This window comes from Pseudochaenichthys georgianus, chromosome 5 (genome assembly GCF_902827115.2).
Source record: "Pseudochaenichthys georgianus chromosome 5, fPseGeo1.2, whole genome shotgun sequence".
NCBI classification, from domain to species: Eukaryota; Metazoa; Chordata; class Actinopteri; order Perciformes; family Channichthyidae; genus Pseudochaenichthys; species Pseudochaenichthys georgianus.
The window spans coordinates 22168883-22219485 of NC_047507.1; the positions used below are offsets into that span (position 1 = coordinate 22168883).

A 50603-nucleotide genomic window follows, 5' to 3' on the forward strand; every position below is an offset into this window, starting at 1 on the left:
AATTAATAAATTAAGATTTGCACACATATTGCAATACGTATTCAGTATATTTACAATTAAGCAAGACCAACAACTCATCAATGTTAAAAAACACGTTCTGCATTTTTTGTACTTTTTACAATACTCACTGCATGTACTTCATGCATAATGTACCTACTTTGGATTCACATTTCAAAATCGACGTAAATTCATAGTTATCCATATCTGTATAGATCTAAACTCCTTTCATTTTACTTTATATTGTTCTTTTCATTTTTTTCTTTCTTACATTACTTATTTTATTATCATTGAGTAAACTCGTACCTTTCCCATCCTGTGTTTCACTCTTATTACTGTTGCTGCTATGACACCAGCATTTGACTATAAGGATCAATAAAGGTTTATCTTATGTTATCTTGTTGTTATCTTGTAGTTTTGTATTAAGGGTATTTGTCACCCACACACAAATCCTCTTTTTCATAAAGTTATATTTCCATATATCTATTTATCATCTCATTCCCTTTCACTTATTAAAATTGTGCAAAAATGTTTGGGACTTAACTTTTCATCAATACTATGTAACACATATGTATATAATGCTACATTTTATTGTCATTTTATGGATATAATTTTGTGATTCTATCATCGTTTATATTACCATCATCATTGTTGCATTAGTGTTAACATGTTGGTGGACCTTATTTTAACTTGCATGTGCTGCTGGGTAGTATAATCTTTATATCAAAAGTGATTGTGATTTACAGTATATGAAAAATACTGAAATGTAAAGGCATCTGTAATTATACCAGTTAGATACTGTAGATGTGGGCACAAGTATTTACATGTTTGTATATGTAAATAAGTTAAGTGCAAATAGAAAAACATGAAAGTATAGTTGGAGCATAAACGGCCACAAGATGGTAGTAGTGCTGAGCAAAAGAGTAAATCTATTTCTAGCTGCTTATTACATTTTCTCTTTTTTTGTGTGTTTTACTTTGGTAACCTGTTCTTGGCTTGTTCTTCCCATGGTTCTTCCTTGTCCTGCCCAAGATTGACATTCAAATAATGAACAATGTATTAAGAAAAAAAAAAAAAAAGCATTTGGCTGAGATGTTTTGTCTACAATCTAACTTGATGCCCCGTTTGTACTTGCAGAGAAAAAGCGACAACACAGTAAATTCAATGTAATCTAAATAAAGAGTGCACATGTTTCAGGTATCTGTCCCACATGTCCTGCTATCAATTACTTATTTTGATTGCATACGACCTGAACTATTTGTTCTCTTCAAAACGTATGAAGTTCATTTCACAATTTTCACAAAATTCAGTTATACAGGAACTATGCGCTATATGTCTTGCTAATTATTTAACATATATTTTGAGTTCAGGAGTCATATTGTGACAGCAGTAGGAGAAGTGATGCCCTCTAGTGTAGGTGTAATTCCTTAAGTATTTCTGGCTAAATTAAACACATGTTCTTTCTTCATCTGGGTTATAAATACAAAGAATGTGTGATGAAAAAAATAAACAAAGGGATGGGATAATTACCGAATTTGCATTTGACTTTTTAAGTTATAGTGTTCTAAACCTGAGGATGTGGGTCCCTATGAAGGGCTCACATATTTAATCTCAGTTGTCTTTGAATGATTAACATGATGATAATTTTCTTGATACAAAACATTGATGTGATTTTTTTTCACTCAAACTTGAATGTTTTTTTAAAGACTGGATCATTTTCTCTTCAGGCCACCAATTAATTCAAATATATCAATGATGGAACTGCACACAATTCATCGACATGTGCAACATTGACCAACTCTGCAGTCTTTCACTTTCAGATCATTATCTCAATTATGTTAAAATGAAAATATTGTCTTGCAGTCATCATTCAGTTTGATATCTGCAAATAATCCTGATTAGGTTAACAGGTACATACCTCCAGTTACTGCAACAGGTAAATAAGGTAAATGACAGACCTAAAAAAAAGGCATGCTCTGGCACAGGCTTATTCTATTATGTCCAAACTAATTAAAATCATAATGCGATATATTATTAAATATGTATAAAAAAGAAAGTAAAATACCTAATGCAAGCAGTGCCTAGTCTTTAGGGAAATCTATACCATGCATTACATTAAAAGAATATCACAGGATGACACATGTCTCCCCATAATGAGTTACTCCAGAAAAATACTTTGTTTAAAAGTCATAGCAACTAGAAATTCAGCAGTCATGAGAGTACAGAAATAACTGCTTTCATGTCTCTGACCTTTTAACTGGCTCTGTTAGTCAGAGGCTCAAATTAACCCTTGTTAACAGAGAATAGGTGTGTGTGTGTGTGTGTGTGTGTGTGTGTGTGTGTGTGTGTGTGTGTGTGTGTGTGTGTGTGTGTGTGTGTGTGTGTGTGTGTGTGTGTGTGTGTGTGTGTGTGTGTGTGTGTGTGTGTGTGTGTGTGTGTGTGTGTGTGAGAGTGAGTGTGAGAGTGAGTGTGAGTGTGAGTGTGAGTGTGAGTGTGCGTATCTTACATGACCCAGGCTAATATGTTAAAGTCTAGAGACAACATAGAAGAGAGTAGTGCTTCTTGAACTAGTATTCCTCAGGCTGTCTGTGTGTTTGTATTGGCTCATGCGCGTGTGTGTGTGTGTGTGTGTGTGTGTGTGTGTGTGTGTGTGTGTGTGTGTGTGTGTGTGTGTGTGTGTGTGTGTGTGTGTGTGTGTGTGTGTGTGTGTGTGTTGTTCACCCGTCTGTGCTGAAGGAGAGAGAGTGAAGCCTATTGATTATTTTAATCCTCCTATTTGTGAGTCTGTGATCCTCTCTGCTCAGCCTTCCACAGGGGGATTGCTAATGGGGCTGAATGCTTCCCTCCTCAGCCCTCTCTCCCTGTCCAATTAACTTAACGCTGGAATCTGCGAGGAGGGAGCTCTGGGAATCGGAGGGTATAGTGCTGGAGGGGGGTGTGAACACACTGCTGAGATACATCCACCAACACCCTCCAGTCCAACATCTCCCAAACCTCTCGTTTGCACCACACGGCGAGAAGCTCAGCATCCAGAATAGTATTAACTCTCACCTTTAATTAAAGATCCATCTGCTTGTTTGATTCTGGCAAGGTGAGAACACGCTTCAGCCAGTGTTTCATTTTCACAGGGTGGCTTTGCAGAAGATAAAAGCATCACTAGGTGAAGAAGCAAGTCGTACTATGTGAGAGCCACCCTCAAACAAGCTGCTGCAGCTGTAGTTCTGTCAGATCTTACATCAATAAGTATTTGTCCAATTACTGTAAATGTTCAACTGTCTCTTGAAGCCTGGATCCAGAAAACCAAACGTTTGATTTTTGACTGGTTATTTAAAACGTTTTACATAAAAAAACAATATATTTCATACGTTACATTAATTAGGGGGCATGGTTAGTGGAAAGTCAGCTCTGTCAACACTGACACAATCTGCACTTTACAACGCTCTGTTTGTACATGTGCCTTGACCTGTTGCTATCTGTCTGCTTTGTGAATATGTATTTTAGTTTTGTTTTTATATATGCTTTTATCATAATATAAGCATCTCTGTTGAATGTTGTTTTACTGATTGTATTTACCTGTTATTTGAAGTGCATTTTTGTTTTTATGACTTTCAACATCTGTCCAGGGACTACAGACGAAAAATAGCCTGTTGGCTAACTCTGGCGCATTTACAGAAATGTAAATAGATAAATGTAGACAATGTGCACTGTCCCTGTCAAATAAATATATAAATAAATTAAAAAAAATCTGAAGAACTTTACAGACACGTTCAACTCCTGCTATTGTGTAAATTATTATTTCATTAGTGCAAAAAAGTTTGTTAACAATTTGAAAAAAGGAAACAAGCACCAGGGGTGTAATGCACATTTACCTGTTGCACAATTCTTTAAAATGGAGGGTTCTGTATATAATAGCAAGAACCCAAGATAAAGTTGGCCCTAAATGTCTATTATATGAAAATGCAGATATTACAATACCAAAACAAAAAAACAGATACAAAAAAACTGGCCCAAATAGACAATTGTCCACGGAGATTAACTGAGTCTGTTTTGTTAGAGAAGAGCTTCATTATTGGCAAAGCATTAATGGCACATTGATAGCAGAATAATGAGTCAAGCAATTATGTTTAGGAACCTTTATTAGATGAATTTATGTTTTGCAGACTTTGAACTCCCGTTAATTGTAACTGCCCGGTTAGATTGGATTGGTTAAAAAAAAAATATATATATGTTTGTTAATGCAGCAACATTAGCGTTAATATAAAGCTACAGATATATTGAACAGCACATTGTGTAGCTAGTAAACACTTACCACAGTGGGCCCCCTTTCTAACTCCCAGGGTGCGCTATTAAAAGATTCCCCGGGGAAACCAACACCTGTTTATCGTTCCGGTAAATGTATGTAGGCCTATGTATGGTAACTTTCTTGTAGTTTTCTATAATTATGTTAATTAATATATGTTGACTATTTCTGATTTCATGTTTATTCATGTAAGACTTGCGTTTTGTTATTCCATGTCATATGAAGGTAGGTATGGTGCAAAATGCGAGAGCGTGTAAAACCTGATGTGAGCACTTGCAAAAAAAAATCTGAGCTTGTGTCCATACATTTACACTTGTATAACATATCCACGTAACTGTGAACCAAATGTACACTTGTATAAAATATCCACGTAACTGTGAACCAAATTTGAAGTCACAGAAGAAAAAAAAAGTGTTGTAGCTTGTAGAAAAAAAATGAACTTAGTGATGAAATGTTCATTTGCAGAAAAATACACATTTTTTAAATATATTTTCCATTACAACTGCAACTTGGTTATTACAACCTCTCAAATCAGTCATTACAACTTGACGAATCTGCTCTGTGGCAGTATACATCGACGAATCTGCGGTCTTGACTTTTGCTACACTTCTTGCGATAAATGTGTTGCAAAAGTAATTTTCACCTGTCGATGTGGGGGAGGGGGGGGGGGGTTGGAGCGAAGGGGCGGAGCTATCAGAACGACGAGGCTCGGGTCAGTCACAGCCACAGTCAGGTCGAACCGGATGACAGCGGGGCTAACGGTTCGTGTCGCTACCAGTCTATGGTCGCTACCAGTCCGCTGACATGGCGCGTCAATCAACGGTACATTTTGCCCAGTATTACTTTGAATATTATTATTGTGATTGAGGATTAAATCCGCTTTGAAGACCACCGTTTTATATCGTGCAGTTTAGCGGCAAAATAACGTCAGTTAGCCAGCTAACGCTAGCTTTGTTGAGTTTATGCTAGCTAAACAAGTAGTGGTTGTAGTCTACAGCAGTAATTAATATATTATAGCCTACTGCTTTGGCACTAACGGTTGATAACCGTTTATGAAAATAAAACCAATTGCACTGTACTGAAATAATGACAAGTTTTATAATTGTCTTGGGCTCCTGCTGTGTTTTTAAAGCCTTTGTAAATTATCCATGATATTTATTATAAATTATAGTGAAGTGAAGTATTATAGTGAATGTCCTGTACTGGTCTTAAAATCTCATAACATCAGCTTTTAATTTTCCTCTTGGGTGTTCTTCTTCTGTATAGACTACAACCACTACTTGTTTAGCTAGCATAAACTCAACAAAGCTAGCATTAGCTGGCTAACTGACGTTATTTTGCCGCTAAACTGCACAATATAAAACGTTGGTCTTCAAAGCGATTTAATCCTCAATCACAATAATAATATTCAAAGTAATACTGGGCAAGTAATGGGCAAAAACTTACCATGCCCGAGCCTCGTCGTTCTGATAGCTCCGCCCCTTCGCTCCAACCCCCCTCCCTCCCCCCACATCTACAGGTGAAAATTACTTTTGCGACACGTTTATCGCAAGAAGTGTAGCAAAAGTCAAGACCGCAAATTCGTCGATTTATACTGCCACAGAGCAGATTCGTCAAGTTGTAATGACTAATTTGAGAGGTTGTAATAACCAAGTTGCAGTTGTAATGGAAAATATATTTAAAAAATATGTATTTTTCTGGAAGTGAACATTTCATCACTAAGTTCATTTTTTTTCTACAAACTACAACACTTTTTTTTCTTCTGTGACTTCAAATTTGGTTCACAGTTACGTGGATATTTTATACAAGTGTACATTTGGTTCACAGTTATGTGGATATTTTATACAAGTGTACATTTGGTTCACAGTTATGTGGATATGTTATACAAGTGTAAATGTATGCACACAAGCTCAGATTTTTTTCTGCAAGTGCTCACATCAGGTTGTACACACTCGCATTTTGCACCATATCTACCTTCATAATAGCACCCCTTTTTTGGTAGCACCTAAGGGTGGGGTCAATATAACGCTGCACTTTCTAACAGTGCTATATTCCATGATTTAAAAAAAAGCTTTCACATTCAATGGGAGGAGAACTACACACACATGTTGTTTGTTAGCAGTGTATAATTAACTTTTTCTTTCTTTTGTTCTCGTTTTGGTCCGTTTTAATTAAACACAAATAATAAATGAACATCTATGATTGTTTTTTACAGAATGGCCCCAAAATGCTGTATCAAATAAAAAATGTTTTAATGGTCTTTATGTTAATTATATATCAATCAAGCAAATAAGTTGGGCACTTGGGTGACCTTTTTGCTTTTCTTTGCCTACCCCCCCTCCCCATTTTTGCTTCATTGTTTATTTGTCTTTAAGTTGTTAACTTAAGCATCTTAATATCAATAGCAAAATAATGTCCACAAAGTCAGATGATGTAACTTATTATTTATTCTAAATGAGGAAACAAAGATATGCCTTATGTTTATTGTTTGACTCTTGTTTAAAGTAATGGAAGATATTTGTCAGCTGTTTTCATATCTGAACCTCGCTCTGTGATAGGTTTGACAAAAGCTGATAAAATCTTAAGGTGGTTGTAAAAACCAAATAAACACCCTGAGCAGTGTGTGAACCTATTTGGATATTCCTGTAAAGTACAAGGAAAGAATAAGCACCTGATTTACAGCAGTGACAGAAAAATAATTTCAGTATTTTCTTTTTTTTAATTGTGTTTCAGCATTAGAGAATGGGTAGAGGGCAGAGAAAATGTTGATTTCATACATAACAAATACACACAACTCAGCTTGCAAAGTACAGCAACATGAACCCAGACTTCTCGTGAACAAAGGTAACATCGCCATAAAAACACACACAGTAGAATGCAGCATGACACAGATTATGTAAAGTCACTCATGATAAATGTATTTTGTACATCACAACATTTGGAGGGGTTTTCAGTCACAGTACAAGAATAATCGTAAAAGCTCACACCCAAGTCTCATTGAGGTACAGTCATGCTATCGGGCTTCAAAGCTGGATCTGTGTCACTCGTTGGGCCAAGTTTTCTTCCATTGGCACTTCAACTACTATAAACCTGTTCATAGTAGTTTTATATTATACCCATTTAAGCATTATATTATGGGAAAAAATAGAATTGTTATACATAATAATTTGGTTACATCTACCTATTTATAACTTGACTGGATGCAACCTTTGATCAACACAGTGACATGCATCTGTTGTTCCCATAGGTGTTTCCCACCAACCAAACAAAGCCTGGTCCACATTTGGGCTTTTATTTACAGCAGTTACATCCAGTGACATACATATATTCACAATCATGGTCCTCAGTTAGCTTCTGCATTTCTTAAAGTTGTTGACAACATTTGCATGGATGGACAGTTGCAGAGGTTTTCAATAGAAATCCTCATCAGATTTATTATTGTACCAGTTTGTTTGCATGTCTCATAAGAATGAAAAATAAAGTGTAAGGCACATAAAACCTATGGGTATGGCGTATGGCAGTATAACATCAAGAGTCACATGTATTTTAAAATATATCCTTATATGGGTTACTTACTAGTACAATTAAAGAAATTGATTGACACTTTATTTATTTGTTTTTTTGCAGAGTTAGATGAGACACGAGTTTAATGTCTGTAAAGTTAATAGGAAGTGTCAGCTAGCATCCGGCTAGCTTAGCTTAGCACAAATACCTTTAAAAGATATGCCAACCATTACAAATGTTTGTTTTTATGTTTTTGTTGTTGTACGAATTGAAAAGACAACAGCCGCATGTTATCAGACTATCAAAAGCCCCAGGCTAGCTAATTCTACAACATTTCCAATGCTTTGTTAGCAGTTTATGTTTATGAGGGGAAACTCAGGCAGCTATCTAAGCTTCACGAGACTCCATAGACAAAAACAGTATCTTTACCTTGCAGAATCTACAGAACGTTCTGGTCTAACGCTGCCTGCGTCACTTAGTTGGTGGTGTTGTGTGAATTTGGGGAAATCAAACCACTTTTTTTCCTACTATGTCTATAACCCAGCCTTTACAGTGAATGGGCAGAATCAGATTGATATCAATGTTCTCATCTAACTCCCGGCAAGAAAACAAACAAGCTTTTTTTCACACAAGGTTAACCTATTGGAAGCTAAGTCGTACAGCAAACTGTGGATGGCAGATGTGAGTGTGACTTACAGATGAGGCTGCAGAGGAAGCCGCAGCTCATTAGCAGGACATCATGAGGCTCTGCTATGAGCTCTGGCTCAGGGAAAATCTCAAAGCTAAACCTCAGTATCGATATACTGTGTGTGTTAAGGGACTGTTACCAGCAACCTGACACCCCCTCCCTTAACAGGAGCCAGAGACTGTGCAAGTCAAACTAACAGCTACGTGATGCGTTTACACCCCAACACAAACTGAAGGGTAAACAGTAATACACGCTCACAGGCATGAAGTACACAGACATACTCAGGGGCGCCGTAAGGGGGTGAAAAGTTAGGACGATTCTAAGGGCCCGTGACTGACAGGGGCCCCAAATGTTTAGAACATTAAGAAAAAAAATGTAAGTAACCTTTCATCAATCCTCAATAATTAATATTAATAGAACGTTATATTGATAAATTACTCACTAAACTTACGATTCATTTAACTTATTTTCTTCCAAAAGTTAATTACCCAAAGCCTCTGTACACCCCCTTCTATTTACATGTAATGGTTTGGTCCTGCCTCCAAACGCGGTGCGGCACCGGCACTTGCAGAGAGTGAAAGCATGTGAGGAGGGATGCTAGTACTTAGCCTACGTAAGTGTGTTGTACCATGTTTCAACGACCAACAAAGTCAGGCTGTAAGAAAAGAAGAGAAAGGAGAGAAAGAAAAGAGAGAGGGACTAAAGGGCGACAGTATGTCACCCAGTTTTTCACAAGAAAAGGTGTGTGTGGTCCATGAGTGGTGGAAATTAGTCTGTTAGCTAATGTTTTTTTGTTTACTAAGCTGACATTAAAGGTGACATGTCATGCTTTTCCGGTTATTACCCGTCCCCTTGTGTGTTATGAAGGTTTTTATGCATGTAAATGGTGTGCAGAGTCAAAACCCTCAAAGTACACCATGTAGCGAGTAAAACTCTAACACAACCTCGTTGGAGATACGTCACTGTCCATTTGATTCTTCCGGGTACATCATGATGTCATGTCGTCTCCGGAACGAAATGGACCAATCCGTGGAGCCGTTACGTTACGTCCGCGGAGCTGTTACGTTAAGCCCCTGCTGATTGGTCCAAATTGACCAATCCACGGACTTCCTCACACACTCAGTGCAGGCAGCTCTGCTGATTTCTCCTCCCTGGCTGCAGGCTGATAACAGACAGTTGGGATCGCGGCGAAATTCTCTCTGCAGACCCATTCTCACAGCGTTTATCAACCTTTTTCTTACTCAATATCAAGCCACACTTATTGTTTTTACTTCGGCTGTGACTTTGTGTGTGCTCAGGATGAGTTTGGCTGTGTTTGGCTGTGTATCGCTAAACAAGGAAATCACACCTCCACGGAGTTCAGCGCGATTCACAATGTCCCGACTGGTCCGACCAATCGGAGCACACTGGGCTCACAGGGAGGGGGGGGGAAAGAGCTGCAACGAGCCGTTTAGTGGAGAGAGTGAATACTGCTGAATACAAATACTTTACAGAGATGCTGTATGCGAAACCAATGTGAGTTTGAAAAATTGCACAGTATAAATCTATTCTAGTAGACCTCAACAATGGAATTATGATCAGTGGAAATGGCCATGACATGGGACCTTTAAGTACTGTTAATATCTTTACAGAAAATTCAGAGGTCTTTCATTTCACTGCTCTTTTAGCTGACATTTAAAGGTATGGTAGGTAATTCACTTCAGAAACACTTTTTGTTATATTCCATGGAATGCTCTTACCATCCCGATAGCAATGAATATATGAAATGCTTTGACAATAAATACATACAAAAATGTCATCTGTGGAAGCTGTGGCGCTGTAAAAAGTACGACCAATCATCTGAGCCAGCCTGGCTAAAGTAACTGGATGGCCTACCTGCCTGTCAGCCTTCCATCTGTGCACAAACTGATCTCGTGCCCTCATTGGTCATGTGCGCGTTCGTGTGTGTTGGAGGAGGGGCTCTGTAAGGAAGTCTGAAGGAAGGGGCAGATTTTTTTCGGTTGTGTACTTTCAAATTCTAGCGCACTCGAGCTGGTTTCTCCATTCTTACCTACCTACCTTTAATAAATGTAGGCACATTTTTAGCGCCTATTCATACTAAATCAGTTGTCCCTCCCCCTGGTGCCAGGACCAACAGATCCATCTCTAAGCTCAGCAGCCCTGTGCCCCCATAAGGCTGAACCTGAACCAGCTTTTCTCCGAACTGAAGGAGGTGAGCAGCATTGTGTTGAATGACATGCCACTTAACATATCTGAAGGGAGACTGAAATACAAAATATATATATATATATATATAACAAAAAGCTAACATCTAATTTAAATTATACATTTCAAACACAGTATTTTCCCACATAGCCAATGATCTATATAAAACAAAAAACTGCTTTTAGTCTATTTAGGATGATGGACAGTTTGAAGCATTGAGTGATCAGTCTGTATTAGGTAAACAAAATGTTAATCACCGACATTTTGGTTATGATATTAATACTAATGTTATTATATTAAAGCAGGGGTGGGGAACCTCCGGCCCCTGGGCCGTATACGGACCGCTAGACCATTTCATACGGCCCTCGAGGTAATCTATAAACAAAGTGGCCTGTGCCTGGTGGTGGGGCCCAATGTGATATATTTTCATGGGGCCCAAAATCCCTGGCGGCGCCCCTGCTACACACTGGATTATGTTCATGGTGTTGGCTGTATTATCAGCTAGGATCAATATATTCAAGAGTTTTCTCGTTTGGAAATCCCTCTCACAGTGAAGGCGAGAAGCTGCAGTCGCACTTCGATTTACAGTCTACATTCAGAGATCATTTCAGTCGATTTCAGACCGATGGCTGAAATGATCATCTTTTCTCAGCCCAACAACTGATAGGTAGAGTTCTATTCATGTGAGCACCTCTCCTGTGCGTGTGTACAAGATGATTGTGCATGTGAAACAGATGCGAGCCATTTGTTTTAGCCATGCTTACACATACTGTACATGGCACAGAATAATGATTACACAAGTGTGTATCAGAAGTAAATGTTAACTGGTAATATATACAATACTATATTCATTTTAACACACATTGTCTATTTGTTAATTGTGTTTGTGGTATTACATGTTTTGTGTATTTAACAGCATTGAAATGACAAATTACATCATGGCGTCATGGTGGTGTTAGATGCAGAAAGGGGAGGAAACGTGTTGCTTGATAACAGAGAGAGAGGGTATACTGTCAGTCGGGGTAGATGAGGAAGCCAGAGAAGGTGCTGTATTTGTTGGTGTTTCCGCCGTGAACTTTTCCCCCGTCCAGCTGCACACACACTTCGTCCCCCACATCCAGGTGCAGGATGACACTGTTGGAGGCATAGTCGTAGTTCTGATCTGCATCTTGGGCGATTGCACTGGCCCTCACCTGAGACAAAGAGGAAAGACTGTGTTAACAGGCTGCTAAAAAAAAACGAATAGAAATATGGGGAAAAAAGTTGATAACCATGTCATGTGGAGGAGGTTAGTTGGCATTTCAAGCCGTTATTATGAAGATATGAAGCAGAGAGACTCTGTATATAACTAGGGTCTGGAGGTGCTGTGGCTGACAGTCGATATCTATCACACTGCTCCTAACACTAGGATGGGTCAAATGCAGAGAAACAATTTCCCTACGAGGGATTAATAAAAGTCCATCTTATCTTATATCTTCAACTCTGACTGTTCATACTGTATGAAAAGGAGTTAATGGTTTTTGCCCAATTCTAGTTTTAATAGCTTGAACAACTTCTTTAACAGCACAGAATTTGATGGGAAAATGCAATTCTCCACTGACATAATTTCTTTAGTCTGAGCTACTTTTTGAAGTGAAATGTAATATAGAGTTAGAGCCTCGGCATGAAAATGTGAGGCAGGTTACTTTGTAAAGGCAAGACAACTCAGATACTACTAGCTACTCTTTACAAACACTATTTCATATTATTTACATTCTCTACAACTTCTTCTTTAGAAATGTCATATCAATAAAGCTCATTCAAATAAAAAATGTATTGCAATAAAATACATCAATGCTACACTTTGATGTAGATTTTGCATTTAGCTTTGACGTATAGATGCATTCACGGCCATTATCTTGAATAAATATGAATGATTGATTTTTACTGGCTAGTTAGCAAGCAATATTTCATTATGGAAATTGATTTATCAGTCTCATCCATATGTCCGTACGTACGAGCCTCTGCTCCCATAATCCTCTCTGCTGAATCTCCGCTCCTCTTGTAGCCCCAATACACTTATGATCACTTGCAAAGGAGGCATGTTCACTACAGCTATCTAAATGTTAATTGCTGGTTTGAGGAGATAGTCATGGCAGAAATATGGATTAGTATGCATGTAACATTAAAAAAGTATGTATCCATATATACATTGATCTAACGCAGAGTGGTTATTAAGAATAATCCTAATTGAAACAGGAAATGTTTAAGATTAAGTGTTTTATTTCACAGGCTGATGACTTTAATAGGTTTATCTTTTTCATCTATGACCCTAAAACCAGTGTGTTCATGTTATCTGGATGTTTCTGGTGCCATTTTATTTCCTGTTTCATTCTGTGATCTTGGTGTAATGTCATCAGTACAGATGCCTTCCTGTCCACTGGTTAGATAGATGAGATGTGCACTGATCTCTGGCCTCAAACCTCTATCTGAGAGCACAACCTTTCTTAGCCGCCATCAATTTTCTAGAGGATTGTTGCTCTCACACCTGATCCACCTGTTGCAGAGGAGAGGCTGATGGGGATTGCAGGAAGGGCATCAGGGAGCACATCAGTTCATTCGTGGTGCAATATCAGTAAACACAATGAGCGTGCAGACATACACCCACTGGGTGCTGATATCTGGATAGTTTTGGTTGCAGCTAGTTTCAACAATTGTTTATGACATTAGCTACCAACTATTTCAGGCAATTATGGTATTCAGTTGTCTAAGGTTGGCATATGTTCACCTTTTCGCTGGTGAACTTAATGGTAAACAGTTACTTATTTGTCATGGATATGGAGCAACATGAGCATGAATGTGTGCCCCTGATTAATCATATCCTATACATTTAGCTCTACTCTTCACCAACTCCTGAGAAAAATTTATCTGACTCCTTGGCTGCTAAATGATTCTCTAGGTTTACCAGCAACTTTTTGACCAGCCTGCTACAGCCTCAGATTTTGCTGGTGATAATGAACCAGAACAGTGAGCTGAAACTTACAAAAATGCTTCACAGCCATACGTGGAAAATGTTATATGGTAAGTGGCTTCACACTTCTATGTAATAAAATGTTATCTGGCCACCTATAACTAAAATAAATGTACAGCAAGCGAGTGAGTGGCTTAATTATTTTGAGCAATTTAAATTGATTATCTTTGAGTTTATAAATAACATGAGGAAACTGAAATACATTGAAATATTAAAAAAACTCATTAATATACAGTATGTTAATCTAAACATGGAAAATACACATTTGCAAGGACAAAGAGGGTTGAATGACACCACACCCTCAAAATGACCAATCAATGTAATCAACACCACACAGTTACAACAAGAGCCTGCTATTGTCAGCTTCATAAACGGCCATTCAGGTCTGCCATACAGCAATTGCTGGTATTCAAAACAAACACACTGAAGATGCATCATCTGGTGAAGAACACACAACCTGGAGCCTGACACAGTTTTAAAAAGTAATACCGTCTGATGAGCCATTCTTCACGCTTTTATCTCCATCTGGACAGGTGTGAGGATGTCTGATTGAACTTGATGCTGGAGCTGTAATGGTAGTACCAGCCGTTAAAAAGGAAGTCGTTACATCTGAGGATTACCACACGTGTTTACATAGCACTTAACACAAATATGATACCGCAGAACTAATGATGGCCGCATAGTCCAAGATCATAATGTTCCCATACATGTTGCTCTTAAGAAGAGGTTTCATTATGACCTAAATCAAAGAAGCACCTGCATTAGCCTTCCCAGTCCTTATGTTTTACACAAAAGATGTGCAAAAAGCTTTTTCGTTATTCATCATGAAGGTGTTTCTGTTAAATTCCAAGATGTTTTCGCATCAAATAAGCAAATCTGATAATAAATTGCACTATCATTTGGTAAGTAAGCAACTATTCAAGCAGACGATCCATTTAATACTGGAAAATAAAGTACACAAGCACATACATATTAATGAATGCAAATATGATACCCTCACTCTATCCTTTTCTCCTGCTCTCGTCCATCATCTCCACCAGTCATCAATAGGACAAATTAAGAAAGACCAAACAACACATTTTTACTCATCCTCCATTAAATGGTGATTTTTTTTCTCCCACCCATTTAATCAATTCAACGCTATATATTTATCCATACAGGCGTTTCTACCGTAAAGAAGGTGAACATTTTTATTCCCCACCTGGGGACAGAAATGAATTGGTGCATTTCCTTTGTTTTAATTCAACTCACATCACTCCATTAATTGTTGTCTCTCGCTCCACACCTCACGCCCCTTCCATCACCCCTTTCCCATTTGCAACCCCAACGCTATCTCTTCATTCTGGACCCATCCATCCATCTTTTTGTGTCCTTACACTCCAATTAGATGCAGGTCACGTACACATTTTCTCTCCCCCGCCATGGCAGTGTTGGCGGGAGCAGCGACTAAGTGCGTCCCTGTCCGGTCTAAATCGGATTGATTAACGGCGTGCTGCTGTGGCAGGTCTCCTGAGGACCCCTACATCCCTCCCCACATCCCCCTCTGCAGCATCCCTCACCCCTCCCTACCCCAAAATACGTCAGGGTGGGCAATACACGGCTGCAGGCTACGGTAATTGGTAGTCCGATAGCCATGGCAGCTCCCGGACTAATAGGTCCAACTCCTCAATAACTCCATACAATCACAATAAATGGGGGCACAGGATAGGCTACGTTGGTCAAATGGGCCCATGAAACACGAGCAAGGGGTCACGATAAGATCCCCACACACACACACACGCACACACACACACACACACACACACACACACACACACACACACACACACACACACACACACACACACACACACACACACACACACACACACACACACACACACACACACACACACACACACACACACACACACACACACTCCATCTCGCTCTCCCTCTACATCAGCTCTCTTTGTGTTTTATGAATCTCAAGTGAACACCTGAATAAAACCACGCAGCATACAGTATGAGACATTTGTTATTTTACTGTTGGACTGTTTTGCTCTGGAGGGACTGAACAGCTCCCCTGAGTAGACCTAATAGGTTTTAGGAAAAATATAACAGCAAAGAGATTCTGACATTTTGTACGTCCAACATCTGTCCACATGGTTGAACGGCAGGATTCCCCTGACAGTATAGACTCTAGAGTTAGAGGCTGACAGGCTGCTGTAACCTGCTGCAAATACAGACAATATACAGTTACAATTAAAAGCTGGTTTTCCTCTCTGCATGTGCATACATAAATGCATTTATCTTAATAAGTCTGTGATAAATGTCGTAAACAAAGAAGATCGTACCATTTTCAAACATGAAATACTTGAAATATCATGGAGAAAACTATATAAAAACAAAGATACAATAAGATGAGACTGATGGGGTCTGCCTACTCGTATGTTTAAGGGTCCTGTAGGTTGCAGCAGTGATATTCACACCACCTCATTGAAATGGCCTATTAAACGTGAACATCAACTAATTATATTTTCCAGCCAAAAGGACACAATGTTATTTATGGCTTGTTACAGTATGGTTGACTTCATTATAAGACACCCAGTACTTTACTTATCCTCGACTCCACTAGACAGTGGAGATGCTGACATTTAGTGTGTTATGTTTATGAGTAATTCATGGTTGCATTGCCCCTATTTATAATACCCCAATGGACAATGTAGCTACTTTATACATTTAAGGCACATATTTGTAAGAGTGTGGCATTTAAGATATTATCACAGTCATCAAAATGAGTTGACAATGAAATAATCTGCATCAAAGTGATTGAAGAACAAGATTATTTGTATTTATTAAAAAACCAAATATGTGTTTACATAATTTGACCATTGTAAAATGGACCATGAGTAGAAAGGGAGAACTGTGCTGTAGTACAATTTAGTTGTATTTACTGTACTTGAGTATTTTGATTGTATGCTGCTTTATACTGTCCTACTTTTAATGCAATTACTTCTCGTGAATACGATTTTACAATAAAACAATAAATGTATAAAATCTGGTGCATTATCATAATTATATTACATAGCAGTATCTAAAGTAAATCCAGCTCCACCTCAAACAGCTACAACAGTTTAATGCAATCATACATCAGTATTATATTAGGAATCTAATCATTAATATAATTCCCAGGGGTCATTTTCCTCTGTAACTGTGATACTGTACACTGTAGGCATCCAACACATGTATCTAACTGATCTTAATTTTACCGATTGCCTTAAAAAAAGACTTAAATGTAGCTAAGATTAAGATTTTTAAGATCTTTTGCATCCTGCTTTTGAGTGAAAGACTTTAACTCGTAACTGATCATCTATACATTGTTTCATTAGAGATCATTCTTCACTTACTATCTCCAACACTGTGCAATATATTATAATTTCTTTGACCAAGCCGGAGCCTTTCAGTAACAATCACAGTGAAATCCTTTTTTCTCAAAGTGTGCAGGAAGCGCACCGGGGCTTTGAGAGTGAAAACAAGAGGAAAGGCAAATCAGGATTATTGTCAACAGCGGCGGAGATTGATAGTGACAAGGGAGTGAGTTTCTGTCTGTTGGCTCAATGCTGTTCTGACTTGATCTGCTGCTGTTGGGGAGAGGGAGACCCGCGGGACAATAGAGAAGATTACACTGCCTCCGCTTTTGATTAGGGGCCAAAACTAAATGGGGAGAGAGCGGTGGAGAGGACTGAGAAAGGTGTAAGAGTGAGAGGAAATTGACAGCGTGGAAATAATTCACAGACGGTGCTAAATGCTCAATAAAATCTACATTTCAGCTGTGTTCCACTGATTTGTGTGACGTTTTTAAGGGCTGACATACTGTATTTCAAATGTATTCGACCAAAGATGTTCATCATTTTTATGTGTATCGACCCAATATCAAAGTGTGTTCATAATGTTTATGTCTGAGCTTTGTCTCAGAGAAAAATGATTGGAAGTAGGGCGTAAGAAAGAAAAAGAACGACATGTAGTTTTGAAAAAAACAAGGGTGTAAAAGCAGAAATGTGTACAAGAACACTTTCACCGGCGCGCAGCTGCACACTCCTTTAACAGTCTAAGCACATGATTCGGGTAAAGAAAGCCAAAGTTGAGAGGGGCTTTGAGTGATGGGGAGGGAGCCTGTTGGATAACAAACTGATCAAGCATGCCTGCTTCAGAGGAAGGGTGGGTATAAATGAGGTTGGGGAGGCTGGCTGTCCATGTAGTGTGTTATTTTTTCAGTTTTGTTTTGTTTCGCGGTGGTGCCTTGATCCTCTGGTAATAAAACTGACAGGATTCATTCACTGTGATGTACAGACCTCTCAGAGCAGAGCGAGGCGATTGAGACGGGGTCTCTTAAACTTACCTGAGGGACCTCTAAGGGTAAACTGGGAGAGAGAAGAAGGGCAATTGAAATGGCCCTTTTTGTAAAAGTGTTCTCTCTACCTCCCCCCTTGTGCAGCCAGAGGTACACTGCTTCTATTATGCAGGTCAGCATGTAACCCTTCTCCTGCACTGCAGACTCACACACTAATTGGCATACTAAATGTTAATATTTTTGCCATGACACTCAAGACCCAAGGTGTCAAGATGTTGATTAAAAAGTCTCTAATTGGCTCTAGACTGAAACCTTTGAGGGTAGAGGAGATGCCTTAATTGGATATAAATGGATTTTGTAGACGGCCTACCTGCAGAGCATCAGCCTGATCCAAATCTTCAGCCCCTGAGTTAAATTATATATTCCTTTATGACATATTGTTTACTGCCTTTTTATTAGCTCCGTGTTTGCTTTACAAAGTGCACAGGGACACAAAGTGTGATACTCGTTCATTATAAAAGAGCTGTTTCAGGTCAGACGTTTATATCTCTCTAATTCTAATATACATGCACTTAAACATTTTTATAATCCAATATACATGTTTCCTTTGTTCATGTTACCTTGTCCTTATCAAACACTGCAACACTGCTGTTTGTAAAAGGGAGAAAATGCTGCTGCTTAATAATGAGGGGAAATAATGATATAATGTGGAAGCAAAAGGAAAGCACAACAAAGGCTCGACAAAACACGGTAACAACCGGCCGAGTCGTTTTAGTCGGTGGAATATAATGGCTGAGACCATTATAAGGGAAACAGATAGTCAAATAATGGCTGTGTGCATGAACATGTGCATAAATGTGTGAGAAAAAGACAGGAAGACAAAACAAGGGCAAGCTGCAGGGTATATGGGAGGACGCGTTCTGTTTGCTCTACAATAAATGATGTCTGAAAGGAAAAACGTTCATCCTTTATCACAGAATGTTCCCCATTATAAAGTGAGGCCATTGTGCCTGACACCTAAGCAATGCACCACTAAAATGACTCTTATTATTAATTAAAACACAGCTACCAACTAATTAAATAAATTAGTGCCACAGGAGGCCCATGTTAACACCTTTTCTTTTCTAATCAGGAGCCTTCACTTCACAGGAGCTGCCTCACACCTACATACCGGAGACGAGCTGTTCCTTGCCTCTAATTGAGTCCAAACTTGTCATCGCCACAACATGTGTATTTAATTATGTAATTAGCTCATATATCTTATTAGCTTATTTTGTAATGAACACGCATGGATCTTCATTACCAGTTTGCACTTTGCTGCTTGTTGAAAGTGTTAGACATCAATGGTAACCTCCCCCACTCTCACCCTGAAAACTGCTGGAAACAAGACATGTGCTGCCATCTTCAGCGTAACTCTTAAACTAGCTTCTGTTTTTACATATAACTTGTACTATTTAACTAGCCTTTTACTTTTTTTAACTTTAATATGCACTCCACACTTTAGGTAATGAAGGCTCAGGGACTGTGCTATTTGTTGTTGTTGTTTTCTTTAGTTTTATATATATATTTTGCACCATGATCCCAGAGAAACGCGGCTGTCTGCCCTGCCCAGCGATGTAAGGTAAAGATGACAATAACCTTGAATAGATCTGATTTGAGCAAGCCTAAATGACAGCAGTGTTCTGCCTAAATTCGAATCCTCATTTATGACTAAATCTCCTCCAAGGACAACGCTTCATTCACATGTTCCTTGGAAGGTCCTATTTCCTGAGTTGGTGTTTACACGGGCCCTGAATGTGGAAACAACATGGATGCTACAAAATGTATTTCAAAGCTTTCTTACCAGTATTAGCATGACAACAAGGAACAAGGAAAATATCATGTAAGCCATGAAAAGCGTACAAATGTTTATGCTGCTTTCCGAGATTTTGTTCTGACTTGAGGTGGCAACATCGTTGGGATTATTCAGGAGAATTCAGGAAGTGTGGAATTATTCTGACACTTCATGAATGCAGAACAATCTCGCAATATTAACACAAATTAAAACTTAGTTTGTACATCTGCCCCATGATTCAGATCTGCTCCATAATGTGGTTCTCTTTTGGCCCATCCTAACCTTCCACCAAGTTTCATGATGATCTGCCCATAGTTATTCCATAATCCTGATGACAGACAAACATATATACAGTATAAAATGAAATACAAAACAACATAGGCACCTTAATAGGAACCTATCTACAGTATAATTCCACCCTGTTCCCCTTTAATACACATTATTTTAAACTTTATTTCCCCACTTTTAATTAATCTTTCCCTCCAACCTTTACACCTTACATGGTTAGGGCTGAGCCACATGTCAGAGCATTTTAATAAGGCACAGCTTTGTCCCGCCGTAGGTCAGATCCAGCCTAATGCCACTGCCACATAATGAGGTCACCATGTCAATAGCATATGAGATGCTACTATACTACACTAATTTCATAAAAACTATAGTGTGTGTGTGTGTGTGTGTGTGTGTGTGTGTGTGTGTGTGTGTGTGTGTGTGCGTGCGTGCGTGCGTGCGTGCGTGCGTACGTACGTACGTGCGTGCGTGCGTGCGTGCGTGCGTGCGTGCGTGCGTGCGTGCGTGCGTGCGTGCGTGTGTGTGTGTGTGTGTGTGTGTGTGTGTGTGTGTGTGTGTGTGTGTGTGTGTGTGTGGAGGGTGGCATAGCAGAAAGACCAACTGGCCAGTTTCTATCATATATTGGTCCCGCCATAAATATTCACACTCTCTCTCCATGCTCATCACTGTAAAGGGCAAAGTACATATTGGTGGTGAATTATATATCCATTGAAAAGGTCATCTACCTCAACACCAATCTTTTGATGAGTTATGGGACAAGATGAGTGAAGAGGATTCCTTGCATTGAGTGATTCATTTAGTCATTGTTAATCAGATACACCTTTCGTTTTGATTTCACTAACGGCTGGGATCACGATTTTGATTTGTTTCATTCAGTTTTCCCGTCTCCTAAACTCCTCGCTTCACCAGAGGACAAACATGCTCTCATGTTGCTTTTTCTGTCCTCCTCCCCCTCTGTCTACTCTCCTGTGAATATTCATCCATCTCTCTGTGACTTTGTCTCTGTCTGTCTGCAGGGACATGTCAGCCCACGTGTCTGTGTCCTGCCTGTCCCCGCAGTGATCTCTCCTCAGGATGTGCCTTATAATCAGCTACTTTTGGCAAGACATTGATCAACACCACACATATCGGTCTGACAATTGTTACACACACACATACACACAGCCATGAATGCTGCAAAACACATTGTCAAAAGGCATTGCTAATAGGAAAAGTTAAAAACGTTGGCAAATAGATAGAACCGGAGGATGACCCTTCTTTAATGGTCACACATACTTGCACAGAGCACACACAGTCTGCTTTTGGCCCATCCTATTAGGAGCAGTGGGCAGCTATTGTACAGTGCACCAGTCCACACTGCATATTTTAAGTCTGTTCGGGGACTTGAACCAGCGACCCTACGGTTCAGTCCAAGCCCCTACTGACTGAGCCACTGCCGGACACATTTTATTTTTATATAAGTCTGTATGGTAAATAAGTGGAGCCAACATTATGTTTGCTAAGCTTAAGTTAGCATAACAGTTTGGCACAAGTCTTCCCCACACACGGCAGGCCTTTACACTCTTTTTGAAGATATAGATATAAACTGTACACCCTAGCATGTGCACTCCGCTCTGCATTAGCCAGCTCGCTGCACCCGCACTGCGAGGGGGACCCAAGTTCCCATCAGCAAAAACACGTCGGTTTGCTATCCTAGCACTTGAAATGTTTTAGCTCTATGAAACCTGATGTACTTATATGATTCTGTATTCTTCAAGGTTGTATCTTGTTGGTCGAACGCACTTATTGTATTGTAAGTCGCTTTGGATAAAAGCGTCAGCTAAATGCAATGTAATGTAAATGTAATGTAATATAGGCCGGGTAGTAGGGCTGTGTATTGGCAAGAAACTGATTCATTTGTATAATGATACAGGGGTTATGATTCAATGTATTGCAGTATATTGTGATGGCTTTGAGTAATACTTTGTTATGCAATCAAAACAGTGGGATCTGTATGTATCACAGTCCTTATAACATCAAACACCATAGCACTACTTTTGGTGTAATCTGAGCAACATTTGCCTGTATCAGTATAACAAATGGGGGTTGCTTGCTGGATTATTTAGCTTAATAAATGAAAGGTTCTTTGTGTAACTTGCAGAACATTACTGTTTTTAAATGACACCTGTGGTCGTGAGGTGAACAGCAGTCATCATTCTGTTGCAACCAGGGGCGGACTGGCCATTGGGAATACCGGGAGTTTACCCGGTATTCCCTCCCCCCCCCCCCCCCCCCCCTCCCGTTGACAATTGACTAGCGGTACCGAGTTGGGCCGGTCGGCCGGTCGAGTTTCCCGGGCTGGTTTTTAGTCTCGCGGCCCCTACACACAGCGGCGTGCGTTGCCGCTTCAACGCTTCTGCCCATTCACTTTGAATGGGGTGACGTCACGATTCGCCGAACTGCATTGTGGGAGCAAAGCGTAGCTTCTCTCGTGGTGCTCGCTGCAAAAGTAGAGCAATGTTCTACTTTTGCCGCCTCGACGGAGGCGTCAGCCAATCAAATCCCGCGTATGCAAATCTGACAGTACAAGCGCTGGCCAATCAAACCGTGTGTATGTTGGGGTAGGGAATCACCCGGTACATATCTTTACATACAGGGATACAAACCGGAGGAGCCAGGCATGGGGGGAGGTGGCAGAGACAGTGGGGGAAACTGGTAGGTTTTCGCCTGTTTTGGGGAGTTTATATCCAGTGTACTTCGTTTGAATGGACAGCTAGCAAGCATAGACAGTATATTTAGCCAGCATGGATGTAGCATGAATGCTTTGCTTTGTATGTCCACATTCATGTGATTGGTTGTTGGTCGCGTTGCTCACGTTGACTCCCCAAGCTCAAGACACGCCCACCGCCAAGCGGCAACGCACGCCGCCGTGTGTAGGCTCCGTCAGTCCGCCCCTGGTTGCAACACTCACACGTTATTGTGGTTTACACTGGCTGCTGTTAGCTGACTTGCTTGCTTACACAGATTTCTAGCATGCTAATGTTAGCAAAATACTTTCTTGAGTGAAGAACGTAAACTAATTCATCCAGAGTCGATGGGTTGATCTTGCTGATAATTGTTAAGTTTGTCTTCAAATAACTGTATCAGCTCAGCGTTACGAAGCAACCAATGCCTAAACCATGCAGCAGTTACAACTAGCTGGCTGGAGTTGGAGCTTCTCCTCTAACTTCTGGCATAAAGTAAAAAAATGTATTTCCCAAAATGTAAAACTACTCCTTTAATGCATTTTCTCTCTCAAAATCTTCATGAACAAAATATTCATTAAAATAAATTCATAGTAGTAACGTTTTCACAAGTTTCTAAAATGCCAAACTTTTTCAGTGTGATTCTCAAGGTGTTTCTTTCTGACCTAGCAGGTTTTACTCTGCTGTGAGAGCACTTTTTCATTCCCAGAAAAAAAAAAAAATGAGGTGCAATGAAACTGAGAGGGCAAGATCAGCACTGAATTGGGTTAAATAATTTAGTCGATGGAAAAGATAATTAATGGGGGAAGGAGTCAATAGCCAGTGTGGACATTAAAAGTGTGCATGTGTGCGTGCGTGCGTGCGTGTATGTAGTGTGTGTGTGTGTGTGTGTGTGTGTGTGTGTGTGTGTGTGTGTGTGTGTGTGTGTGTGTGTGTGTGTGTGTGTGTGTGTGTGTGTGTGTGTGTGTGTGTGTGTGTGTGTGTGTGTGTGTGTGTGTGTGTGTGTGTGTGTGTGTGTGTGTGTGTGTGTGTGTGTGTAAAAGGAGGGGCCCAGGTGGAGGGGAGAAGATCTCATCTAAAAGCTATGAAAGATTTAACAGCGAGAGAAGACAGGAATGACAATGTCTGTGAAGGCATGCAACAAACCAAGTCCCCCAATTATATCTGGCATTTGACTGTCTGTCCTCTTTACTCTGCACTTTATGCACACCCTATACAATGAAAGAGGTTAATACTGTTTTTATGGACTTTATCCGTCACAGAACGATCTAGGATGTGTGTATTTGTAAAGTCTATAAAACCAAAGCAGTAAAGACCATCTTGTGAAGGGATTACACCGGCTAGGCCAAAGCGGGCCAGGGGTGCCAATGGCCCTTTTACCCCCTTGGCTTTCTTTCTCAGACACCTCCTATGGGCAATCTCAATCTTTTTTTTTTTTCAATTACACACATTTTGCACAGCTGTGACGCCAATGGAGTGACAAATCTGGATGACAGAGGTACAAAAATACCAGTGGTCCCTTTACCCCCCCCCCACTGTCTGGGCTGTTCAACGTTTAAATATTATACTGAGCATCATATTGCTTTGATCTTAGTTGTTAGTTAATTTGAGCTATTGTAAAACATTTTAGTTGAATTTGGTGTAAGTGAGACCACAGGTTAACAAACAAGTGCTAGTTAGCATCCTACCAATGTAAAGCATTGTGAACATGCTCCCGGTGTGGAGGGTTAATGGAAGACAAACAAAGTGTCCTTTCAATCTTGTAATGTAAAGAAAAAAATCCCACCATGAGTCACAAAAACATTTCTCTGCACTCATTTTGACCACATTTGACTGTTAAACCAGGATGGTCTTGGGGGTCTGCAGTAAACATGGCTGATATTGGGTAACACTGGGTTTTTGCACTAAAAACTGCTGAGCTGTCCCCTGTTGAATGCTTACTGGCCCTCTCACTGAATCTTAATGTTTTAAGAATTAGAGCATATCAATGAACAGCAGCCCGGCAGGATGAAGGTCTGCTCACAAGCAAATTGCTGTCTGATCATGTACCGTGTAAATTATGTGCAGAGAAAACACTGTTAGCCATCAAACACTCAGCCTACGTTGACTTGTACCAATGCAGAGCATTCCTCTGTGGTAATCCCCAGGACGTCACTCTTCTGTTCTGCAGCACACATGTCAGATTCAGGGCTCCTCCACAAAGTCAGGGCTTAGTACTTCAAGCTTGTCACGGATCTCCAGATGGAAGCAGTCAAGGCTTTTTTCCAGGCATTTGTACTTGTTTATTTATTAGTGCTAAAGTCATAGTTCCTCAGAGAACAGTAGCCAGCTGTTGCATTTTGGCTTTGTACCACCGAGACCTGGAGGATTGTTATCCTCTGATCGCTTGGCTGTCACTCTCTCTTTGTCTCTCTCCCTTTGTGTGCAAGTTGTACAATTAATTACAGTTTTCGTTTTCAGTGTAAACGTATGTTCTTAGTCCCACCTCTGTATTCTACTTTCATCCTGCCCTCATTTATGCTTTGTCCTGGTAGTAAATCAACGACTTTGAAGAAAGCTGAGAGGGTTGATAATTATTCTTCATATAAGAGATTGGAAACAGCATGAGTGATTTCCCCTAGTTTATTTGTTAAGTAACCATCCTTTGGATACTTGTGTTGATTATTTGGTTTGTTTTGTGGAAACTTTGCTTTAGATATTACTTCTTCAACACTTTATCATGATGCTCTTGAAAGTCTATTGTTTAGAAACAACTTAAAAAAATTCAGAGAGGTGTTGGTTATGAAATCTGTTTGGAAGCCTAGCTGGAAGAAAATGCAGCAGCAGTAGTTGCAAAAAAGCCCTTAAGCGATGTGTTTTCTGTATGTTTAGTGACAAAGTCCTCAAGGGTCTGTCGGAGATCTTGCCAGTCAGAAGAAAAGGAGAAAGTTGTGTAACAATGTTTCAGAGCCCCAAAGTCTGCAGACAGAGAGGTCCATAAAGAGAGGTCCACATACTTGGACATGAGACTGCTGCGTTCTTCCATAGTAAAAGTTGGTTTAATGTTGCCTATTCTTAGACATGTTTTATTGTTACCATGCCAAACATGGCACCCTGACATTAACAAATGACTATTTTAACCCAAAGTAGTATTTTTCTCAAGCTTTAAACTTAACTTAAAGTTGTTTTTGTGTCTAACAACCAAATCTTGTAAGTAGAATTACTTTTTCCAAAAAAAATGTATGAAGACTCGTATAAAAACAATCATCACTAATGATACACTATTGTGGTTGTGTCTGTAGCTGGAGAGACTCAGCCCTCTTCATGGATATTTTAATTTTGTAAGAATATCCATTTAGACGTCAGCTTTTACAAATCGTAGCAATAACAACTTGTTTTTTCGCCTTTACATTACCAAACCTTAGTGGTGTCAGATTAGAACATTGTCAGCTCAGAGAATATTTATCCATGCCGGATTAAGTGTTCCTGTTATTGTGTCCAATGCTGCTGGCTGCACAGAGTGACACTGAATCAAACTCTGTAGTTTGACTGTGCAAAGGATTTCCCCCTATTTTGGTTGATTAGTATCTGCAGAATCTGCAGTTTGTTTGAACATGTGGAGCTTTCAGATCACAATAACACTTCATAAACACAAACACGCTCACCTGGCCGTTCTTCTTCAGGTCGGCCCACATGCTCGTCCCGTCCCCTCCTCTCATCAGGACGTGGTAGGTGAAGTAGTAGATGCCAGGCAGGGGGCAGGTGAACTTGCCGGTGCTCGGCTCGTAGTAGTTCCCGACGTTGGTCACCACGTCATCAAACTTCAGTATTTCACTCCCTTCGTGTGGTTTTCTGAGGCCTGCATAAAAGGCGATTTTGGGACTGTAGAAGGATTGCCCGTAGCCCCCGGGTCCAGGCCCCGGTGGACCAGGTGGGCCGGGCTTTCCAGGCTCTCCATGGGGCCCTTTAGGACCCGGAGGACCAGGAAGTCCAGGGGTCCCTCTGAACCCCTGTTTGCCCTTGCGGTTTGCGAAGTCTGGGGGCTGAGGGGAGACGGCTGTCAGCTCTCCCTGTGGGGGGGTTAAAGTGTCACACACCATCTTGCAGCTCCCAAGCATCTCGTAATGCGTGCCCCCTCCTCCGGACCCTCCCCCCTTGGTGGTGTGCACCAATAGGGGAATGGCCACCAGCAGGACGAGGACCATCGCCACGCCGACTCCAGCCCCAACCACACGTTTCTTGCGGCTGAGCCGGGAGGCGGCCAGCGTGAGGAAATCCTCCTCCCCCTTCGCTGGAATCGTTGTGCCGGCCAGACTGAAAGCTAAAGAAACTAGGCCTACTGGATCGATAAAGTGGAGGAGGAATTGTGGGCCAAAGAAAGACAATGGGGGTTGACTCTATGAACAGGACAGGCAAGTCTCAGACAGGAGAATATCAGAAGTCTGGGGAAAGGGAACAAATAGGTTTTTCCATTTCTTGGTTGTCAGTAAATGTGTTTTGTATCCTTTTAGTTTCCTCTGCTTTGCAGTGTCAAAGGGTTAAAGATAGTGCATCATTTTGCAAGACAAAAATAATTAGAATATTTTAACAAAAACTGAGCATCACCTTTGGATTTTAGGCGATTGCTTTTCTTTTTCCAGCTCTGTGGACGTGGTGGCTCCAGTGAAAGCTTCCGTTTCTTAGGCAGCGAGCTGTCAGGTGGGGTCTACAGTATTCCCACTGGAGTTCATCTCACCCTCCACATATAGGGATGGGCGCTTTACTTGTCTGTCCAGAAATGGGAAGAGAAGAAAGAGGAAATAGCTAAATCTCTGCTACTTTTCTCCCCTATTCTGTTTTTGTTGATTGGCCTTCACACCTCTTATCTCTGTACATACATTGTTGTTGTAGGAACCTGGGTTAGATTGATCTCAGCAGTCTATTCTTCCATTCAAAGTGCAGATTTGCTACAGGTCATAAAGAGGAAAATTGTGAGGACAGAGCAGGCCAAAATGCATTGAATGTGGAAACTTGTTTTAAAGGCAGCTTGGATGACGCTGAGTACATTTTCACTGAATCTAGAAAGAAAAGAACAAGAAAACACAAACATATAATTATAAAATAACTAACAAAACCAAATACATTTGCTCTTATATATTAACTTTTATCTGAAAATGTATGAATATATGTATCAAACTAATTCATTCATTTTGTTATCTACATTTTCAATTTGTAATGAGCCATTTAAAATAATAATGGCAATAATAAATGCAAGACAGATACATTATTCAATGTGCCATACTCATTTTATTCAATGTCATTAGACTACTGATTATTATTTTTTAAACCTAATATAATTAATAAAACAAACTGAGATAGGTTCATGTTATTACAGGCCTGCATTTATTATACTGTACAAACTCGACGTTTAACAGCAAAAAATATACTTCTAATACTACTTATCATCCCATTTTGTTCACATTATCACTAGATTTTAACACTCACAGGTAATAAGGATTTCAGCAGCCAACTTTTAAGAAACTCATATCGGCTTACCTAGTTTCGTCTTCTTCTATCCTTCCCGGTTCTTAGCGTTTTTAATGCCGCGGGTTTAGATGGAAACGCCGCAGGAAAACTGCTCCAGGAACGGAATGAAAATCCCCTCCAACCCTGAGCGTTTTCACCGTCGCATCGGGTGAAGTTTCGTTACGGAGCAAAGTCACAAATCTCGCTAAAATACTAGCAATTGAACTTGATCCAGGACTCCTGCATGGTGGCCGGACGGCACCGTCCAAAGATACTGACAGCAGCTCCAAAAAGACAAGGAGAGAATACAAAATGAAATAGAAAGAGATATGATAAAATAATTCAAAGTCGCGTGGCACTCCTTCAAATAAAATCACAAATTCTCACGAGTTACTTTGAGAGACTTTCGCCCTGCGGAAATCCCGCTGCAGAGCGACTTTATTTGCAGAGCAACAGTTCACTCACTTGTTGTATTTTCCGTCCTGCGTCTCTCTCCTCAGCATCTGCCTACTGCTCCCCTCCCTCCCTCCGTAACACACACACACACACACACACACACACACACACACACACACACACACACACACACACACACACACACACACACACACACACACACACACACACACACACACACACACACACACACACACACACACACACACACACACACACACACACACACACACACACACACACACACACACACACACACACACACACACTCCCATCCTGCATGTGACCTTTTCACAAATTAAAATGACTACATCTGTTTAATAGTTTCAAATCAAGTTTTATTTATATAACACATTTATAAACGATTTTTGGTCGAGCCAAATTGCTGTACATATAATAAAAATAGCCTACAGTAGAGACACTTTACTAATCAAATTTGTCGTTTTCAGTTAAAATATGTATTTGCACCACAGTTTGATATAAAACAAAAAACTGACATGACGATAATATTTATAATTGACTGTGTGTGTTTGACATACTGTAACACCTGCAAACTGTAATAGCAATTAATGTTTTTTATTGTGTAAAATCTCTATAGTTTACTTGTACGTTGGCATTGCCTTAGCATTTCTTCATGAGGCTTAATGAGAACACCTTGTAGAAATGTATTTTAGTCTTGCTTGGTCATTAAAGGGTTTTCAAGTACACATGAGATGTAGCTTCTTGTGGTGCTTTTAGGCTGAACAGCAGGTGTGAAGACACGTGTAGTAAAACGATGTGGGCTGCAGATGTAAGACAATATAAGAAAAGGATAAGGTGAAAGGAGGAGAGGTGTGTTCTCAGGGTTGTTGTCAATGTCTGTGTTTCTGTAGCTTTCAGACCTCGTTAGAGATGAGAGATGTATCGCTACTGACAGGCCCCTCCCCTCCATATCCTTCTGGTCTCTTTCTTATATTTGTTCTCTCTCAGACTTTACAAATGAATGAATCCTCAAACAATGCTGTATTTTTCTTATGTAATTATTTCTGGGAGTGCTTATGCCTGAAAGAGCAGAGCTTTCTTTCAGGGTTAGGGTAAGGACTGTATCAGTAACACACACCTGACATCCAAAACATATGTAGTTTGAAATGCACTTTAATTTGTTTAAATTTGATCAAGAAATATATGTCAGACGGCATAAACACAAGACACGAGCAGCAAAGCATTTAGGCAGCCCCCGGTCCTCTAAGGCAGTGGTTCCCAACCTGGGGGGCGCGCCCCCCCCCCCTGGCGCCAGGCCTCAGATGATTTGAGGCCAAATATTTAGACTCTTTTCTTTTTTTAACTTATAATTGTAACGCAATAAATGATTGTCACTAAAAGCCTTGTCTCTATATTACAATAAAATGTAAAAAATAATTGATTAATTAATCATAATAAAAATTCAAGTTAGTAGCAATTAAAGGCATAACAAGACAGAAATGTATAATTCTTTCTTTAATATAAATGTTTCTTCTGCCCGTAAAGTGTCCAAACCAGGCTTTTCTGGTTTGGACTACCTATGTTGCAAATGTATTATCTTATCAATTTACACACGCCATCTATTGCACGTCTGTCCGTCCTGGGAGAGGGATCCCTCCTCTGTTGCTCTCCCTGAGGTTTCTCCCATTTTCCCCTTTAAACTGTGGGTTTTCTCCGGAAGTTTTTCCTTGTACGATGTGAGGGTCTAAGGACAGAGGGTGTCGTATTGTCATACTGATATTTTGTACACACTGTGAAGACCACTGAGACAAATGTAACATTTGTGATATTGGGCTATACAAATAAACATTGATTGATTGATTCTGGATAAGCGCATTTTTAAAACCTAGTCATTGTCCATGCCGGTTTCCGATCAGATCGGTCTCCTCCATTTTGTAGATTATTTACGACTTTTGAATCCACATAAACACATCAGTAACATCCTGTTTACTTTGAGCATGTGTTTTAAACAGTTTAATCCCTTTGTGAATTGTTTCCACTTGCACCGTCCTTTAATTTCTTCACACAGCAGGAATCCAAATGAATTAATCCTGAGTCCAATAACCATCAAAGTCACTCCAAATGTGCTGCTTAATTACGCTTTCATCCTCCTTTAACAACATACTTCACATTCATCCAGTTTGTGACACTAGTTGTAGCATCTTTGAGACTTTTAAACTTTAATTACCGCTGTTGCACCCCCCCCTTGTGTGTGTGTGGGGGGGGGGCGCAACTTTCAAGTGGAGTCTCTTGGGAAAAAAGGTTGGGAACCACTGCTCTAAGGCACAAGTGTAGTTGTATGAACTGTCAGTTCTGCTTCTCATTTATTCATCTCCCAACTTCAGGAGAGTGTAGCAAATATTGAATATGGATCAATAGATCACTCCCCAGAATGCATACTGTCAGCCGACTGAGCCCTGAGGCAGAAGCCAAGCCTCTGATCACATTTGCATTTGGAGATAGAATATAACTATTGTCAGAAAGTGGAAAACTGTGTGGTCTTTGCATTTTTACAAAATTGGCAAAACAGGTAAAGAGGTTCAAGTCTACATTTGTGAGTATATGCTTTTAACAGTATAGGCTACTCTCTGCTTTTATCCACTGCATTCTTGGCCGTGCTTCTTTATGCGCCCTTTATGGCATGTGTGTGAGATGCTATATGCATACATATGTGCACACATACACATATAATTTACATTTGAGCTCTGACACACTGGTGACACACTCAGAGGCCCCCTGCATTTAAATTATTATTGCCAAGAAGGGAGGACAATTTAGAGAGAATTAGGTTTTTAAAGCCCAATGACATATTAATTAAGCCAATGAATATATCAGCTGTGATGCAATATTGTCTGTTTCCTCTTGATATATGATACCATGTTCTTGTCTGTACTATATCATCCTCTCCTATGTTTAAGTAAAGCTCAGGTTTACTGAAATAATCAGTTGGACATTTTCTTTTGATTTGAACAATTTAATTTGACAAAATTATTAGCATGTTACATCTTCTTCCCTTACACTGATTTCTCCTTTATGACCTCCATGTGTCTGAGCTGTGAACATTTGATTGATATACATGTAAGGGCTTCACAGCAACAACAAATCTGAAAACCAGAGGGCTACAGGGTTAAGTCTGATGGGAAATGGCTGCTGTTGTTAACACAACGGTCCACTGACTCAACCCCATATAAGCAAGAGCAGGAGAAAAACTGTAGTACACGATAGCTGCTTATAACAGAAGGCTTTTCCCAGGTTAGTAAAACTCGGTATGTCTGAGTAATACATTGTCATTAAAATCACAAGAGCAGCTTTAAAGTGAATCCAGTCAATTGTATGTATTGGCGTCAAGCCTTAAATCTCGACTTAAATGATAACTTTAGTATCCTTCAACGAAGAAACCTATCATCTGTGTTTTTGTGTTTAAATGACTCAGTTTTTGTTTGTGTTTGACAACATTTTGGAAACATGAATACAATGCAAAAAATATGTACCTTTTGCCTGATGGGTCCTCTTATGATGATGCCTAACCAAGTGTCATTCCTAAATCTTTCAAATAGCATGTCTAAATATTCAACAATGACATTACACATCTTTTAGATAACATTAAACTGCAAACACAACAAACTCTCTCAATTCCCACCGTTGTCTTCCAAGTCAAGTCACATGACACAATAACAAATAGACAGGATCAAGGGAAAGGTTTTACAGACTCCTTTCCATAATGTTGTCAGAGACTTCAAATAATAATCTGAGCTTGTCTGTGGCAAGAACAAGCACTTTAAGCACTTTGGATGCAAACTCACGGTGTGGAATTGGCCATTAGGATTACATAGCTTGTTTGCGGCTGCAGCACTCAAGCCACAAATTAATGTACCATGTAAAGCTAATTAAGTGGTGAAATTGGCACAAACCACATATATTTCACTGACTTCACATTAGTTAACAGTAACCGCACACCTAATCGATGACAAATGGCAACTGCACTCGTTTTATTTAGGTGTGGTGAAAACAGAGGAAAGGCATTTTGCTGAAGCCCTACCAGTCTCTTGAAGTTGCACAAGAGATAGCGGATAGTCAGCAATATGGGAACAGATAGTGCTTGCAACATGATAGCAGAAGAGAGAATACAACAAATATATGTGCCGTGCAGCGCACATTATACAGAGGGTTTTTCAATGCTTCAGCTTAATGTCGGAAAATTGTCGGAATTCATGCTGATAATTCAGAAATCATGTTATAATTAAGTCACAAATTAACATGATTACATTTTGTAAACGATTGACAGCATGTGCTTGGAAAATAGAAATGTGTGTGTTTACATATATTTACGAAGCACTGATATAGGACTATACAAGGAACCCGAAACACACACAGAAATCTAAGTATTGTTTAATTGGATTTGTTATTATATTTGTGCAGTTCTTGTGAAGGTGTTTTTGGTGACATCCCTTTTGGCAAGAAATTGAAGGGTTAGCTTTTTCAAAACCCTTTTTAAATGTATGTATGTATAAAACCTTGGTGGCATGATAACAGGTGGATGCATTGTTGTGATCATTGAACCACAATTATGCATTATCGTAAATGTAGTACATTCTTTAGGGTGAAATTATCTTCAGTTACATAACAGAATTCATGGAGCTGGTTGGAGTTGTATGACTTGCTGAATCTTTTCAACACGGCAGTTTGACCTCAGTTCTCTACAGGCCAATAGACTACTCTGTTAGTGGATTTACGGTCATTAAAAACAGATGTTATGTGTTGGAATGAGTTATTGCAGCTGATGCACTCTGGTTTTCCGGGCAGCGGCACAACGGTATAGATAAGACTGGACAGAGGTGATTCACCAGCAGGACACTGTTAAGAACAATCAGCCAAACCAATCAGGACATGAGCGGAGAGTCAGAATGTGATCCGAGGGGTTACCATGGTATTAACCAGCTAATTCAAGGTGGAGGTGCTATCTACACGGCAGGACACACATACAAGCCAAGCAAGTGGCTGTGGAAAGGGCTTAACCTGACCTGCAATCTCACAGGTCAGAGAGCGAGCGCGAAGGAGAGAGTGAGAGCCAGACAAGGACGCAGAATCGGAGAGGTGGCGAGGGTAATGGAAATGTTGGGGTCACAGCATCACATGGTATACAGTAACATGGGATGGTTTAGTGTGTGTGTGAGACAACGTCAGTGTAAAGTTAATTTTAAATTGTTCTGCATGGCTTGTCAAGACTGTCTCCTCATGAAGTTGCTTCTTCAATTGCAAGCTATGTTTACGTTTACCTGACAAGGACCTCTTGTGGATGTGGAAGTCATTACTCCTGTGCTCCATCAGGAAAGTAAAGCGACAGTGTCATGGCTCCTCTTGACCCACTGCAGCTTGTCCATCAGAAATATGTCTCTTAACAATGTATGTGACTTTGTGGCAAGCAATGTTCTTTATTGTTATCTTGACAAGAGAAATACAAACATTTATCCACAGCAAGTGGAGAGGGTGTTTAAGCCTTTCACTTTAAGGAGAGCCCCATTTGAGACTCATATTTCCCTGATAGGGATGTTAAAAGTCATTTTAATTCAAACATATAAAGGTAAAATATCGATGATACTATGGCCCATACGAAACTTATTGACAGACTTGAAAAGTGTCTGGTATTATCTGGTGTAGTCCACTGTTCATGTGTCCTCGTGGATTAAAGAATACACACTAATTCACTTTGCTCTATAATCGATTTGCTTTGTAAAGTCCCCTAGACTCTCTCGATGCTAAGAGCAAGGTAATATCTGGGTGCAATTTAAATTGCTTTAATAAATTAGTCATTGTATTTGCAACAAAGAGGAAAGAATGAAAAACATTGAGAACATCATTACAGATGAAAACCCAAGTTAGAAATGTTGTGGCTTTAGTGGACTCAGACCTGAGATCTAACAGTCGCTTGAATGCAATCATTTCAGTAGTTATCCTGTCACACAAATAGCAAAAATGTAATGTTAAAAGACACTCAGTCTTCCCTTTTTTCCCAGCAGGGTGGACTATTATATTAGTCTCTGGTCTGGTGTTTCAAAAAAGGCTGTTAGACAGCTTCAGCTCAACCAGAACTCTGCTGCCAGAGACCTAACGAGAAGCAAGAGGACTGAGCACATTACTCCTGTTCTTCAGTCTTTACACTGGCCTACCTCATACAGAAGAATACATTTGAACTGCTGTGCTAGTGGTTTATACACCGGTCAGTAATCTCTGGCCAAATGTCTGATCTCCTTGAGGAATTTAAAACCAGGGAGGACCCATTTAGAAAACAATCAGCTAGCGAAACCTCTGCTGCAGTCAAGTAGTCAAATACATGAAGTCCTGTCCTTTCCAAACTATACTTTCTATAACCTTGTTGGAATTGCTGTCATAAAGGCTAGAAGCTCCAGGAGATATACTATGACAGTGTTGACATTGTTTTTTATTTAGTTTGGATGACTTTTTGTTTATGGAAGATCTACCTCAAGATTCATTTGAATGTTTTATGTTATATTATTTTAATCAGAACAATTATTTTCTAAATCACTTTGAAGATGCAGATTTAATAAATACATTTTATTTTTTGTGATCCACATTTGTTTTACTTGACTGATAAAGTTCATTATATGAATTGTATCTTATATTATCGTATTAATGAAAGTCCAACAGGCATGCGAGGAGTGATTTTGAAAACACTTCTGATTGTCATCATCATCCAACAGAGTATTCTTAGTTTAAAATGTTATTCTGTGGAGATTTCCACAATTATTTTTAACATTTGAGAATCCTCTCCTCTTGAAAGTGCCAGTGTAGAGTTCAGTGTAAGGTTCAGAGCAGAAGTAGGATAAGGATTTGGTCAGGGTTAAATGATCAGGATAGTTTAGGCCCCAGGATTGAATTCTACTGTAGATATTTCTCAGAGTAGAGGAAGAAAATGGTGTGTGTGTGTGTGTGTGTGTGTGTGTGTGTGTGTGTGTGTGTGTGTGTGTGTGTGTGTGTGTGTGTGTGTGTGTGCTGTGTGTGTGTGCGTGCGTGCGTGCGTGCGTGTGTGTGTGTGTGTGTGTGTGTGTGTGTGTGTGCGTGCGCGCGTGTGTGTGTGTGTGTGTGTGTATCTGTGTGTGTGCAGGAACCCCCTTCTCTCGCACATGTACCTCTGTCTGTGTGCAGATCTGATTATGGTCCTTGATTGCGAGTGACAGTGTGCAGATTGAGTTGCACAGCCTTTCTAATTCTCTCTATTAATGAGTTGCGCTCCACACTGCTGCCCTGGACCCCATCTATTAATCACAATTTGTCATCTGTCTTGTGCTCTCCACAGCTACCCCCCCCTCTCCCATTCTCTCCCCTCCCCTCCACTATCCCTCCTCTACCTATATCCCTTACCTCCCAGCTGCTGATTCCATCTCATCCCTTTATCTCCTCCTGACTTACTTCTCCACACGTTGTCCGCACAACACTTGTCTCTCAATTTGCTGTCTTTTTCTGTGTTGTTCTTTGCTCTGCACCTGTTTCCTTTCTTGCTGTTTTTACTTGCATCTCCATCTTCAGCTGTAGCACTCCTTTTCTCCCCTTTCGTGCACTTGTGTCTTTCTCTCCTTCCACGGCATGGTTGAGCATACTGAGTGGGTTTTCCCCCCTGAAAATCCACATTTTAATTCTGCCAGCACTCCAAGGTTAAGTAAGCCCTCTCACATCGGTAAATAATGATTTATCACATCAATTCATATCTGTATTGGTACTTTGTAATTATATATATTGCCATAGATATATGGCTGTTTGACACATTTTAAACATACTGAACAGCTTATTTAAAGCTTCAAACACCACAGTTATGGATATTATTCTTTAAGCATAATATATTCATAGCTTTGATTGTGCTAGACTTAAGCAGTGTGTAGTTACAGTAACATACAGGAAAGTTGCATGAAATCCAGCATGGACAGAAAGAGAGCCTAAATAAGAGTACAATGTACAGTTCATTACGCATGGATCAAAAGTAGCAGCCAAATCCCTGCTGAGCAAATGTGTCAGAAATCCTCCACCTCACACTGAACATTAATTAGAGCTCATGTCTGTCCCAACAACCTGCTGCTACCGACAAGCTCTGAATCTCTGCGACACAGGAAACACAGAGCGAGACTGCACACAAGTCTGAAGCAGATGTGAAGCAATATTGTAAATGTCATGAATTATAAGTGATAATATACACTTTTGAACAAACAGATGCCAGATTTGTGCTGTCTGCTTTTAACACAGTTTTTTGGTCAACAGCAAAAACTGTTATGTCACTTAAACCGGAATTAGAATTGGTGATCAAAGCAGTTAAAAAAAGAGTTATATAGTTATTTATGCTAAAGATATATATGATACATACAATGTTCACCTCACATTAAATCTGTCTGTTTAAATGTTCTAATCTTTTTTTCTTTGACATACTAATTATCAATATCTTATTATTTATAATTATTACAAGGTAGGAAAGTAATTACAAGTGCAACACCCAACACCGTTGATTAGACAGATACAATAAGACAGAGGTGTGATGAGGTGTGTGTGCAATGTGTTAGCAGGTTTGACAAATAGGACTCACGTGTTAGCAGGTGTGACTGTTTGGAGACAAGAGCAGAGAAAGATATGAGCTATAATGCTGTTTCGTGCAAATTAAGTCAAAGGGTTTTGTAAATGCAAATATCAAAAGCCCTACAATAGGTCTATAAGATGACAAGACACTAAATGTACAACCTGCATTAGGCTTTCATATACACATACAGTTTTGATAAAGCCTTAGTTTTTTTTTCACCCCAAACAGATGCTTAAGTGGACTCACACAAAAAAGAAGACAATGACACAAGGACTCACACTGAAACATAAATTATGTCAGCTACGTTAGCCTAGCTAGCATTAGCTTTAGCTAAAAGCACCAATGTGCCTGAGTGCAGCCTCAGATGCCCCTTTCACACCAGCGCCTTTTCAGCTCCGGCTCGGAGCTAGAGCCTGAAAAGCGCTGGGTTTTCCAGTTCACACCGGAGCTGCGCCGGCTCTTAGCTCCGGAATCCGCTTCATTTCCAGCTCCAAAAAATTGTCGGTCCAGAGGCAAGAGCTTTGGAGCTAAGAGGTGACGTCGCTTACGTCTCTCTTACGTCGAGGCGTGCAGGAAACTAAACCCACCTCCCATGGGTCGACTGTCATGCCTGCCTACAAGCAGTAGTGCCTATAAACACACTTTATAAAGTCAGGCAACACTAACCAGGCTTCGTGTGATTCTGTTTATTTGTGCCTTACTTTGACCATCCGTTCACTGTTATCGATCATTGTGGAGAGACGCAGACGTGTTGTTTTGTATTATTGCAGCTATCGGATGCAAGTAGTCAGTTTAGCTTCGGTTGCTATGCTAACATCACCCGTTTTATACCAGAGAAACTTTCATAACAGCGTTGTGATACCAAACAGTGTCAATTCAGACTGACACACATTCACTTAGGCTAAGGGGAACTGGGGATATGCATCAGCTGCTTGTGTGAGTCGGACAGTGAATACTTTAGAGCGGCCGCTGCAGGGTGAGCTAACCGGGAGCTAACGGGAGAATAAACTCCTGTGGAAGAGCAGCCAGCACTGCAGCGGTCGGTAAATGCTGCAGAAACACATTAATAAACAATGAACCACGGCACTCTGGAGAAAAGTATAAGGTTGGAGAAGTCGTTATTCAATTTATTCTGGCTTCGTGTGATTAAAAGCAACACGATCATCGACCCGACGCAGTTGTTGTTGTGAGCTGCCGTTGGGGGGCAAATCAGCGATGTAAACGGTGACGTCATGACGCAGCAAGGGCAGCTCTGGGGCGCCAGTGGGCGGTGTGCACAGAGCGGGAGCTGAAAAGGGAAACGGGAGCTGAACCAGAAAAGCTCCCGCTCGGAGCTAGAAACTGAAAAGCGCTGGTGTGAAAGCCGCAACAGAGCTGCTAGCATAAAGAAAGACATAGGGGAGAAGGAGGTAAATTGAACCACCCCCTGTAACCAGGCAACGCCTTATAGTTGTAATCAAGTGACCAGAGATTATGCAAGCTCCACCCATTTCTCATTGCCTGTGAAAGAAAGATACTCATTGTGGTCTGGTAAGTAAACATTTTTACAAAAAAACGTTTTTTGCTTTTCAAAGTACTTTACATTTTCTAGATGTCAGCTATATCGGCTGTCAAATATATTTGAAAAACTAAGCTTGTATTTGGTTTGTTATTTATTGTTTATAGTTACCTTTAAGATTTGTTGTAGGTATGCCCAGGTTTGAACAGTGGTTCAATTTACCCCCTGACCTGGATCAACTTACCAATATACTGGGGCAAGTTGAGCCACAAGACTTTTTTTTTTTAAGAAGTAATATTTTCACTGCCCTTGATCAAATATTAATTATTATCATTGCCATTGATAGGAGACATCCTGAATTATAGGTGTGTGTTTTCATTTTTACTATGTGTCATTTCTCCTTGCTTAGAGGACAGCATAACTAAAAAATGGCTCAACTTATCCCACTCTCCCCTACTATGGATAATGTCCAGAGGAACATACAGTATCTGAACGGTGTCCTTAGTTTCCTTTTGCATACACAACAGGAGATTGTCCGTGGCAGGAATTGTTCTCCCTTACTTGAAATACTATGTTTGGGTTAGGCGAGGGTTAGCATATATATATGTTTGGATGCAAGTTAGTGCTCGTTGTTAGTGACCAGCTCTATTTACGCAGTGGATTATTCAGACATAACACCAACTTCATTTTATGGGAACTGCAGGGTCAAAAGGTCAAATTGATTTGTAGTCTGAAAGATTAGGATATTTGCATTCTAACATATTCCACCGCTCCTCTGGGTAATAACTAGATCATTTTAGGGTTGCAATGGTGTACAGAACATTGACTCACCATATCATGTTTAGATATAGGTGAACTTCAGACCCAACCCAGCTACAGCACATAGATGTAGATATCTAAGAGGTGATATGGTAGATTTTATTCTGATATTCATTTGCGAGGGCCTGTCAGGGGATGCAGCCTCCTGCCACCAGAGATAGCGACTTTCAAAACACTCAGTAGTTCATTTAAACCAGCCCAATTGCACGGAAACCGACCCACACACCCTCACGTTCCCACATTTAAAAAAAAAAAGTTGTGAATAATTTAATGGTGGTGATCCTCTCGCTGCTCAGAGGTCACAGCCTCTCTAAACGATGACAGGAGATGGATCTGGCGACTCTGTCTGGTGGCTCGGAGCACGTCTTATTCCCTGGGACTGAGTGACGAACCTGGGCCGGTCTGGGACCCTTGTCTTCGTATGTAGTGTAGCTGTCTCATAGTTTTTACTTCACAGTTTACAAATACTTCTTTCCATGGACCGTGAATCGCGCACAAATAAAATCAGTCCAGAGGAGTTGAGTTCAGCACGGAGCAAGATGCAGTTAAAAAAAAAAGGAAAAAAAATGGAACACAGCAACCCGTGACGAAGGACAGAAAGACAGCCGGGGTGGAAGAGAGAGCGAGGGATCATCCAGTAGGGATGACAGGGGCAACAGAGAGAAGAGAGAAAAGGAGGGAGAGATAGTGGAGCGAGACATCGATGACCTTCTTTTAGCTCTTAAACCATGCTGTTCATGCCATCGCATCACTCAGAGACAAGAACACCTCCTATACCCTGCTGCTGCGACATGAACATGACAGGGGCTGTCTGATATACTGGACAATACTCTCTAATGCACACACACACACACACACACACACACACACACACACACACACACACACACACACACACACACACACACACACACACACACACACACACACACACACACACACACACACACACACACACACACACACACACACACACACACTTTTCCTTTTGAAGCTTTGTGTGATTCAATCTACAGTAAAATATCAGATTTCATCTATCATGACTTGCCTCATTATAACAGGTTCATGTATGCTGCAACCCATGACAGCAATGGGCCTATATACAAGACCTCTTAATCATGTACAAGTATACTGCTGGAGACATGCTACAATCCACTATATTTATGTGTTGGCACAAAACGAACTGAGCTTCTAATTGTGCTTATTTTCTCCTTTTTTTGTTACGTTTTCCAGTGACCCCACATCTTTTTAGTATACTTTAATTGGTTTTCACACATCTTCTACATGGACCAACAGGTCAAGATAAGGCATATTTTCCTGGGACCTGTTAGCTTTAGCATGTCTTTTAGCATGTTTCTTTTGTACATGTCATGAGCATATTTAAGAATCTTTCAAAAACAATCAGCTAGAAAAATTGAGTTATCCAGGGAAAAAGTTTGAACCAAATCAGGTAGACTTGTACTGTAGACACACTATGTACAATGTGTGTGTTTTGATTTTCTATAGATTAGAATCAGCACTTTATTCAGAGTTATCCATCTTTCACCATTTGGCTTGAATGAGCATTCTAACTGTGACAAGCTATCCAATTCATAATCTGTCTCTCACGCTGATCTATCCATCTCGTCACATGCAGCCTCTACCTGTCTTCGCTGCTCGGTAAACAAGTGCTCCAACCACAATTACAGTAGCAAATCTCCCCCCTGCACTATTTCTATTTTCCTCCCACTCAGTCTGACCCGTTCTCCCTCTTTTCAAGCTTTATCTCCAGCTCTCGCTTTCTTTGCCTTTCCCTCTCCACAAACCGCAAGCACAGCGACCTCATTTGTTTTTATCTTGTAGTTAACAATGTTTCATTTGCCATGTGCCTTGGTGGGTTGGTAAACTAAAACTCTCCATATTTCTCTGTAAGAAAAACTTGTGCAGGAAATGATAATAGCTTGAGCTTTATTCAGACGTCCTTGCAAAAAAGGAATTACTTTTTCTGAGCCCTCTCAGTTTAATTGTGCTATTTTATGTCTTTGGAAATAAATGGCTCCTAAGAGTTTATGGTTTATCGATCTTTTCTGATGATCAGGATAATAGTAACTCATCAGACGTGTTTATCAACTGTCTAATGGCACATTTTACTTTGCTTGGGCTTGTTTAATGGACTGCTTGATGCCCTTATTGAAAAAGCTGGACAAACAGATGTCACTTCTTCATCCTTGAATGCTCACAAAGCCTATGAGAGAGGAAAATCCATCTAAATATGCTACACTCAGGAAAATCAGGAAAAGAAAATCTCCTAATGGAAACATTTCCATAAGAGTCTCCTGTACTCTCTTCCCTCTTTAGCATCTTACCCTGTTTTCCCAGCTTCAGTATGTATTACAGAATTTTCCGATGCTGTCATCCCTCATTTCTCCACTAATCACTTTCCATGATTTTTCTGCCCCTGCCTATCACCTGATTAGTAACCTGCTTGTACTACTGCCCTCTATTAGTCATTAGCCAAGCATATATGCATATGGTGTGTTCCTGTCTGTTTGCTCTTAGCTGGAAACCAGTTTTTTCTCTGAACTTACATTTGCCTTCATTCACAAATGACAGTATAAATATGAGTCAGACGTCACAGTTTTGTATGGTAAAATGCTGATGCTGACTAGTTGTACGATGCCTTTAAACATTTCAGTGAAGACGTTATCTTTGTGTGGGCTGAAGTAAGAGCAGTTTATCTGAGGAGGGAACAGGGGCTGAATGATGTCTTGAAAAAGCAAAGACAAGACGGCCAAGGATTTTAAGGATCTATCGAAGCTGCTTAACTAGTGACTTATTATTTGCTGCATTCACAGCCCAGACAGTAAATCTCAGCTTACCAAACGTACCCCCTCTCTCTTTTTCATCTATCTTTTCTCATGAGGCAGTGTTCTAACATTTCTCTCGTGTCCCTCTTTGTCTTCTTCTATTTTGTTGAATAATGGCCGTGCCTCACAATTGCTTTAATTCAGGAAATTTCCTTAGTCATTATCTCTTTAACCCCTCTCTCTTCATTTGTCAGATTTTGCTGTCTATTGTAAAACATTAATTGTTCCCTTTTTATCAACAGGCTGGATAGATGCTCACAGACTGAAATTCAGCTCTCTCGCTTTACTTACGGTGTGAATCAAAGCGGCGCTGCATAGATACCGTATACCTGAATAATTCATGCCTGCTCTGGCTCTGCCCATGTGTTTTAAATACTGACTATAGACCAGGAAACTATAAATCATTCATCAGAGGCGTTTAAAGTCTGCTGTTAACTCTGTGCGCCTGGCTTTGCCACTTTGTGCCAGGCTTTGCCAGGTTTAGTCTACTTTTCGTCATACTCATTGGTGTAAATGCTGCGTCAGTCATTGTAAAAGGTAGAGTGAATAACAATCCCCCCCCATGCACCCTTCTTTAATTAAAGCCCCATGAAGTGTTTCTCAATAGGTAAAAACAAAGCTTGATTTTTCAAAGTAAAAGCCCTATTGAGTAGCTTTTTCCTATGGGGAAGCTCAGGATGAGGCTTACAGTATATTTCAAAATTAAAGCCCACAATAAGTTAACAAGAAAATAGATACGGGACTTGTTTTTCACAATGAAAGCACCACAACATTTCTTAAAAGCAAAATCAACTGTTAGGTGTGCCTCTGAGAGTGACCCATGAATGTCAAAAAGATGTTTGCAGTTAATTATGATTATGTGAACCATAAATCTCAGCGTCTTCAGTGTCAATGTCGCTCATAGTAAAAGAGATTTTGCAATATCGCTCTCAGTTTTCAAGCAATGAGATTTGTTTTCAAAAGGGTTACAGATACTATTACACATAATGCTTCAGGTACTCCTGGATAAGTGCTACTATGACATCCTACACTAAACCCGCCCACCGTTTCGGGAAACAGCGGCATATGTACCTCAACAATACTTGCTACTAATACAAAATAAAAACTTGTTTTATAAGCATTGGGATGTGCGCCAAGTTTGAGTAGTAAAGTAAACATTTCTTGATCGCATTTGTTTTAGTAAACCCTTATCGTTTCAGAGTAGTATGTTTGGAGTCACTGATCAGTCCATGTCTGACCACCTGCACCCTTCCTCAGTCACTCCCCCCTTTATTCAACTATATGTCTTGCTGTACTGTTATGTGAGGCAGTGTGCAGCAGTCTAAGATAGAAAAGATTAATCCGTTTGAGATGCAACGAGTTTTTCCCATTCGAAATCCCCCCAAGATTTTTTTGTGCATAACCGATGAGAGTATATATATTGTTTGATATAAAATACACTTGGAAGATGTTTTGAGTGTACTGTTAAATGTTAAATGTGTGTATATGTGTGAATGTGTGTGTAATTGCCGTGACGAGACAAGATGTTGAGAACTCAGTGGTGCATGTCGTCACAGCGCTTGAACGCTCCACGGATGGCCCACAGAGAGGAGGATTGAAGGAGAGACAGAAGGGGGTAGAAGGATGAGAGGCACAGAGAATGAGAGAAATGTGAATAAACAATGTTTACTGTGTTTATACAACAGGAAACTTCACTGAAATAACAGAGAAAGCAGCTGTGATATATATGTGTGTTTTTTAGTATCTAAGAGGATGTGTGTGTGCGTGTGTGTGTGTGGTGTTGTGTTGTGTTGTGTGTGTGTGGTGTGTGTGGTGTTGTGTGGTGTGGTGTTGTGTGGTGTGGTGTGTGTGTGTGAGTGCGTGCGTGTGTGGTGTGTGTGTTTTGTGTGTTGTGTGTGTGTGTGTGTGCGTGTGTGTGTGTGTGCGTGCGATCGTGCGTGCGTGCTGTGTGTGGTGTGTGTGTGTGTGTGTGGTGTGTGGTGTGTGTGTGTGTCTGTGTGTCGTGTGTGTGTGTGGGTGTGTGTGTGTGTGGTGTGTGTGTGTGTGTGTGTGTGTGTTTGTGTGTGTGGTGGTGGGTGCGTTCGTGCGTGCGTGCGTGCGTGCGTTGCGTGGGTTGTCGTGTGATGTGTGTGTTTGTGTGTGGTGTGTGTGGTGTGGTGTGTGGTGTGTGTGTTGTGTGTGTGTGTGAGTGCGTGAGTGACGTGCGTGCGTGAGTGCGTGCGTGCGTGAGTGCGTGCGTGGCGTGTGTTGCTGTGTGTGTGTGTGTGGTGTGTGTGTGTGTGTGGTGTGTGTGTGTGTGGTGTGTGTGTGTGTGTGTGTGTGTGTGTGTGTGTGTGTGTGTGTGTGTGTGTGTGGACTTATTTCATTTCAACAATGTTATTGTACCCAGTTAAAACATAATTTACTGGTACAAAATTATTTTATCCTCTCTGAAGAACCAGCACCTTACCGTGGTAGAGAGGTTTGTGTGCCCTGATGAACCTGGGGGCTGTGTTGTCTGGAACCTTGTGTTCCTGGTAGGGTCTCCCATGGCAAATTGGTCTCAGGCAAGGGGCCAGACTAAGATTGGTTCAAAAGACCTCATGAAAGACGACACAGGAAGTGAGGATACCCGGCCCGGAGGAAGCCCGGGGTCCCCTTCTGGAGCCAGGCCCAGAAGGAGGACTCGTCGGCGAGCGTCTGGTGGCCGGGCTTGCCACGGAGCCTGGCCGGGCCCAGCCCGAAAAGGCAACGTGGGCAACACCTCCGCTTCTCCGTCCCGCGGGCCCACCACCTACGGGAAACATCGATGGGGTCGGGTGCGCTGCCAGAAGGGTGGCAGTGAAAGCGGAGGGTCTCGACGGACCAGACCCGGGCGGCAGAAGCTGGCTTTGGGGACGTGGAACGTCACCTCTCTGGGGGGGAAGGAGCCGGAGCTTGTGCGGGAGGTGGAGCGGTACCAGTTGGATCTGGTTGGGCTCACCTCTACGCACAGCGTCGGCTCTGGAACCTTACTTCTGGATAGGGGTTGGACTCTATTCTTCTCCGGAGTTGCTCAAGGTGTGAGGCGCCGGGCGGGTGTGGGGATACTCACAAGTCCCCGGTTAGGTGCTTCGTTGTTGGAGTTTACCCCAGTGGACGAGAGGGTCGCCTCCCTACGCCTGCGGGTTATGGGGGGGAAAACTCTGACTGTTGTGTGTGCTTATGCACCCAACAGCAGTTCAGAGTATTCGGCCTTCTTGGAGACCCTGGAAAGAGTCCTGTATGGGGCTCCGAAGGGGACTCCTTAGTCTTGCTGGGAGACTTCAACGCACATGTGGGCAATGATGGAGACACTTGGAGGGGCGTGATTGGGAGGAACGGCCCCCCTGATCTGAACCGGAGTGGTGGTTTGTTACTGGACTTCTGTGCTAGTCATGGATTAGCCATAACAAACACCATGTTCGAACATAAGGATGCTCATAAGTGTACGTGGTACCAGAGCACCCTAGGCAGAAGGTCCATGATCGATTTCGTTATCGTATCATCGGACCTGAGGCCGTATGTTTTGGACACTCGGGTAAAGAGAGGGGCGGAGTTGTCAACTGATCACCATCTGGTGGTGAGTTGGGTCGAGTGGCGGGGGAAGCCTCTGGATAGACCTGGTAAGCCCAAACGTGTAGTTCGGGTGAACTGGGAACGTCTGGAGGAGGCCCAAGTTCAGGAGGCCTTCAACTCACACCTCCGGCGGAGCTTTTCGGGCATTCCTGTGGAGGTTGGGGACATTGAACCAGAGTGGTCGGTGTTCAAAGCCTCTATTGCCGAAGCCGCGGTGGGGAGCTGTGGTCTCAAGGTCCTAGGTGCCTCAAGGGGCGGTAACCCTCGAACCTCCTGGTGGACACCGGTGGTCAGGGAAGCCGTCCGACTGAAGAAGGAGGCCTTCAGGGATTTGTTATCCCGGGGGACTCCCGAGGCAGTTGCAAGGTACCGACAGGCCCGAAGGGCAGCAGCCTCATCCGTGGCCGAGGCAAAGCAGCGGGTGTGGGAGAAGTTTGGAGAAGACATGGAGAAGGACTTTCGGGCGGCACCAAAGTTGTTCTGGAAAACTGTCCGACACCTCAGGAGGGGGAAGCAGGGAACCATCCAAGCTGTGTACAGTAAGGCTGGGACGTTGTTGACCTCAACTGATGGAGTGTTGGGGCGTTGGAAGGAACACTTTGAGGAACTCCTGAACCCGACAACTCCGCCCTCTATGTTAGAGGCAGAGCTGGAGTATGACGGGGGATCAACACCAATCTCCCGGTGGGAGGTCACTGAGGTCGTTAAACAACTCCACAGTGGCAAAGCTCCGGGGGTGGATGAGATCCGCCCGGAAATGCTGAAGGCTCTGGGTGTTGAGGGACTGTCATGGTTGACACGTCTCATCAACGTTGCGTGGAAGTCGGAAACAGTACCGAAGGAGTGGCAGACCGGGGTGGTGGTCCCCCTTTTCAAAAAGGGGGATCAGAGGGTGTGTGCCAATTACAGAGGCATCACACTACTCAGCCTCCCCGGGAAAGTTTACTCCAAGGTACTTGAAAGGAGGGTCAGGCCGATTGTCGAACCTCAGATTGAGGAGGAACAATGCGGATTCCGTCCTGGTCGTGGAACGACGGATCAGCTTTTTACTCTCGCAAGGATCCTGGAGGGGGCCTGGGAGTACGCTTATCCGGTCTACATGTGTTTTGTAGACTTGGAGAAGGCGTATGACCGGGTTCCCAGGGAGGTACTGTGGGAGGTGCTGCGGGAGTATGGGGTGAGGGGGTCTCTACTCAGGGCCATCCAATCTCTGTACTCCCAAAGCGAGAGCTGTGTCCGGGTCCTCGGCAGTAAGTCTGACCCATTTCCGGTGAGGGTTGGCCTCCGCCAGGGCTGCGCTTTGTCACCAATCCTGTTTGTAATATACATGGATCGGATTTCGAGGCGTAGTCGTGGGGGGGGGGGTCTGCAGTTCGGTGGAGTAAGGATTGCACCACTGCTTTTTGCAGATGATGTGGTTCTGATGGCTTCATCGGTCTGCGACCTTCAGCACTCACTGGATCGGTTCGCAACCGAGTGTGAAGCGGCTGGGATGAGGATCAGCACCTCCAAATCTGAGGCCATGGTTCTCAGCAGGAAACCGATGGACTGTCCACTCCAAGTAGGGAATGAGTCCTTACCCCAAGTGAAGGAGTTCAAGTATCTCGGGGTCTTGTTCTCGAGTGAGGGAACAATGGAGCGTGAGATGGGCCGGAGATGGATGGATGGATGGAAATTATTTTATGGATATTTAAGATGTACAGCAGTGTGTGACGGTCAAAGTGTGTGAGTTTCTGTGTTTCTGTGATATCTGTGCAGATATCTTTATTCTGATTCAGATGAAGCTTTAGGTAGCAAAACACTTTAGCTGTTATTCTGATCAAAAGTGGTGTTCGATGGCATTAAAACGAGAAAAGACGCGGCTGAAGGTTAATCCATAGGTTAATCCAATGTGTCTGTCACTTTGAAAAAAATATTGATAATCCATAATTCAATTTATATGCAAAAATCGGAGAATAAAAATTAGCTGCTAATGGTAGCCACCAGAGTGTGTCACAACTCCGGTTTTGACTACGCGTCACTCTCACTCCTTATTTGGTAACCTGTGTGTGTATGTGGAACTTTCCCTCGATTCCATTGGCTCTAGCGGTTAAAAAGAGATGTCAATCAGCAAAATCGACCAAGGAGGGCCAGAGATATGGAAAATCCATCCAAATGACCCCATAAAGCTTTTAGTCTACCATCCCATCATTCAAGGGTGGTTTTCACTATAAGTAAAAAAGAATTTTTGGACGGACACTCAATTTACAGTTTTTTACTATGTTCAATCTGAATTTTCTTCAAAATAAAAAACCTCTATATTGATTCTGACTTTTCTACATCCAACTCAAAGGTTTATCATTACTTTTAGAAAAAGGATTATTAATTTTCCCATTTTAGAAGTGTAGTTATGGTCTTTTGTTCTGGAAATGTCATTTTCGAACCTGAGACCTGAAAAAAAGGGATGGGGTTCAACAGGTTAAACATACTGTCAAAATATATCCACCTTACATTTGATGTAAGGTAAGATGATTTGTTGGAAACAAATTGCAGTTCATTTTATTCCATTTGACTGTTTTAATGTGATGTTCCTCATCTTGCCTTACATTTTTTCCTCACATTACACTCCCTTTAGCTAATTTAACAGGATTCATCTTTGAGAAAGAAAGAGAGGAGGGATGGAGATGAGGCCTCTGAGGATGCTGTTGATTTCTGTCAAGTGAGCTGCATTTTAATTCCATGTGCCAAGGCCGGCAGACTGCAGATGGACATGCACACACAAACACACACTCATATTTTGATATGCACTTTCCTGCAGTCTCTCAGTGTGATGTGTCTGTCTTACACTCTTACAGTTTTTCTCAATTGCTAAACCCACTATTTAGAATCAAAATTCATTTCTTCAAAACAAGAACATAGCCATCTAAACAGAAACACACTTGCCATAACTCTGAATATCTTTTGCAAAATGCACTTACATGACCAAAACTGAAAATACTGGTCACAAAAAAGAATAAGTCGATCGAAACAGAACAAATTGTCCTCTAATGAGACAAAATGTGTTTTCATAACTGAAACTCCGGTCACCATAATAACACATTCTACCATAACAATATACATTTCATGCAAGGTGCTAAGGCACTCAAAACTAAAAATACGCCTTCCAAAACCAGATACCTTCTCCAAAAACAAACATTTGTCAGCTCATTAGAAGACTATTTGAACAGTCATTACTAAGTGGCACACTAAATACTGACTACAATCATCAATACACAAACCTCAAGCTATCGATATTGGAAACTGAACGGAAAACTGACAAGTTGGGAGAAACTTACATATAGGAAAAACAGTATGTTACTGTAACTATGTCATTGTTTTTATTGTCTCATTTTCAGAAGAGCACCGTAACAGAAACAAAAGATGAATAGCAATACACTGGAAAAAAAATAACACGGGTAAATGATGTAAATCAGCAGTAAAGCAGAGAATGAGATCTATATAGCTTTACTGATCTGCTCTTTGGCCTCTGTCTGGCCACATAGCCTCATCTACGTCACAGCGTATGTCTTCCCTTGCAAGGCAGCAGCGTGGGAAATATCTCCTTGCGTGTCGACACCACCCTTGACAGGATTCTGCAGAGATGTCCCGACAGCCAGCATTCATTGCGTCCAAAAGGGGCATTCTGTCATGAGGATGATGGTCATAAACCTTCCATCTCCAGGCAGAGAAGAACTCCTCAATGGGGTTTAGAAATGGGGAGTGTGGAGGGAGGAACTCCATGGCCATGTGAGGATGAGCCTCAAACCATGCCCTCACGTCACGAGAGTGGTGGAATGCCACATTGTCCCATATGACCACGTGAACCGACCTCACTTGATCCCTCTCTTCTGGTGGCACAAGTCGGTCATACAGGACATCTAGGAAGGCAAGGACACGTTGCGTGTTATATGCTCCTTTTACAGGGATGTGAGCAAGGACGCCTTGTGTCGAGATAGCCGCACACAATGTTATGTTTCCTCCCCTTTGGCCTGGAACAAAGACTGTTGCTCTTTGCCCAATAAGGTTCCTCCCACGTCTCCTCACTTTGGAGAGGTTGAAGCCTGCTTCATCCACATATTATATTATACAAAAACATGTGGTAATGCATTGCCTTCCAGCTCTATCATTCGCTAAAGAAAATGAAACAAACAGAAGACCGTTTTACATTACTGTAAGCAATGGCAGACTCTTGTTCTGGAGTAAAGGCCTTTCCTCTGCCACCAGAGCGGGGTGCTCTTTCAGTTCTATCAATAAATATTTGAGAATGTTATGTACTGTAATATAAAAACAGTGATCGAAACCTACATAGAAATGCATGAAGTGCTGTAAAAAAGGGTTACAGTAGCTTACCTATTTTCGTGCCTGAAGATCCTAATAATGGATGCCACTGTTGATCTCCGTATATTGGGCTGAACCATTTGGCCAGCCTCACTGAGGGACATGCCA

General features: G+C 41.2%; 1 protein-coding gene across 1 annotated transcript; it reads right to left on the minus strand.

Annotated features, from left to right (window-relative positions):
* Positions 1–6919: 6919 nt before the first annotated feature.
* On the minus strand, positions 6920–27216 carry c1ql4b (complement component 1, q subcomponent-like 4b). The gene is made up of 2 exons (XM_034083707.2): positions 26527–27216; positions 6920–11887 (listed from the first exon to the last, which is right to left on the minus strand). The coding sequence occupies exons 1-2, from the start codon at positions 27064–27066 to the stop codon at positions 11708–11710; spliced, it is 720 nt and encodes a 239-aa protein (XP_033939598.1). The 5' UTR covers positions 27067–27216; the 3' UTR covers positions 6920–11707.
* Positions 27217–50603: the final 23387 nt, after the last annotated feature.

Excerpts from the sequence above, each read along its gene's own strand:
- c1ql4b (XM_034083707.2), bottom strand. The coding sequence starts at position 27,066 with ATGGTCCTCGTCCTGCTGGTGGCCATTCCCCTATTGGTGCACACCACC. Across the intron at positions 11,888-26,526 it reads ACCTGAAGAAGAACGGCCAG|GTGAGGGCCAGTGCAATCGC; the intron begins GTGAGCGTGTTT and ends TCTTTGTCTCAG.